A 72089-nucleotide genomic window follows, 5' to 3' on the forward strand; every position below is an offset into this window, starting at 1 on the left:
TAGGGTTTTTAAGCACATTAGTGACATATTTTAGAATCATGAGAAAAACAACAAATGTTTAAATGCTACAAATTTAAATCTAAAATTGCAAACGAGGTCCGACAAGAACACTACTCGGATCTCTCATGAAATATGATTTGACATTCACTTTTTCCTGGTTCCACAATAATCCTGCAAACACGTTTTTCAAATAAAATCCATAACTTATTTACTGTGGGCATTGTGTGGCATTATTTATTATATTAAGACTTTTGGACATGCAATAATAGTAATAAAAACAGTTTAACTTAAAAAAGGAATAAATAAATTAATCTCCTATGTTTTAATCGTCAACGATTTGGACCATTCCTCTACTAATACAAAAAAAAATGTCCTTAGATTTACTTTCTTAGACTTTATTGTATTAAAATATTTTCTTAATTTCGGGTGTAGAGTGTACTTCTTTCTTATGACTGTTACAAGCTTAAGACTGTATGTATTTTATACTGTGAATTGTTCTATATTAAATTACGACTTGGCATGATTATTACAAGAGGTCTTTAATACTTAAAGAATTAACCACCATAAGCCATATATTACAATAATTTAGATGCGGCTTTATGTAGCCTCACACTAAAACTTTTAAAATTAGCCATACCAGTAAATTAGTGTTGATCAGCATAACCCGGCCCTACTCTACTATAACAAATGTGGTGCGTGCTGGTCTATTGGTAGACCTATGGATTTGAAGCCTGAAGTCCCGGGTTAAAATTCCGCCAATTACCACTTGATGTTATCTATCTGTTAATGCCACGACCATATAGGACTAACAAGTGATAAGTAAAATAGTTCTGATCTAAAACCTAGTACCCTAGGAAGTACAGGTAGGACATATAAAAAATCATTGAATTCGATGTTTATAATTAATTATTCTTTATAACACTCATAACATTTATATTACATGATAAATTAGGTTTATCATAAGTGATTATTATTTTTTAGCAAGTCTTTTAGCTAATGTTGTAAATAATAGATACCAGCAAGAACACTAGCAAATAAATATTTGTTAGTTCTATACATATAACCTTTAAAATTACACTAATTTGGAATAATAACTTCGCCAATATATCTGATTTTTTTATTTTTATGAGGCCTTTCGCCAGCTATGCTGGCATCATCAGACACATCACACAACTGATGTCTGATGATGCCAGCATAGCTGGCGAAAGGCCTCATAAAAATTAAAAATTCAGATATATTGGCGAAGTTATTATTCCAAATTACTATTAATTCCAATATAAAAAGTTCTTCTTGAAGATTTAATATTATAGACTGAAAAAATATATAAACACTTTTTATTAACTTTAGAATTATTATATTATCCTGTGAAATATCAATATATTTTTGGAACGAACATATTTGCATATAGAGAGCTGTCAACATATAAATGTAATCCATGTGTAGGTTTATTACAACGCTAGTCCTCAGGGTATGTTTGACCTCTGTATTGTCATGATTGGTTGACAACTGTCAATCCGACTTTGTGTTTGTATTCTTTTGATGGATTCTAGATTAATCACAGGGCTTAATAATTGAAAATATTAGATTATAATTGATTGTATAAAGGCTATGATAAAATTAGTTGTATTTACTCTGGACCACTTTATTTCACCATTAGTATATCTTCGTGTAATTTATATAATAGGCAATTATTGGTTTAATATCAATGTTTTGTAAAATTCATAAATGTTATAGGTTGGATCCCTGTGTAATATATGATAAATCCATTACATGATTGTTATTAAGCCATGCAGCTTCAAGTCTTCTATTGCTTAAACGTGCTTGATATGCCATGAGCATGTTTGGAGGGATTATAACAGGGAGAATACTTATTTTTATCACCCATCTGATTGTAAGTTATGAATTTAGGAGGCTAAAATAAATCAATTCAACCCGTACAAAAATATTTACAATATCTTTAATCACCTAAGAGTTAGATTAGTTTGAAATAATCTAAATTTTTACTTACTTTGTAGTTGCAGAATTAATTTGAAAAGATATAATATATGCGTAGTCATAAGTTGACTTTTTTATTTATACTTTTTAGTCTATTTGATTATACCTTAAGTTTTAAATATCTTCTTGATCAGCATTGTACGTGTTATTAAATTTACAGAAAGTAAATAAAGATACGTCTTATAACACTTAAAACATATATTTACGCTTATACTGTTACTCCCAAGACGGTAAATATACAAAAGATGGTAAGTGGTGATCGATTTCGATTGGAGTGTCCAATCGAAATCGATCACCACTTACCATCTTTTGTATATTTACCGTCTTGTGAGTAACAGTGTAAGCGTAAATATATGTTTTAAGTGTTAGAAGACGTATCTTTATTTACTTTCCGTTTGCTTAAGTTTTATACATGTGCCTATTGAATGAACAAGCCAAAAATATATCAATGACACACATTGACATGTAAAATTGCTCAGTGGTTTAAACATATAATGCCAAAAGAATAATGTATGTATATTATTATGCATATTTCTATTTATTGCGGGTTTTACATAAATAAAGATGCAAGGAAAAAAACACCCTGTATATAGTGGCTCATACTAACTAAAAATGCATAATCAGGCTTATATTGATTACTGTCTAAGCTGTAGATAAGGGTTGTGTCCCCTTTTATTTTGGAAGTAAATGAGATTACTCACAAATGGAAATATAATAATAAGACGAGAGTTGTTTGAAGATAATACTCTTATTTAATTATTTGCTACATTATGTTTGCCACCAAATAAGTTTTACAATAGCATTGCATTCAATCATGAACAAATTTAAAAAATAATCAACCAGAGGGAGGTTTTTTTTGGCAATAATGTGTCCGACAATATGCAGATCTAATAAAAGTAAGGCATATTTTAAAATTTAAATCTAAATTACGAACACAATGGTGAAGGATGCATCTAGCTTGAATTTAAACAAGATGTAAAGCTTAAAAACTTAATATAATCTAAATCTCTACGGGATATACAGTTAGACAGGGAGAGGGTGTGTGGGTTTTGTTTATAACACGTTTGAGCTCATAAAATTTTACACAGGGGAAGTGAAAACTGACAGAACATTGGGCAGGGTGGATTATAGCTGGCCGGGGTTTTATAGCAGATCGTTATAAGGGCAACTATTTTTCATTTCGATTTCAATGGTTTAACACTCTTCCTCATATCAAAACACTATTGCCTACTCTTGCTATTTTCTACTGTTTCAGAAACGTGATAGTCGTTAAAAAAATGTTTAGTTGTTTTAAACACGACAATGACTCACCATTTGGAAAATTATTTCTAATTATTACGAAGTATTTTTAATAGAACTGATAATTTTTATTGTCCTTGAATATTTTTGCTTTTACTATTTCATACTGTTATTACCTATTCTAAAAAAAACATTTTCGAATTTATTAAATTAGTTTAATTGAAAGCTCCTTATTTCATCACCCAAGCACATTACTTGAATATGTTACATATCTATGCGCTGTGAGCGCATGGTATCATGAGCATGATATTACCGTTGTTAACGTATAACGGTAATGTTACCAGCTCTAGTGCCTTGAATGTTAGCTTGTAAAATGTAGATAACTACATTCTGTGTATGGCTCATTAGAAGCTGATAAGTACAAAGCAGCTAAACTTAAATTAAATGATTTCTTTATTGATTTTACTTGAGAGTGTTTGAATAATAGATCATTTACGTTAATAAGTAAAGTTATAATATTTGAAGGCTGCTTTTGTATATAGGCCAAATAGACCTTACATGTGGCCAGAAAAAAAACTTATTCTTAACTTCTTATTGCTGAATTTACTTGTGTTTGATCAATTATTAGTTTGAGTCATTTTGTTACAAAAATAATTTTGGAGTAATAAAAGTTATCCTCCAAATATTGTGAATAATGCAGTTTGTACTTACATCAAAGGATGTACCATTTATACTATCACGTTACACATCAACACAAAATGGCCGGTTGTGGTGAGGGTTTTTATGAAAGACGTTCACAATCAGGGGCTGAATATCTTACAACTATTTTTTATATCTATTATAGTCAGGGGTCTGCTTTAAAGGCATAGTTAATATACAATGTATTTTGATTTTTTAACACAAAAAACATAATGTTATAGTTGAACGTAGTAAAAGTTTATTTACACAAATACTGTGGAAATGTTACTAATGCTACCACAAGCGTGGACCTTTTAACTATGGATTTTGCACTATTGTCAGAACTAGAATAATTTGTAATCAAGGTACTGTAACCATCAAAACATTGGCCACCTTCAAAACCAAATACTATGAATAATTAGTATAATGTATAGGCCTATACAGTGTATTAAAATAAACATAATACATATGAAACATAACAGTGACAATAACTAGATCGATATTTTCAAGAAATTTTTTTCAACTCAATCTTTCTTTTAGCTTATACATTTTTAAGGGCTTGTTGTGGATTAATTATACGAATCGACAAATGTTTACATAAAAATTCGTCATTGATGAACTAAGGAAATACTTAGTCTATAATGGAAAATATGTTAGATTATGTGTTGTATGTATTTCCACTGCGCTCATGAGAATTACATATTTACTTTCGCCTTTTCCATATTGGATTTATGTAACTAACTAATTATATCTTTACTAAAATTTTTACTTAAAAGTTTCATTAAAAGTAATCTGAGGTAAATGTGCTACCTGCAGGATACTATTCAACAAGAATTGGTTCCTTGTACATTTTTACTTGAATAAGATTACTTTAATGTTGGTTAAATGTTGAATTTTGCTCCAGGCCTACTATATATATATATATATATATATATATATATATATATTATATACTCATTATATACTCATTTCAATCAGTATTCTCCACAGTAATTATTTACAGACCATTTCGTTGTTGTTTTTTTTTATTATGTTCAAAACTAATATTGTAAATTGTAATTTCAAGATCGAATGAATAAATTGTATATTAAATGCAGTTATTTAATACAAATTTCGTATTTAATTGACATTTCAATAAACCCTCAGTCGGGATTAAACCCTATACTTTAGAATTTTTACCGTTATGCTGTTGCTAGTTCACGAATGAATTTATTTTTACCCATGTTTACATAAAAGTCATGTCACTTGCCTGCTTAAATTCATTTTATGGTGAAATCTAATTAATGTTTACTATTCTCCTTGATTATTCTCCAAACAGTTTCTTAACTTAGCAGACGGGTGACTATCACAATCTTGACTCCCCTTGAGGTTAGCTCGAGATGCTTGTTATCTTCTTGTTCTGAGATTGACAAACTTTTAAACAGGTGTCATGTGTGCTGAACTACGTCTGTAAATATGAAACATCTTTCGTGTTCTTCTCTCTTTACGGTTTTTTGGAAATATGCATAGTTTACTATATTTAAAAAATGTTATATTCTATGCACTACCTCTTTTACATCGTGTTTAAATATGCTTATTATAAAAGCTTGATTATAAAATCAAAGTTTAGGAATATTATCTATCTTGTAGGGTATTTTCATTCAAGGTAGTAATTGAATAAAAATAATAAGTATCTTGCAAACGTGATGGTGTGTTTAGTATATGTTTTTTTGCTCCTGACCTGAAGCAGCTTACTCACACCATTGACTATATATATACTCAATGCTCATACTAACTAAAAATGCATAATCAGGCTTATATTGATTACTGTGTGGGTTGTTTCCACTTTTATTTTGGAAATAAATGAGATGGCTCACAAATGGAAAAAGGAGAACAAGAAGAGAGTTGTTTGAAGATAACTACTCTTATTTAAGTATTTGTTAAACTATATTCACCACCAAATAAGTTTTACAATAGCATTGCATTCAATCATGAAAATTTTTTAACAATAATCAGAACTGATTGTAACGAATAATTACTGAACAAAACTACTTCTATCAGACCTGAAAATGAAATCTATAAACATTTTCAAACAATAAAAACAACCATTAAAACAATCCATCACTATACTCATAGGCGGCTTTTGTTTCAAATTCAAATGTTTTTATTTTTCATGGTATAAACATATTTTCTGTTGTATTGGTAACTAACTAAACTATGATATCCTAACTTTATTTGTTAATGCCACATAGCTTAGCATATTAGATTCAGAAAGTATGGTTGGCTAATCATCCTTATTAACTAATGTATATATATATACAGGGTGATCAACTCAAGGAGGCCACCATTGGGATATCGGAAACGGTAAGAATTAGAGAAAACTTTAAATGGGGGGACATTCCTTTATTTTTTGCGGCAGTTAAAAATATGATTCAATTTTTTCGAATATGATGTTTTCTTTTTTTCTATATTTCAATTTTTTCTATATTTTATGATGTTTTCGGATAGAACAGGCAATTTAAAAACTTTTTTATTCTTGACATTTTTTCGATAAACCTACTCGTTTAGGAGTTACAGCCTATGGAAAAATGACTTCCGGTGTACATTTTACATCATGTAGCTCCTAAACAAGTGGGTTTATAGCGAAAATGCGAAAAGTAAATAAGTCAAATAAGTCTTAAAATTGCATCCACATTCCAAAAAGACCATAAAATTCGTTAAAACTATTAATTCTATTATTTCAAAAATGGCGGCCATTTTCCAAAATGGCGGCAAACTTGAAAAGTGGAAAACTGTGTATAGCAAAGAGTAAACAAGTCAAAGAAGTCTTAATATTGCATCCACATTCCATAAAGACCATAAAATACACAGTTTTCCACTTTTCAAGGTAAATAAACTATCTGATGTGAATAATGAGAATATCGTAATTTGAAAATTTGTATTATATTAAGACTACTAAAATACACAGATTTAGTTAAGAAGACAGATTAAAATTTTAATGTGGTGTCTACTAAAATTCATTACTGAAGTATTATAGTAAAGTTATGGATAACATGTCTGCTGGATTTATATACTTCTTTACAGTACAATTTAAACAAGTCACTAATGAAAGATTCTAATATTGCTTCGTAAACCAAACGATGAGAGTTCAGTAAACAACCAAAATATAATAATTATATATTAGTAAAGCTAACTTACAACAAGGATCTCAAAATGACAGAAAGCGGTGCTTTATGTTCTGAGGTCCCGGGTTAAAATCTCGCCAACCATCAACGGATTTTATCTATGTGCTAATGCCGCCATCCTTTATCACTAGATTGGAGAAATTAGAAAAACAATTCTGTGCTAAAACTAGCATCCTGGGATATGAAGATGGGGCACATACAAAAATCCAAGGGAATTAAGTTAATATTTTAATGAAATAAAATAGTAAAATGGAGATGTTATGTTTTGCCGCTGACAACACAAATTGTATGCTTCGTAGCATTTCTTGCATTTGCATGAATAACGGAAATAGTTTAATTTGCCCTAGTTTCCCTTGAGGTTATGAAACTGGTTTATGTAAACGGTTTAACCATTGCGTTGTTTCAATGGTTTTTATTCTATTGAGGCGTGTTCTTTTTTTACGTTATACAGTATATTTAAATTAATATTTTTTTTTTATTAACGATTGTTTAAAACTGGTGTGTATCAAAGTAGACAAATCTCCATGTGTGAAGTCAAATATATATTTTTATAAACAATTTTCAATATTTAAAAGTGTACAAAATGTACCAAAATATCTGAGTGGCTGTGATCCAATTTTTACAGTATTTTAGAAATAATTTGAGTGCTGCTGTAAACCAAATAGATATTGATGTTTCAAAACTGAGCCGAGTTGTCCTTGAACCTTGGACTTTGAAAACTTCAATAAAGTTTAAAAGCATTGAATAGTACAGTTCACTGGCTATCTAGGTCTTAGTCAGCAAAGAGGCGTTCAGATAATTCATTCTTCCCTTTATTCAACTATGCTTCAAACTACCCATTGGCGTGTCGTCATTGTTGTTGAACAAGTTAGTCAAAGAAAAATAAAACAAACTTTATTTATGAACAAATATTGAGTAAAACCTTATTATACATGGACAAGATTTTCCTTGAAAAAAATAAGAAGTAAAGGACAATTCGGTGTATGTAGTTTCGAACCGTCAAAATCTATTTGGTATGCACCAGCATTCCGATTATTTGTTACACTCTGTTAAATAATACATCTATCATAAAATAGTCTCTTAAAATATAACGTGAGATACGTGCGATGGAAAAAGATTACTCGCCTTAATTTATGAAAAATAGCTGTGGATGAAATACTCATGAGAATAAAACCTTGTACAATAAGATTTTTGTCAAAAATATGAAAACCCAACGAAGTGTTAGATTTACTATCTTACACTTGTGGGACCAGTGACCTGTTTATTTGCTATTTCTACCGTAACGCTCATTCTGTGTCTTGAAATTGCCACATAACCTACTTTGCAGATATAGACGTACAGTTGAGAGTTTGTTGAACTGACAAAACTGTCAACCGAACATCGATTACTTTGAGTTAACCTAAGGGATGAGGCAATGTCATTTTATTGTTTTTTGTAGCAGTATTTGAAAATAAACATTGTTGAGGATCTATATAAATAACAGTGCTTGTGTCATTATCGTTGGTTATACTTATTGCTATAAGTGATGTAGAAAAGATTATACCCGTTATATTTAGCCACGAAATAAACGCGATCTAAATGGCTTTGCAATCGCCTCGGAAATATACAAAACACATTATATGTGTAGAGTGAAGCATATAGACTAATGATGTGACACATTAGCCTGAGTATCATATAATGCTATCTACTGTGGAAGACATTGATGTAACACTATTCCACGATACACTAGGAGGTCATAGGACTATATTCTTAGTTTAATATTAACTATCAGATGTACGTCGTACGTAAATAATCACAACCACGCAATATTCTCTTCTTTCTAACTTCATTTTATGCTTGTTCGGATAAGTTGCTGGTATATTGTCAAGTATAACAGGATTTTTACTATTATTGTAAAATTTTAAATACAGTAGTTGTTTCTAAAGGTCAAATTCAAACGCATTCACGTAAGTTTTGTGTTCTTTGACACGTCTGAAAATGTTTAAATAAAATCAAAACATTCATTTGTTTACGAATATGAGTTTTTTTTTTGTGAAACAACTGTCACCATTTTCACCGCCTCGCTGTATGTTGTTGTCATCCCAGGACATTGACGAAATGAAGTTTTGGTCCAAACATTTTCCCTTCCTGGATTAAAAACCAATGATTAACCCACCTATTCATTGATTATGTATTTATATGCATGATTTGTATGATTTATTGAACATTTATCATTGAAAACTAATCCAGCCTGATTTTGAATGTGAAATCTGTTACACTACTTCTTCAAGACTTTTTAATAAATTTTTTTCAAATTTTCGAGTTTGATTTTTGAGGTGATAGGTTTTAGTTCGACCTGAAACAAAAAAAGTTGTTGTCGAAGTGATGTCTGTCGTGTGTGTGTGTCTGTCTGTATGTATGTATGTGTACAAAGCTATAGTCCAATTTTGATGAAATTGGGTATGTAGTTTACTAATCCCTGGTATATCTACGTGTTTTTTTTATTTCTTTGAAATTCTGATTTTTTAATGGTGATTTTTCAGTAAAAACCAAGCGAAAAATCTAATAACTTTTTAAATGGACGAACGATTTTGATAAAGTTTTAGTATGCTTTAGATTCTTTAGATTTAGTAGACCATTAAATTCTGAACAAAATTGTAGAACTCTCTTTCTGTAAATATTATGGTTCAACGGTTATTGTAACTTATGTTATATGTCCATTAAAACGCATTAAATAAGAGAAAATCAGATCTTTGAAAAATTCGGCTTTGATTGAAATTGGTATATGATGGTCCTTATAACTCTTAACCCAGGCACTTTAGGTAAAAAAATAGAACAAATTAATAACTAGCTGATTTTTGGTGTGGTGTTAGTGTGTCATTAGGTAAGTATTTTCTGAAAGTTCCCCTCACTTCCTCCGCTTGCTTCACCCAGTAAAGGGCTAGAAAGGGTCTAAGTGACGTAAAAATACAAAAATCTTTATTGAGTGACACCAGTGTCACCGATTTTAGTGGTTTTAGTCTTAAATCATTCAGAATGAAAGTGGTCATGCTAAATATTTGCCGCAACAATAATTTATAGCACTTTAAGGCGTTTTATTTGATATATTTTAATTTTTGATTTTAAAAACTATATAAAAAAATAAATAAAACTCCTGCATCATTTGTAAGATATGTAATATTGGACTTTCTTTACCTTAGTTTTTTTAATCTTATTTACAACAAATACTCACATATCAACAAATAAAAAAATAGCTAAGATAAGTTAATAATTTTTCCTGCACATTTTAGAAAAGTACGGATCAGTTTCTTGGGGCGAATTTCAACCCGTCCAAAATAAAGCATATTCTTTACCTACATACAACCTTTCTTGTAAATCCCGCATCAACATCTTAATCATCCTACAGAGATGTGGGAGGTCAATTGGCGCAGCCTCCAAAACAGCGGCTACACATGGCAGAACAAGTTGAGTTTAGATGCCTCTTCCCTTGATAAACAATCTGTCGATGGACATACAGATGAGTTATATACTAATTTTATAATGTCCTCCCTAATAATCTGGGCAGCCACTTCAACTATTTTCTTGCACTTGGTCTCCAAATCCGTCATTCTATCAGCGTTCCATGACCCCCGTAATTGTTTGTGAGAAGTATCACTCAACGTTACAACTGTTACATTTCCCCTTCCCACTTAAGTCGAAAATGTAATTTTCTTCCTAAAATGCTCGGACAGCTTCCTAACTAAGTATTATTAACTGTAAATTTCCTTTCCTGGTAAAAATTCTTCCATTTTTTCTAATAGCTCAGTGACGCTAAACTGGGATTCGTCGTTATTTTCAATGTAACAACATAATTTTAAAAATGCATCTCTTTTAGTGACGTCTTCTGGTCTACCTACACCTTTTTCTGATGTGTTTCTAAAAAATGTAGAATAACAGTCACGGCAATACTTTGCTTGGGTGGCTACTAAATCTCCAACACCCGCTATTCGGGATAAAATCAAATGACCCCATTCATCTTTACGTTCTATAGCAGGTTTCTTGACGGAGTTAAATATTGTTAGGGTACGCACTTCATGCACAACCTTTCTATATTTTTGTGGGAGTTTTGTACTGGCTCAGTTCAAGGCATCTTTGCCACAAAACAAACAGTGAACTTTAATGTCAAACACCGAATCGATGCTTGAACGAGAGAGAGAGACGACTAGGGCCCTCATCTAGGTCCAAACAGGACGAATCAGATGACTGACGCTGCGACGCAATTAGCTGCAGCAATGGACGATGGTCGTGTATACTACGTTTGACACTTTTCATGGATGTTTTACCTTCCTAAATATGTCGAACGTTGTCCCCACGCTCTTCACTGGCATGTAAAAGAGCAGGAATACCTCGGGTGACGACATTTTGTCAGGTTCCCTGCTTCGAGAAGGCTCTCTCCACCCAAGATACAGCTTTCCATGACACCAAGCGAAATATGCGTAGCTTCAAAACTGTATTTTAATTTTAAGTCCATTTATTATGAAGTTTGTGTGAAAAAATAAACTTAAGTGATGATCCACACCATTTTCCACTTGTCAACAATCACAACACCTATATAAAGCAAAATTGTTCTATTACTGATTCACACAACATATTGTAAATGAACAATTGTACCACGAGTCTTCTAAAACAACTTCAAACATACTTATGTTTTTAGCGAATTTTCCCTGTAGGGAATAAGCTATTACCGTAGTACTCATGGTAAACAAAAATGTGGGCAAAAATTGGGTTTTCCCATTTTTGACCCTAAAAACTTAAAATTTAGCATTTTCTTTCCAAAACATATTGTAGAGCTTAAAAAAACAAATAATTTAGTGTATTGAAGCGTTATTATGCGCCTAATGGTTACAGAGAAAATTACAAAAAACTGTAAATTTAAAATTCCATGTTATTCTTATGGAGAATAAGTAAACTGTTGTAGTTTGCTTGTTTATGATCATATTTTGATCAAATTTGGAAAATGGATTCATTTCATACTAAACTATTAACATTTTACAAAAAACACCTTTTTACCCTTCCTGATGCAGCAAAGCTAAGTAGGTACATGTTATTTAAATAGGGAATAATTGTGATATTTTTAAGGAGACATTTTTTAGTGTAAATCCAAATCAGGCAAATGAAAATTTGCTTAGTCTGCAGGTTTGCTGCGGCGGGGGTATTTTACGTATAAAGCTGTGTACGTACATAATAACAGGTGTGAAAGCATTGTTGGGCAAACATTTTTTTTTCAGAGCTACCAACCCAAAATATCCAAACTTAAATTTCTCAACATCCTGTAGTTTTTATGATTTATTTTTTCGTATCCATGGATATGAGGGTTTTTGATATTATTATTTATTAGCATTCTTTTATTTATTTATTTATTAGACCATTTTAAGTTAATAAATGAGAAATTAAATAGTCAAAAATGCGCGAAGGATTCATACGCTGCGGTTCGGTGCTATTAACTTTACATCTATATTTTGGTCTAACTATGCCCATCCAAAATCACACTAATGATTCATATAATTGTTTCCTTGATTTTAAAATTTCTTGAATATATTTTAGGAAAAATAACAAATAATAAGTTGGGGTAGTAGCTGTCAAAAACTGCAAAATTCTCAGCAAAAACGCTTTAAATAACCTAAAATTTACTATAAAAATTAAAATAAATAAAAATAAAATGCCCTAAAGTGTTATGAATTATTGTTGCGGTGTTTATTTAGCATGACTACTATCATTCTGAATGATTTAAGACTAAAACCACTAAAATTGGTGACATTGGTGTCACTCAATAAATATTTCCGTACTTTTACGTCACTTAGACCCTTTCTAGCCCTTTACTGTGTGAAGCAAGCGGAGGAAGTGAGGGGAACGGAGGAAGTGAGGGGAACTTTCAGACAAGACTTACCTAATGACATACTAACGCCACACCAAAAATCAGCTGGTTATTAATTTGTTCTATTTTAGGTCATTTTTTTCTAAAATTCCTGGGCTAATAGTGCAATTCCCCATTGTTGTAAAATTACGGTTCACAAGATAGTGTAATTTGTGTTATTTTCCCATTTGAAAAAACACGGAAAAGTTCTTCGAAAAAAAGTTCCGGTTGAAATTTGTTGGTTATGGTCCCTATAATTCTGAACAAAATAGTGCAACCACCCATTCCTGTAAAAATTGCGGTTCAAAAGTTAATGAAAATTTTGTGATTTTACCTACCGTCATAGTAAGGCCCTACTCTCATTGCTTATACTTACCCATGAAAAAGGTTGTTGACAAGCTAAAGGAAGAAAGTATGTGGCAGATTGCTGATACCGTTTATTTTAATTTGGTATGGTCACGCCATCAAACTACTACGATTCAGGTTAAAATAAAATTAGAACAAAACATTCCTTGTAAATTTTGAAATGCTCACATACCCAAAGCCAGCATTTCTCCAGATTGTTCTAAAAACATTCAACTTTTGTGATATGTGTTGTTAGGTTACTTTCTTTGTATTTAATAATAACTTGTCAGTTAGTTGTTAGAAAAGAGAACGAATTGAAAGATTAATTTTCGCTGTCCTAATGCAAACATGCTGTATACCAAGCCATTTATACAAAAATAGTACGCACTAAGCTCTTATAAAGCTATCATTCTAACGATATTTTCTGCTTTGCGCAGTCTTTAACCAACGATATTTAATAATTCCTGTAAAATAACTTTAATACTCCAATACGTTTTGAACTAGCACATACATATTTAGTCCAATATTATTTACACCTTTATGTTTGGAAACTACCAAGTATCACTTTTGTCTATGATAGAGTACAATCTGCTTTTAATTTGAAAAGTTCATTAGACACATATTACACGTATACTAACAAACCCGAAAAATAACTTCTCATGAAGCATTATACACTAAACGACATTAAATATATTGACAGATAAATTGTGTATTAATTGTGACTTGAATAATGAATATCTTTGGTGGAAGCAGCGCCTACAAGAGTTATTGCTGTAATAATCGATAACTACTCCTAATTTGAAGTCTTCCCCTTATAATATCCTTGGCTTTATACTGTTTCTCAACTTCTGTACTTGGAAAAAAAGTAATCCTCGGTGGTATGAATAGAGACCGGTTTCAACCCTCTCGAGGTGTCATGATTAATCCCTAACGTGAAAAAGTTATTACGGCAAAAATTATGAAAACAATCATAAACAAAACAAGAACATAGACACACATAAAAAAAATACTGCATGACCATAAAACTATTTAATCAAGGTGGGGTTCTAGGTTCAGAGGGTCTGTCTAGGCTGACCGTCGCGTCGTCGTGTTCTTCCTTTGCCCTCGCACCACCCTTTTTTTGTATCAGAACTTATGTCGTATTAGGTATCAGATCGTTATGTCGTCTTTTGATAATTTCTCTAGGAATTAGACTTATTTGTACAAGATCTGATTTTAACGACGTCTTTCCGCTGAGTATAGGTCCGTTGAGGGGGGTTTTCGGCCTTGAAAATCTCACACTCCTCAATAGTATTCAGAAAGCAACCTCTTTTTTAGGAAAACGTTCTATTTGATGGTTTCGTGAATATTAAAACATCCTGGCTATTATTAATCGGATGATCAGCAAACGCAGAGCTCAAAATTGTGAATGGATAGTTTTGGTAAGGAACACCCCTCATTTGATATAGTTTACCTAAATGCAAGTCATATAAACTAAATGAAACATTTGAGCTCGATATCTTTGCCAGGGTAAGTTAGTGCACAACCACAAAGTCCTTAAAAAGGTTCCTTTGTATTTTCAGATAACCGTTATTACAAGAGTGTTCAGACATCTGAATTAAACTGTGTGCTATTCCAGTAATATAATAACCTAATGTAAAAAATGGATTTAGCAAATATTCCTTTCAGTTTTGAGGGTTTATTTTCACAAATTATTAACAACCATCTGATTTCTTTAAATATTCATTGAATATTATTACAGTATACAACATCGAGTTCAATATTTCTACTAACTTATCCCAATACATTTTACGTTATTCTGGCAGCAATGTGTTAGCAAAAATCTCTTTCTATGATTAAAAGCAAAACTTGATCGATTATTAAAATTGCATTTTCTTCCAATATAATATTTAATTGTTGGAAGTATATCTGTACAGAAATTGGCTAAATGTTTCAATAGAATGTTAAGGATCATTAGTCCAAATGCAGTAAGAGGAAGAAACATAAGTATATACATTGTTACTATTAATTAATAGTTACTATTAATATGACACAACAGTTCGTTGGCTTAAGTCAATTGTTGAAATATATTTAGATATTGCTAACCCCATTATGTCGTATCGACCCCTTTCATTTAAAATTTGGTAAGTAATTAATTTATTACAACCGTTTGTTATTATAGTATATTTCATCACTAGGGCCTAAAGTGGCTCTTTTTGTCCGTGTGGTGAACTATATTTTTCGTCATACTGCATCATTAATTCACAAATTAAGCTAAAAAACGAAGTATTTTTTATGAATAGATGACCTCTCAAAACAACTTCCATCTTGTTTTCAATTCCACCAAATGCAAATATGCAGCTGTCAGCTAAAGTGATTCAATAATTTCGTCTATTATGATTGTGTTACAGTAGGATATTATACCATCGATATGTTGAGCGATCGACAACAATAGCCTAACCTACTACCTAACCTACTAGATACCTTACATAATAAATCAATCGATAAATAATTTCAATGGATACGATTGCCACTCCCAAAATATACAACTGTTTACAACAGCAGATTTTTACTCCATGGAGACTAAAAATGAGGGAGTAAAAATGCTACTTTAGACCCACAACGCATGCATTAAAAATTGCGGCTTTCGCTGTCGTATGACAAAAAAGTTATTTTTAATATTGTACAAATCTGCTTTGGAAAAGTGTTTGCTTGTTTGTAATTCTGAAGTACATCTCCATGTGAATAACAAGCAAATCTCTATGTGAATATCATACCTATTGCATCATCAGTGTTCATTTTCAATTATGGACATTATTTATTTAACCAATGTTGTTAATAGATAATATAATTGGCGATTGGATACTGGATACATAAGCTACGACGATTTTGATAAAAAAGCTGGTTACTAATTTAACATGGGGATAGAATGTCAAGTTGTATTGGTAGTCAAAGATAACATAGAATACATTATTTTACTTTATAAATAAGTTAACTGATATATAGTAAATTTAAAACTCATTACTAAAACGAAACACATTACATTAATGACTCAACAACTTACCTGACACCTAAGGTATTTAGTAAAGAAAATAACGAAAGAGTAGCCTTTCTAGAGTAGTATATTTTTTAACGTTAATCTTTTTACAAGTAAGCTACTCTTTATTCAAAGAACCACTTGCATTTCAAATGCTGAAATATGGGAAAACTTTTGCGTTGTAAAATATGGCCCTTTAGGAATTCAGGGAAGTAACTATAAAAACATAAAACGATAAAAGTAACTGTGTTTTGTTTCTCCTTTACATGAATTAGTTTTGACGTAATATTTTACATTAAAATTGAAGATTTTAAATATAAGAGGGTTTTCAAGTATTTTGGAAAAGATATCTTGTGCAGTGTTACTTGTTTTTCAGTGCCGATAGTTTGATTTTTTCATTATCGGCGTGTGGCAAATACCATTGACTTTATAGTAGAGATATAAAGTCGATGCAAATACTTAAAACCCTTTAAGGCTTTCAAAATGTTACAAAAAGGTACACATGCAAAAACATTAATTAACTTGCATTTGTTAATATAATATAACTCAAAGGATTATTTAAGGCTAAATTGTTCTCAACCAGTTTCAACGCAGGTCTGTCAGTCGCTGTGCCGGCGTCCGTCAGTCAATTTTAGATGTCTTCACACCGATATTTTGGGATTGTTCGGATGGCTGACCTGTGTGTCATAAAAAAATAGTTAAAATTCATGTTTAGCTTCCAAACAGTGAAAAAAAAAGGTTTTACCCTTCGTCAAAAGAGCTTAATAATTGGTAACTGGCGTTACTTTTGATAAATATAAACTTTCTGCAAATATAAACATAGGTATCTCAATAATTTAAATATCTATCCAGAAATATTTTAATAGTATACACTAGCTATAGATTTACTTAAGGTAATACAATACACTATTGAGATATAGAATCATTTGACTTATACCTAACAGGAAGGGCTTTATTGCATGCAATACCGGTCATGATAGCGAGTTATTGCTTGCTTGTAGTTACAATATCATATGAGTTATGCCTTCCTGTCATGATACAATCGCCAACATAACTATTATACCGAGTTTACTATCATACAGCCCAAACATTTGTGATATAAGGACCTCTATTATCATGAATTGTTTCATAGTACTTTGACGTAGGATTGATGAAATTTTATAAGTATCAAAAACACAAATAGGAGAAGCTCAAATAAATATATATAACCAATTGAATCCACTCTTTTTCGTAACAACTCCTGTAACATAATTTCAACCCATTATCAAGAAAGTAAACGTTTTGTAATTTAAGTTATTTGAACTTATCATTTGAAGTTAGTATAAAGTCCACAACCGAATTGAAGTGTAGGTATTTGTGAAGAATGTGTAGGACATTACACGTAAAGCATAAAAGTGTTGTTAATTGGGGATTCAATGGTTAGACACTCTGGGAGAAAGTGTGAATAGAACGGGGCAGTATCAGATGTCAATCCTGGGGCAACCATTAAAACAAATCAAATCAGACTTGAATTGTATGCAAATGCTAAGCCAAATGTTGTTTATTTGCTTGTGGGTACACATGATCTTGTGCATGGGTATAATAGGGGTTGGGGAAAACGTACGGCATTGCAAAGCATGGCTAGCCTGCTGTCTACAGCTAGGCGGCTGTTTCCTTAATCCACGATCGTTGTCAACAGTGTCGTCTGTCAAAGATATATCAACCGTAGAGCCTTAGAACACTTCAATGATCAACTCGATCTAATGTGCAACAATTTCCGAGCTCATTTTGCAGAGGTAGATTTTATAATAAATAAAAGTTATCTAGGAAGGGATGGCCGACATCTCAATAGAAGAGATAATGCCTTACTTGGGGATTTTATGTTCTTCTATATCAGCCAGGTAATCGGAACCTTTGATTCTACTAAGTCTGATTGTTCCAAACAAGATGATAAAGTGATCGGCTCATGTTTTGTTCCTAATCCTGATGTCGCTGATGTCTCTGTGCTGATGTGTGGAGTTGTGATTGGTTAACCTTCGTCTTCGTCTTCTATATCATCCTCTTCATCAGGCCAGCATTCTTATTCATTGACATTAGTTTGTCTGGGGCTGATTCCTTGCTGCTGGGAGTGTTTTATCGCTTTCCTATTGTTGGGCAGCTGCTAGGCTTTGAGAATGCACTCTTCCACTTATTGTTCACGTAAAATTATGTCTTGATCGTAGGTGACTTCAACGCCAATTTACTCAAAACTATGAATACCGAAATCTGACTACATTATTCCATTCAGCCAACTTAAGTCACCTATGATCACGCATCATGCTGCTGAATCTGACACACTCATTGCGCTAAGCTTCTGACGGACAAGAAATGTTACATCATGGGCAGCTTCCCATTCCAGCAGTAACCCGGCTGACCTTATCTACAGTGTGTATTCAGTTAAAGCTACTAAGCCCAAGACAACATTTGTTAAGTATAGAGATTTTAAGAACATGAATGAGGCACATTTTATCTTAGATGTACAGTAAATACCGTGGCACACTATTCGAAATTTTGTCTCTGTTGATTTAATATTTGTAAAACTTAATAGTAACACAAATGATCTCTTTGATAAGCAAGCACCTATAATCACAACAAACATTTAACAAAAATACTGTGCCATAGATCACGCCTGCAATTTGCTCTTCGATGGCCAGACACGACTGTCTTTATCAGAGTGCAAGACGATCCCGAGATCGAATTGAATTGGATCAGTATCGCCGTCTACGTAAAAGTCAAACAACTGCGGTGAAACTCAAAATCAGGATACATTTACAAGCTTTTTGGAGATAAAAATCTGTCATCCAGAGTTTTATGGCACAATGTAACAAGTTTTGGGTTTGGAAAGCAAACTGACACACAACCAGTTAATATTAACGAATTAAATACCTTTATACTTCATATTGTCAAAGTATCAACCAAATATTTTGTTTTAGTGATATTCTGTAATAAAATTCACTCTCATATACAATTATATTCCATATGTAATAGCAGTGGATGACACTTTCCAGAATAGTTAAGATAAATAAAACTAGTTTTACTGATAAAAGCAATAAGTATAATGTGAATCCAAATTAAAATGAGAATGTAAAGCAACATTTTGTAAAGGTCACGCACATATGCTACAGACATCCCTGTACAGAAGAACAGATGACAGACACTGAAGAGAGTTCAGGGCCTTCGAGTAGACCGTTACGAACACTGGGACACCGAAGCAAATATATGACGTCAGTCTATTTTAATGTGAATGCTGTCGAATGTGACGGGCCTATAGGTAGAAACCGGCATTCGCATATGTGCATAACTAGGCCATATAAATGTAAGATTTTGTACTATTGCAGTAATGAACGTGTTAAAATGTCTCAAGCTAAGCCTTCGTACTCTCGAGTATTTTTTTTTTAACCAATAGCCAAAGAAACAAAATATATTGATGAAATAAAAACAAAAAAATTATTGAGTTTAGAAATATCTCAAAGAACTGTTTTTAACTTTCTCCTCCTCCTTATACTCTCTTGTTTGTCAGTTATTATATTACACTCAGTGTAAACGGCATAATGTATGATTTTCAGTTTAAGTTTTTACACGTGTGACCTATATGATACCCTAATGCCTACATCAATCAAGTTATCCGTAAAAACTTTAATTACCTAATTATAAAACAGCTTTAGCTCCAGTTGGTGAATATTCCACTCTGCACCATGCTCTTAGCGAGAGCTATTTTATTGGTAAGTATAAATTATTTTTTTAGAATTCTCGACTTAAATCTAAAATAATTCAGACAAATCATGAAACTAAGAATACAATTATATTTGTTCGAGTTTAAGTAATGATATAAAAACATCACCTAAAAGTCTATTTCATATTTTATCATAGTTATCATAATTCCAAAAGTTTCAAGAGTTTATTTTATTATTATTATTATATATATATTTATTATATAATAATATTTATATAATATATTAATAATTGATATAATATTATATAATTAATATTTATTATTATTATACTTAATTATGAGTATATTTTCAAAACTTACTCTTTTAACGTACCCAGGTTCAGATCATCTTCCATGCAATATTAGGTGAAAGGTACAGTCGTTGGATAGGAGGATAATGGCAAAATCTTGCCTTTACTACCAAGGTTAAAATGGACCTCCAATGACTGTTTAACCTATCACAATTAAATTGTACTATACAAACTTGGAGCAAGTTACTGTTTCTGACCGCACTCGCTCAAATATTTTACGACCGACCCTTGACTAGGTTATTCTGGGACCCTCTGATCCACAACCTTATCAGTTTGTTTCAAAATTACAACACAACAAAACAAAACAGTTTTGCAAGTAATAAATAAAAATCTTTGATTTGACTTTAAATGCTTAGACTTTTAAATTAAAAAACATGTTTAGGTTTTAAATTTATACAGGAAAACAAAATCAAGGGAAGTAAAGAAAACTTATATAAAAACACTCTAGCTTTTATGTTGTAATCTTTTATCTTATCTCACTAATATTATAAATGTGAAAGTTTGTGTGTTTGTTTGTTTGTGTGTTTGAAGTTCAATCACGCATAAACCACTGGACGGATTGGGCTGAAATTTGGCATGATGATAGCTTACATTCCCGATTAACATAGGCATATTCTTATCTCAAAAATCCTTTCAGGCTCCGCCCCAGTGGCTCTGTAATTCCCCATGTTAACCTTATGAGTATTCATATTTAAAGAGAACTAGCTGGCCCGACAGACGTCGTCCTGTCCTATTGTGGTTTTATGTCACATGCTCGTTCATTTTCAAGATGAGCTCGTTCGCATGGCTCAATCACGTCCTGGTTGAAGTTCGTTCGCTACGCTCACTCACCTTTAGGTTGGAGCTCGTTCGCTGCGCTCACTTGCCTTCAGGTTAGCTCGTTCGCTACGCTAACTCGCCTCCAGTGCTGCACCCTGTTCGTAAACCTATTAACTTTTTAATTCTATTGAACATCATAGAATCAAATTGTTTAGTTGCACCAGCTGTTAAGATTCTTTAATTCCATTTAAATATGAGTACGCATAAGGTTAACATGGGAAACTCCAGAGCCACTGGGGCGGAGCCCTATTGACGGATCTGCACCAAACTTCACACAAACCATCCTTGAATAATACTTAATAATGCCTGAAAGTTTCATTACAATCTGTCGAGCGGTTTTGGAGTCCATAAAGGACAAACATACAAATATACAAACATACAAATATACAAATATACAAATATACAAACATACATTGGATTTTATATATATAGATTAAAGAATTTAGTCAGCTGTTTCAACTAAAAAAGTTGATTCTATGATATAGAAAAGCATTAAAAAGTTATAATATTTACTAACAGGGTGCAGCACTATATTTTTTTGCATTTATGAAAACAGCTAATTTGAACTAAGCAGAAACAAAAAAAAACTGTGATTCGCAATGAGAACTGTCAAAGTAGGATTGTTTACAGTTATGTTTATGTTTTACATTTCATAAATAATTTGTGATATTTTGCGAACTTTTGATAATTTATTTTTCTCTATTGTTTAGGTGAAGTGGTAGAACATTATGCTATGGTAGATGTGTAATACTATTGAATACTGTAAATTTAAAAAGGCATATTTTATCAAACTGTGTCCTCCCTTATTGCAAACGCAAAGATTGAGTATAACTGCAATAAGCATTTTATACATTCCAACCCCGTACGAAGGACGGGTACTCTGCTAGGTTTCTTTATAAAATCCTTATTATTAGAAAGAATGTGTATTATTGATCTAACTCATGGGATCTGTATAGATATGTTACCGATCAATACTGTACCAATATCAAGATCATTCGTCTAATTAAATAGCCTAATTATATAACAGCTGCAACTCCAATTAGTGAATATGTCTCTGCTCACCATGTTCCTAGCAATAAAGTAGCCAGAGCTGTTTTATTGTTGCCATGTTGCTATGTACTATAGATTGTTTAGAATTTTCTACTAAAATTGAAGATAAATGAGACAGAGGGGTCTCATTTATGTCAACACAATATTTTCGGGGCAAATATGTATGGTATTGTAAAACATTTTACAATTTAACTACAACCTGTTAAGTGAAATAAAAACAATATTGTTCATCTTTAGGTTTTCATCTACAATGAAGCTGTTCGTCCAGGTAAATAATAACATTTTCTTAGTAGAAGAAATATACTGTAACTATTTTAGAAGTAAGGTAATATATTCAACCCAAAACATCTGCGCTGTAGGATTATGATTTTTGCCTTTTATTAGTTTTACGTGTTTGTGTTTTAATGTCGATAAGGAGTTTGTCTTTAGCGACTGTAATTTTATCCATATTCATCAAATAGTTTTTCAATTTGTTTGTAACTAAATGGCCGTTTCCCGTTATATAAATAAATGGGTTAACTACATGTAATCCTTAATAGAACAGGATGAAAATATAGAGTTATAAACTGATAAACTGCCTTAAAACATCACATTTCACAAAAATGTAAAACTCAAAATCATGTCAGAAAACAACAAGCACCAAAGCAACAATACAAATCAATACCCCAGCTGCATCAAACCTGTATACTAAGCGAATATCTATTTGCCTCGTTGAATTTTCACAAACAAACATTTCCTAAAACATGTCAGATATTGTGTTCGACGTCTGCAAAAATAAAAACTAAATAGTAAATTGGTCCCAGACATATAGTTGTACTAGCTTGATTACCTGTAATAAAAAACGTAACAACCTTAATATCTAAAAATTGTACAATATTTAAATTAAGACTTGTAGTTTAGAAAAATTAAAAATAGCAAATCATCTAAGTCACATGAACATTCCAAAGACCCGATCCTTTCTGATACTGTATATTTTAATCTGTGTTTAACACAATTGTATTCTATAAGTCTATAATATTTCATTATTTATCAACATACAGTATTCATTTTATTTTTATAATTGTTATATTTTGTTATTTGATTATTGGAAATTTAGAAGACCATGAGACAGTAGCGCGAACTATTTGAAGACCAGGAATAAGACAGAAACCTTCCTATATATACAAAGAACTATTTCTCAAAGTTTAAAGCAGAAGGATAAAAATGATCTATACTATAAAGGACAAACATGCATGGGCTATATATAATTTTATATAAACTGATGTGCTGTATTAATGTAAAATGGATTTCGGCCATGGCTATTTTGAAAAGAAATAATTTCCTGGTTAACATTTTTACATTTTGGCACTATTATATACCTTTGACTTTGAAAATAATCGTCAACTAAGAAGCGCCCATAGAGTCAACTCGTGTCAATAAAACAAAGACATTTTAAAAGTAAGCCTAGTTATTGTTTTTTAAACAATGTTCTGTAACGTAGTAGTAAAAAATCTTAAGTAAAATATTTTTCCTACAGTCATCCGATAAAGCTGGCTTCCCTGTACTGTTTATAGTACAGAAAGCTGCTAATTGCTGCATATTTATACTTTGCCGTACGGTTTATACTTTGCCGTACGGTTTATACTTTGCCGCACATCAGGATTCCAACGAAACAACATAAAACAGCGTGGTTCTATTATGCACGTAATCCGTGTACGCTTGGAAATAGGTTGGCAACACTTAAAGATAATAATACTATGAGCAGCTGATTGACTATTATAACTACGATTTAACCTGTCATTTCGTGTTTATAGTTTCGGTACTTCTGAACTTTCTGGACTTTTATTTTAAACGTTTTTAAAACATTCCTACGATCTTAATAAACAAGAAAATACCTTTAAAGCATTTTTTTAGGCACGGAAACCACTTCAAATTACAAAAACATACGGAACTATATTCTCAAAACGCGGAGCACATTTATTGTCGAGAAATAATAGCGGAGTGATACGGACCGCTGGTACTACTTTCTCTAGGGCACCATTAGTGTTGCCAGCTGAACCTAAAAACGTGTTGTATAGTGTTTGAAAGACTAATTATTTATATGCTTTATAGTGACTGTAGGAAAAATATAATGTGTAACACGAGTGAAAAAGGCCTTTGCTGCACTCGAGATGATTCCGCACTCGCCTGCGGCTCGTGCGTTAACATTGCTCTCGTGTGCAGCAAAGTGCCACTTTCACCACTAGTTACACAAATAACTATATGTTGAAATGTATGTTAATCTATTCCCCCAATGTAGTTGCATGTCGAACTACTGGTCAAGTAACCAGTGATAGCGACTCGTACGTTCCATCAGGATCAGACTGTAAGTATTCAATTGTATTAGTACCTTTAAAGCAAAAATAGCAGAGCTGATGCTACGTTACTAAATTTAGCATTTAAGTACATTGGTCGCACTGAATTTGTGACTCACAATCTATTACGTTATGTATTATTATGTAACATAATAATACGTTATTACTGTATGTCTAAACTCCCCCACGAGTAGAAATCCCACTCCACCAGCATACCTAAATTGCCCTGTGATTCTTCCTAGCATTCTCGAATGGATTTAAGCTATGACAACCTTGAAACACTAAACCGAGTCTGGTCAATATATTTCTGAAAAATATTTTTCGGAGCAGGGCCACGTGGACTAATATTACTGTATCGCTATTTTACTGTATACTATATGCTTTATTCATATAGTTTAGTCTGCTGAAACCAAGTGTTTAAGCACTTCTTTAAATAGTGGAGAATAAGATATTGCTTGGCGCTTAACTTTAGAAAGCGTTTAATCCTTTTTTTGTAAAAAAAAAAACACAAAAACATGTTTCTGGGATCCGGTCGCGGACTGTACTAATGTCCAAAATTCTAAATTATGCCTTATTTCGTTGTTACTGAGATCGTTGATGCGACATAAAAGATGCCACAGCTTAAGTCTTATAATTTTTAATTGGTAAAAATATCCAAATACTTTTTCAGAAATGACTAATTGCATAAGCATACTCTGTTGGTGGCTCAACTCTATTACGTTTATTTTCACTTAAAAACTGGTGACAGCTTTAGCATGGAAATGGAATATCTAGTACTATCAATAGTCAAAGGTCTATATAAAACAAGTAAAAACAGGATAGTTGTGATTCTACCTGTTCAATGATTTATGTAATATTCGTTGTTGCTCTATTGCAGTGAACAGTGCCTTATGTCTGCATTGGATTTCTGAAGAGGCTGCGCGTGAGTGATTAATCTAATTTTATAGTTTTTTAATAAACCTTTTGATGCATTTTTGGAGTATACGTCTACAGAAGTATATATTTGTAATTTTGACGCTCAAACCACTTAAATGAAGCCTTAATATTATTTATGTCAATGGTTTATAAAAATAGTATCCCTTTTAAAATTTTAACAAGAAACTTATAAGGCAATATAATTTTCCTTCAATTCAATTGGCCAGCGCGTCACTTAAAACAAATAGTTTGTTTTGAGGCTGAGAATTTCAGTCTGTTCATGAAATGTTCATGTGAATCTGTTCTGTTCATATGAATCTGTAACAGAGAATTCCAAAAGAGCTATTAAGTCGTTCAACAAAGAAATATTAATCTAAACGTCAGGCGATAAATTAATACCTGAATGATTGGAAAATATTTTATAAACTTTAAGCACTGAAAGTGACTTCTATATAGTTAAAATAATCAACAATCAATCCACAATTTTGCACTAAAGAGCGAAACATATTTCATAAATTTTAACTGCAATAATAAACTGGTATGCTTATTTTCTAGTCTTAATGGGGTATGAACCACTGGAGGGGGTCCCAAATAGAGAAACTTACAAATGTAAAATGGAAAAATTTAGCCCAGCAGCTGAACTCCAAATGGTGAAAATAAAGAAAGAAGATAAACACTTTGTTCACCTGCAAATAAAAGTTCAGGTGAGTTTGTTAGAGAAATTATTTGTTTAGGAATCGATAATTATAAATCTGATCTTGCTTGTTGCAATCTTTTCCATCTTAGTATATTATTTGATTGTCAACAATAAAATTCTTTATTGTCACGAGTGGCATAATGAACGTGCTATGTGGCCTTCCCTGTCACAATCAAAGGATTTTTTAGGCAACTGTTTACCAACTTTGAAAACTATGGCATAAGCGTGTGCAACCACCCCAAAGTTTGACTCACTGCCCAATAGATTCCTAGCTCTTGCCATTACATCCGACAATTTCATGCTTTGAAGAGAACACGCATCTTTCAACTGGGTTTAAGTATATTCTGGCAAGCCATAATATACCATAATATATGTATATATAATATATGTCATAATATATGTATTGTATATTCTGGACTGCGCTCTTAATCCATTCATCAGATACAAAAGGATCCACCAATTTGGCCAGTCTCTTCAAATTAGAAGTATATAAATCTAGTGACTCCCTGGGGATTAGACGCCTAGCTGTAAATTCTGCATAAGCATGAAAACAGTTCGCAGAAAAGGCCTGCAGCAATGTACTGGTGAGAGCTTCTTGACAGGTTCTGTAAGCCCGTCATAAACAGAAAATGCTCCTCCAGACAAAAACAGGGGAAGAACTGTCTGCAAGTCTTTCACCTTTTGGAGCTTAAATACCAATTCTAGTAGTAAGACATTTGAATAAAACTCCATATTTATTCTCGTGTCTTATACCAACAGTGACTGTTATTGGACTAAAATAATTTTCCATGTTAAAGAAGGGAGTTACATGTGCTGTGAGTTTTGCTCCTAGTAAATCTCCCATTCTGGGTTGTAAGGGGTTAGCTCTTCGTAAGGCACAGAGCCTACACCAATTCCAGCTACTCCTAATTGCTTTTCTTGGACGAAAAATCCAGTAACGTTGTCGAACTTAATTAACAACAGTCTCTTGACCTTGGTGAAAATTCATCTTATGGTATCTGTCAATCAACTGTTTTGTAAAATGGAATTCTGGGTCCAATATGATTGGATGTTTTATCTCAAATGTTAGACATCCTGCACTTTCCAATGGTCCTCGAATTCAAAGAACTCCATTTTCATCCAGGAAGGGAGTTACTTTGTCAAATATTGATGATCCCTCTATTTGAAAGCGTGCATGGAGTGTTGATATTTCCTTTTCAAAGCTTTCCATTTGACTTTTCGTAATCCAAAGAGCTTTGTGCATCTGTTTACTCAGAGGGTGTTACTATTGAACCCTTAGGTATAAGTTTCTTTCAAAATTTTGCAAATCTAAATACAGTAACACTAGTATCATATCAATTAGCCAAACTTAGCTCAGTTTGAAACGTATAACCTATCTGTATCATAACAATTTTACATAGCTAAAACATAGGCGTAGAGCCTGAGCTTTGCCTCTTCTTAGAGAAGAAAGCCATGACATAGGCTTGGAATAGTTAGGTAGCTCAGCCACATAGGCTAGGTCTAGCTCAACTAAGGGGTAAACGTTTGCCGGGTTGATCCTTAACTTAAAATTAAAGCTTTGACATTTGTCGTTTTATGGAATTTGACAACTGGCGACACGCTGCAACGCATGTATGCCAACATTTTAAGACTTTTTGCTTCAACATATATTTGATCAAATTGCCAAACTTAACTCATAAACATGTTATCACATTTTATAACAACATTATTTGGTAGGTACCAGTAACGAAACCTAGATAACTTATTTCAAACTTTTTAAAACTAGGTTTGGCTGCCATTGATCAAATCGCACTATTTTATTGACCCTGATAATATATGATAGACTAGGCTATAAGTTAGTTGCGAGTTAGGGTATCTATATCCTATATCTATATCTATATCCTACTTTAATATCTAGCCTAGTCCTAAGCTTATAACCATCTTAAGAGATACATAACTTACACTCATCCTCTCGAAGGCCTAAAGCTACCTATATTTGGGTTAAGTTAAGTAATACTTTGAGAGTGTTTAACATTGTGTACTGAACACATATACTTACTTAGGTATTAGTGATTCATGAAAATCATCCGGTTATAAGTAAACCAACATAACCTAGTTACCTAATGGTGTTTAACCTAGTACTTAATAAAAAAATAAGGCCTAGGCCCTTGGATATAGTTTTTAAACGCAACAAAACTAACAACTTATAATCTAGATTAGGCATTGATTATTGTTAATTAAACTTAATATGGATCAACATCCAGGTCAAGGCTAGGCTAACCTGAAAGTGCATACATCTCAAAACGGCCAAAACTTTGGATGGTGTTTTTGTCCTCTGGGGACCTCAAAACGAAAAAGGAAATCGGTCCCGGGTCTAGGTCTTACCACGAGACCTACGGTAATAGCTCATTTCCTATATGGAGGAAATTCGCTAAATAGACAAGAAGGAAATTAATTGAATTAATTGTACACAACAAACGGTAAATATAATGAGTGGTGACAAAAAATTATATGTAGTTTATGTCAATGTTCTAATTTATTTCATATTTTAGAAATGGACCAGAGCCATCCCGGTGGCTACATACTGCACGTTCCAGGGATACCAGGACAGTCTCGATCACGGTAAATACGCCACTGATACAGAGCTCTCCATCAGGAAAGATAGCTATGAAGGGAATATCTTTGTGATGCTCATGACGTATACCAAGCAAATAAAGAGACACGATGGAATATTACTGAAAGACTTTGTTGACCGGATAGTGATGCAAGAAGATACACGTGGCTTTCCTAAGGTCAGAAGAAATCAAGAAGGTACAAGATCTTATTCAGAACGGGACTATGTGTCAGTTGATGAAATTTGTACAGTAAAGACAACAAGCGAACCTATAAAAAAAAATTTTATCCCATCAAAAAAATTTTGGATTTGGGGATAGTAAGGGAATGTGAGGATACACGATATCAACTGTAATTTTTAATCGGATCATAATATATTCTTCTGATTTTCTTGTTTGATACTTACTAATGAACATGCAGAATGTAAGTTTTGACTAAATGGTTAGTAAATAATAACGAAATTTAAGATTAGTTCATCAACCGAACCTTCTGAACGTTTATGATTAATAATAAATCAAACATTCGAATTCGATGAAAACGCTAAATTCAAACACGGCAATTGGACTTTAATTTTTATTGTATGTGCTTCATATCCAGTTACCCTTTGTTTGTGCCTAATGTCGACTAAATGTTTCATACCAGCGACCACAAAATTAATTTTAATTCTGTAGTCGCTGTTTCATACTTTTTTTTATATAGCACAAGATTTTTAGTTTCTCTTAATTCAGTAAGTAAATAAAAGAAACGTCTTATAACACTTAAAACATATATTTACGCTTACACTGTTACTCACATGATGATAAATATACAAAAAAATATATAAGTGGTGATCGATTTCGATTGGACACTCTAATCATTATCAGAGCCAATAGGCGAATGATAAGAATCTTGAATTGAGTTCCTACTTTATACGCTGTTGGTGAGTTGCGGCCCAAATCTCATTTTGCGTATGAGTGGCGGCCCAGACTCAAAAAAGTTGTGTACGAGTTGCGGCTCGAGTATTAACAGGTTGATTGCGGCCAAGGATATGGTTGGTTTAATGGTACATAAAATAATCGTACATGATTTAAGAAATCTGTTTATCGTGTTAGTTCGGTTTGCACTCCACGTTGTTATAGGTTTGTCATTGTCCATAAGTGTATTGTGCTGGCAAAAATTTAAAACTAACTGTTTTCAGAAAATAAGGTGAAGCACATTCACTAGCTAAACATTTCAGTGCCAAAGAGTATGTTTTCTACGTTTTGTCAGGCAGCAAGAAAAATGTCAATGGTACAAACGCTTTATATACCTTGGAACTTAAATCCCTCATAAACAGCGAACGGTTTTGACTACTCACTAATAATAAACTCCATAAGAATAGATTTAGAACATTGGCCAAGCACATCAGTGGAGGAACTGATAGACATATTATACGTTCCTGTATTTGTTATACCTGTTTATACTTGGGCCGCAACTCACCTGTCTCTCTTTGATAGATTAGTGTCCCGTCCGCAACTCACCTTTAGCCACTGTATATGCTATTGGCTACTGGAAGCACCGGCTAATACATTTTTATAAGTACAACTGGAGTCGGAATTTACTTGTTCATTAATCAGCTTATTTCCATTTTTAATGTTTTCCTTTTAAATATACAATTCTTCCCAAGCATTCATTATGAATCCTTTATTAAAATTCTTTAAAATACATAGACTATCCTCCATTTTTCATATTGAGTTGCCATTTTGTATCAGGTGTTGTGCGACATTTGATCTTTCCGGTTTGTTGTTCTTCTAAGCAGATTTGTGGATTATGAAGCGGTTAACGAAGTTCACAGTCTGTCAAATGTTAAAGCTATCACAATCGTTACAATCGATTTTATAGATGCCCGAAGCGTCGAATTTGTTACAATAATCTTCTATTTTAGGGTGCAGTATTTTACTCATGGTGCTCTGAGTCCTGTAGGCTAACGAATACAACTAAACAGCAGAACAATATTAGAAGAGATGAAAAAGGAAACACCAGATATGTCACATTCAGCTACACGGGGACTACAACACAAATAACTGCTAACTGATTCAAGAAATACCTGAGTTTCAATAGCCTACATGACTCAGAACACCTGTAAAGAAGTATGTGTTATCTATGGCCTCCATTTTTGAGTCGCTATACTCAGTAGGTGAGATGGTTGGGTTAGGAGTTGAATTTCGTTGCTAGAACTAGGTAATTAACTAGGCATGTACCTAAAGGTGAGTGAGCGTAGCGAACAAACTTCAACCAGGACGTGATTGAGCCATGCGAACGAGATAATCTTGAAAATTAAGAAGTTAAACGGGGCAAAGCCCGCGGGTTACAGCTAGTAATCCTATATGTTAATAGACAAGCGTGTTTATTGAAAACCTTTTTTCTCAGCTCGTGTGTATCGCAGGGAAAATATACTGGTACGCATGCTGTTAGAATAGTACATTTTGTAACTAGGGCCAAAATTTAGGTTTTGCCAGCTTGAGATAGTTTTTAAAACGGTCAAAGGCTGCAAAACCATTTCGGTCCGTGGTACGAACTCTATTTTTCACCACACTTACCCTATTACCACTATTCACCACAATAATAATCCACACTGATAGTCAACACAACTACAACTTTAAGAAATGTTTGTGAGGGGAATGCTTTCCTTAAATAGTTGCATTGTGAGCAACTGGAGGCAAGATATCCTTCCTACAGCTCATTTAAACTAGGTGTTCATAGTGAGTATTGTGACAAGGTAATGGACTGTAATTTATGGCCTGAAGGTATCCTGTTGAGCATATATCAACCACCTGTTAAAAATAGGCTTCGTAGAGACCAAATGAGAAACAGTCTTAACCATTCTCAGAATCATTTTTTATCCAAAAGAACCTCAAGGAGACCAATACGAACTTAGTGTGTGTAAATGGGCCACATATACTCAAGTCTGATAAAGGTAAATGTAGGTCTATTAGGTTGTCATCTGAGTCTAACATTTCAATAAAAATGGGGTGAATACGAACAGCAGGATGAATAGGAACGAAACTTCAAGAAATTATAAATATTTTTTCTTATAACATGCAGGTTGTCAAGATCCTTGGCAGCCCAACCCGTTCCAGCCATGCGATTCTACAACATGTTACCGCCTCGGGCCCACACTGAAGACATGCAAACTTTCTCCATGCAGCTTTTTAACAAGCTCACAAATGAGCTTTTGAGGAAGTGTCTGGCGAGTACTTCTCGAACATATAATATGCACCGCCATCACTAGTTTTTCTATTTGTAAATATTGGTTGAACAAGAATATCATTTTTTTATTAGTTTGATTTCTTTAAAATTTTATTTGACGCAATCTATCCAACAAGTGTTGGGCAACGACATAGGAGTTGGTAATGGTAACGGTATATTGAGGAATCGGAAAAAGTAATATAAATAGTTGCTAGGCAGCGGTGACAATAAAACAATTATCATATTGCAATGCTATGGATACTGATTGTGTATTTAATATGCATGAATGTTTTAGTAATCTAACAGCTGATTTTTGGCCATATGGATGTAAAAACTTCCTCGGTCCCTAAGTGACGATGAAAGCTGGCATATACAGCAATACATAGCTTTCGGCCACTAATAAACTTTTGTAAAACGTCTAAAACATCGTTCTGTGGTAAAAAGATATTTTCCTGTAGATGTGCAGAACCCCTTTTTAAATCCACAGCAGTAACAAATGTTATCGATGACAAAGTTTTAGAATATGAAATGAATGAAATGAAATGAAATGAAATTAAATTAAATGAAATGATTTATTGTCGTTAAAACTATGTACAAAGTTCATGACAATCGTCAAAATAAAAACAAAACAATCAAGATGGCTCTGGCAACTAAAATATCTAAAACTCTAAACCAAAGTACTCTTCATGTTTATACAGGCAAGCCTGGGTTAGAGTAGTTTTTAAAACATGTTTGAATAAACAAACCTACGACATGATTAAGTAAAATATTATATTTAATTTGTTTAGATCATAAAATTGTGAAATAAACATTTTCATTTATGTTTGTTTACATTGAAATGTCAATGCATAGGTAAACATTGTGAGTTTTATCATGCTTCCATGGAGACCAATCAATATTTACTTTTTAAAACCTCACCTCAAAACTTTAAATGCCCAAAGGGTAAACCCAGAGAGAAACTCAGGGAGGTGAATAGGCCTAAAACATTTCTAGGTATGTGTACCATCTTACGCTAAATTTAGTTTCTATCGGTTTAGTATTTTAGTCTTGACAGACGCACATTCATACACCCCTTAATTTTATAATAGTATAGATTAAATACCATTATTTTTAATGAGTACTTAGGTTTGCTGCTACAGAGAACGTATTGAGTTCATAAGTCATAAGTAGTTTGTTTAGCAAAATTAACAAAAAATGCATTAGCTACCTCAAAAACATAAATATTTACATAAACTAAAAAACAATCTCTTATCTAAATTATAACTTTCAACTATGCTTCAGTTTTTACACTACCAGTTCTAGGAAGAAAAAAAAACTCACAAACGCTGCAAAAGACATTAGCCTATCCAGCAAAATATTCTTTAGCCTTTTCTGATATTTATTTAAACGCTGTTCGGTCTTAAGGGAAGGAGGAAGGTTATTAATAAGCTTGACGGTATTGTATTGAAAATTCTTTTTGGAAGAATGCCGTTGAGCGATTAGGAATTGCAAGTTTGGAAGAATTACGAAATGGATATCTGTTGTTGGGCTGTGAACAAAAAGAAAATATTTTATTTTTTTCTAGTGAAGTATAATGTTTCAAAATGTATATGGATGGACATTTTAGAATTCTGATTTTTTTAAATTTCTTTGTAGGACTGACGTTTGGGTAGGGAAAATACGATGCGTAAATAATTTACGATGGTTTTGGCTCCTATGGACATCAAAATTAAAAAGTATATCGGTACTGGTTCCAGGTCTTCCCGTGCCACCTGCGGTAATTGCTACGTTACTATAGGGAAATTCGCTAAAGATAAGTTATGCTTATAAAGGAGATTTTATTTTATTATATATATATGTATCAAAAACAAATACACGGCTAGGTCTGGTTGTATAGTGAATGAGTAAAAGAAGAAGAGTGTGTGTGTGTGAGTGTGATGGTTATTTTCGTTGCATGATGATTAACCTTAACACATCGAGCACATCCTTAACATCGTGGGGTATTGGAGACGGCATATTATTGCTAACCTTGAGTAGTAAAAACTCGAGAGGCTCCATTGTAAAAATAACTGAGCCTTCTCATAGTCAATTAAATATAATACTCTATCATATTATCAGTAAAAATGCTAATGTGGTTATTGAGGTTGTACAATAGTTAAACTTTAATTTGCCATGAGTATGAATTGGCAATAAGTAAAAATAGAGAATTTGTTTGTTAATAATGGATTACCTGTACGAACTAATATTCGTAACTAAGTTTTAGCAAATTTAGTCCTTAATTGCAGTTCATTCTTTTTTCTCTGTGAACGACTGTCTATTTTTTTATGTGTTACTGTTGGAAATTATAAATTATTATATTTTCTACTATTTTTCAGCTACGTTGTTTTATTTCTATTCTAGTTTTTTTCTATTCCTTCTGATTTGGGAAGGATCGAAAGTGCTACACTGTAAACACGCCAAACACGTGCATATGGTTAACTTTAAATATTTAAACATGACCGCTTTCAAACAAAGAGCTCACCATATGTATAGGATATATATAAATATATATACAAAATCATATATATATGAATTTGAACGGATGGTATAGATGAGTTATCCCTTCATTGGAGAGGAATAAGAAGATAGTAGAAGACGATTTATATTGTAAAATAAGATTAACCAAATTATGTCAACAGCTTAGTTTAAACCCAGCTAATAAATATTTTAAAGTGACTAACGTAGGTAAAATTAAATTGAAGTAAAAACAAAAACATTGAAATTTTATGAAACATATTTTGTGCTAACTTAAAAATATTTACAAAGATTAAATAAGAATCAATTTTGAAGTAATTGATCACCTTTATTGATCGGACCAGTGTTCGTACCTAAGTTTCAGTGAATTCGACCTTAATTGCAGTTTACGCTTTCTTCCTTCTCTATAAACGAGTTTCCTATGAGATAGAGTTAGTACGATAATGCTACTAGCTTTAGTAATAGGTGTAATGTAGTGTGTTTATTGCTTTATGTTCCACCAATATACTGTGGGTCTTACATGTTATGGCATATAACGTACAGACTATTTACTGGCGAATTGTTATTGTATTATGGTGGTTGACTTTTATTACCCAGCGAATTGGAAATGAATAAAAACGAACCTTAAAATTGTACGGAAAACATTAATATAAACACAATTAAAATTTAATTAATCACAGGTATTAAAATAGTTTAGATAGTGTGTACAGTAAGATTTATATACACGCTTTTCTCATAAATAAAAAAACCCTGTGCTTATTGCAATTTGTTCAAACCGTTTGATTGAAGGACTGTTCATTAAAAGAAATAGGAAATCCTTAAGGTAAATAGATGTATCAGTAAAATTGTATATTGTTGTTTGTCACTAAACCATAGACACTACTTAGCTAACAATCTCAAATAGAAAACTCGTCACCTTAAATCCTCATAAGCCGTCATCATTTCGACATACATGGCATCGTTTTGGTAATCTTTTAATTTATAATCGATTAGTTTTCTTTAAAACACGCGTTCAAGTAAGGTTTGCACTAAAAATCTGTAATGAGTGCTGGATTGTCTAAAACGTAAACACTTTATCCCTTCAAAGAAAATTCGAACGGATTTTTTGTATAGGAAGGGATAATCCATATCAAAGTGTAATTATATTCCTTCTTGCGTTCAATAAGTTGTCCAATGATTAGAGCCTGTATTTTTCATCAAGAATACGCACATTCTTCCTTTTCGCCGTCGCTAAACTTAGAAAGATTTTTAACTTATCTATTAAACTTTTCACCTATTTATCTAGTCAACTTAACGAAACGACATTACTTTATAAATCATAAGTCTAAAACACATAACGTATACAAAAGTTTAACCTCTCTTTCTTTCTATATAAGTAGGATGAAATCACAGTATCTACATCTAGGCAAAGGGTTGTTAAAAACATAATTTTTATATTGATGGATTACACAAAATGCAAACTGTTTATGTTTTCTTATTGCAGAAACTATGGAGAATATTAGCGTCTTATTCCACGCTGAGTAAATTATTTAAATTTGCAGCTAAAGCATTTACTAATTGAATCAATATTAGTTGCATAAGATGATTCAAGATATTTTTCCATGCTTATAACAATGGCATACTGCATGGCAATGATCAACAGCTCAAAGTCCTTAGTATACATTTTAATATTATTTTGTTACACAATCCACATCAAACAAATTACAATAATAAAAAATAAAACCAGTTTAATAAGGCCCCGTAATAACATTTGGAGGACTTTTTGCACTAGAAGGAGTTCAACAGCGGAAACGTTGTATGAGTTATCCCAGAAAACGTTTGAAGGTTCAAGTTGACTAAGAAACACCTACACACGAGTATTAACTCTTATTAGCAAGTGTTAGGTGTCAGTGAGTATAAAGCAACACGGCTCTAAATATGCTTGAAGCTTATTTACAAGTTAAGCTTGTTACAAACTGCTTTCAACGTCACTTGGAATCCTAAAATTTAACTGGACTTGATGTTTTGGTCTAAACTCCTTTTATAAATCCTGCTTTGTTACTTATACATTACCTTCATATCACTTATATGTACTTTAAAAACTTACACTCTACTGGTTCAATGTCGTGTCACTAAAGTAAATTTTATATTGATACGTAGGCCTATTGGTTTTGTAGTAATGAACTTGGTTTTTTTTATTTTGCAATTTTAAAGCCACCTAAAGATATAATATAGATATAACCTAAAGATATAGATATAATGCAAATCTTTTTTTTTTAATTACGTGAGTGATAGATTAAAAAAAAAACTTAATAGATTCTTCGAATAGGACTAAAAACATTGTTTTATGGTAAGAATCACAACAATGTAAGATGGCACATTATGATAAGAAACACTACGAAATTGAATCAGAAACAATACACTGATAAAATCACTGATTAGAGTTTCAGGTAAGATGTATCTTAATTATGTACCAATATGATTGTGGTTATCTACAAAGAAATAGGGTGCCCACAAAACTTGGCCTAATAAGAAAACCACATAGAATGAAAACGAGTGATCAGATTTAACAGTTGCCTCAAAAAATGTATATCTATAACTATGTACAAACGTATTACAACTCCACGTGTGCGCCTCCAGTGGCCTGCAGATTTTCTATACGTTTTTTTCAGTTTGTCCCAGGTTTTAGTCAGCATATTCTGGGTTACAGACGCCACAGCGTTTCTGATTCTCTCCCGCAATGTGTGTAAATTAGGATCTGGGGAAGAATGTACAATGTTATTGACCCAACAAAATGAAATCCACGGGGGTTACATTGGGGGAGCTAAGTGGCCATTTTTTCTAGCCATCACGCCTGATTAAGAATCCGGGGAAGTGGAGATTTACAAAATCCCTCACACATTTAGCCCAATAAGGTGGAGCGCCGTCTTGCTGTAAAATTATCATAGGTTGCAGTTATTCTAATTGAGGGACTACATACAACTCCAACGTATCCGAATAAACAAGACTATTTGTATTTTCTTCCGCAAAGAAAAATGGTCTAATGATTACAACATGCATTACACCACACCAAACATTTAGTTTTGGACTGTCCCTTTCTGTTTCAATCACGATCGTGGGATTTCCAATCCCCCAAATTTCACAATTGTGTCTGTTAACCTTCTACATAAATGGAAGGTCGTTTAACAGCTATTATAGGGGATTAGGTTTCGTGAAACGTCGAAACACACTGTGATTTGTCTTTTAAACTCACAATTTATGATTGCTTATTATATTGAATCATAACTGTATTTCTGTCAATCGGCTGGGATTAGGTGTTACCAACTTCATTAAATAAAACTCAATTAAATTCCCTTCAAAACAAAGCATACAAGATAAGTGTGGCTCTTATGATTTTCGTACAGCAAAGATATAAAATCAGACGAAGACTTTGTGGGCACCCGGTAGTATTCATATGGTTATAATATTAATAAATTAATCTATTAAACTATGGTACGCCGTTGGGGAAACTTGTTGGTAAGCAGTTCGGACTACTTACTCACATGGGTGTTATCTGCTCCTGATGTGTGGATTACTACAGTCTAACATGATACTGAACATGAAACATGAAACCTTACATGTTACAACATTCTACTTTGTTCCTTACCCATGACTTATATTATATTACAAGTAAATTGTCTAGCTATGAATAAGTTTAAAATGGGAATATTATAACTTTTGATTTTGTTTGAAAACGTAGACCTTTAGACATCTGTCATGTTTTTGTTTCCAATACTCAATTACGTTACTCTTTCTTATTAATATACTTATCCCAAAAAGTTATTTTTTAGTCAAACATTTATCTATTTGATATTAGAAAACCATAAGTAAGCACGAGAAACACAAATAAAACTAAAATCACTCTTATAAAATGTAATATACACAATTACAAAGTAATAAACATTAGAAAATGCTAAAAGTGAAAAGCAATGTCAAATTACATTACGCCGGAAATGCTACTTATTGCAATTAGCTAGCTCCTGTGTTAAATTAATTAAAAACTATTTCGTAGCTGGGTTGATTTATATATTTTTTTGCTAGTTCAAAGTTAAAGTACTGAAAATAAATTTCAGTTATCTTTTCAATTTAAAATCTTTTCAAAATTGTTTTTTTTTTATTCTTTAGGTTTATTTGTATTCAACAAACGGTAACAACCAATACAGTGAATAAATATTTAGTAAATATAGCATATGGTACACGATGGTTAATAATAAGAGATGAAAGTTACAATACTAAATAATAAATTAAAATACAGTTACTGTATTATTGAACTAAAAACTGAGTGATGACTACGTTTGATACACATTTATTATAGTAAATATGGGTGGTTTACATCGCCATATTTAGCTGTTAGCCATATTTAGCTGTTAGCCATAATTAGATGTAAGCTGTAGCCATGTATTAGGCTGTTTTAACATTTTCCTAGGCATAGTTTAATAATATAGATAAAATTTTATTTGCCTCCATACTATAGGTATTGAAATATATATTTAGTTGCCAAACCAGAAAGTCATTTCTTGCAACTATAATGTAGATGTTAAACTTATTATACTATAAATATGTATTTAATTTCAAAATAAGAACAACCATACAACGTTCCGGATTTATTCGTAGAAAAGCCAATTCAATTTAAACTTAAGCTGCCAATCTTCAAGAGACTTATTCTTTACTTGAGTGACGCTTGCTGATTACATTCTGTGTTTCATTTCTGTAAATAAATTATTAATCCTCAATGGATTTGTTTTATAGGCTTACTTGTATATTTGATTTCCCGATACAAACAAAGAATTTAGATATCTGCTATGTTACATTCTCTAATGTCTAGCTCACTTAATTTTCTGTTTATTTTATTCAAACACAATTTCAATACTGATATTCACATAGGCAGTTGCTTATGTTGGTGTAGGTACATCTAATAAATGGACACATAAATTAGGCTCATGGATTTTTATTTGCGTATTACAAAAAAAATATGTTTGATAAATAGGTTTTTAATATCTTGTAAAGAATATCTTTTTGAAAGATATATATCCGACATATTTAAACCTATTAGACATTGGTCATATATGAACCTATTTCTATTGAATTTAGTGAAAGTTAAATGAGATATGTTAAAATCCTGTTGTAAAATTGGTACTAAATAAATAACAACCACTTACACTTATCATTTCAGCTGATTGCACACAACGTAGCACAAATTTAAATTCTACTTCACTGCAAGTTATATTCTATAAAAGTTTAGCAAAGTGTCACTTATAAGAGGTGTGTTAAAATAGTGTAATTTTTACAGTTTTATAGATCTCTTTTTCTTATTCTACACTTCGTAAGTAATGCTGGAGATTTTAAAGTCATAATAGTTTTTTGTTGCTTTTTTTAAAGGTCAACCATCACACGATGTACCAATATTAGGCTATTATGAAATAATGACAAAAATAATGACAAGTAGGCCTAATGGTATAGGAAAGAGGGAAAGTGATATGGGTTGTTCAGAGAAGATAGAGAAAATTAATTAGGCTGGCCTAAAAAAATATGCTGTAAAGCCTAACTAATTAATTTATGACTAAACCGTGTCTTATGACGTTGATACTATAGGCTTTCCTACAGTGGAATAAATCTAACTAGAACTCTCAACAAGAGCTGGTTGTATGTTTTTGTAGCTATTTGACCTAGTTTTCGAAATGACTACATTTTACAGCGTAAAAGTTTTCCCTTATTTCAAACTTGACTTGCAAATGGGTCTTTAATTAAAGAGTAGGTTCAACACATTTCTGCTATATATCGTTTTGCCAACATATCTATTTGTTGCCATGTTGGCTACAAAAAGATTGTGAGCAAATGAAAACATCTGTTTAGACATATGGGGTAGCCCACAGTAACGGATTTCAGATAAACATTTAAGGTAATATTAGGATGAATACAACTGAAAAAAAGAGTTCGGCCGCTTAGAAAGCGACCACCTCCAGCATTGGTTTAGCATTAGCGCACAGGTCGTTTTCTAAGCGGCCGAACTAGCTATCACTAATGATTTTTCTTAGCAAAGCTCTGTACCTTGGTATCTCTTATTGTATCCTGTTTTAATATGAGCCATGACTAACAGTAAAAAATGTGCATCTTAAATTTCATTGAATGTATTTTTAATGTTTGGGAATAGAGGGTTTAGAGGCTTTTTAGATCCTTGGGTGAATACCACTATTTGAGAAAAACACTTAATTATCTAATAAAGACTTGGAAAAATTAAGTTTAGTATGTTCAAACTTCGAGTGAAGGAGTATATATATATATAAAATAAGTTAACAACTTAAGGTGTGTGTATAAAGCTCAGGGGCCATTTTGTATAAACAACGGCTTAATACCCAAAATTACCAGTTGAAAATAATGCAGTCTTTCAATGTGGTCTTGCTAAATCGTCCCTAGTGATAATATTAACCCTGGATATGAATATCAAATCAATGTAATTATTTGCTGACAAATTTAGGATATTTGTTGACAGAACACCATAGTTAGCCTTAAATCCAGTACATTGACTGTAGTTACGGTTTTCGTTTAGCTGTAAGTTCTGCGCGTCAAATGTTTCAATAGCCGGAGATTGATAACCGATTGGACCTCGTAAAGAGCTAGTTGTTGGTGATCGCTTTGAACTTTTCTAAGTACGGTAGTAATTTTATTTGCATAGTTATTTTAAAATATGAAATGCATTGCTATATTGCACGACTTAATTATTCTTGTTACTTCCAATCAGTACACCCTCTAAATATTACATGACCATATTTTATTTGGTAAAAAACATAATTTTGTAATATGTAGCTCAAAAATCAAACAAAGGTTTTACAACAAACAGAGCACGAAGCCTTATTAGCATGCATTCACATGCACTGAATCAGTTACATAGAAGAATGGACTTCTATTGAACCAACGCTTTCAACACAGCAGTAAAATCTCAAACTGATGAATTTACTTATTTAATTTACACTTATAATAAAATCCATTCAATTTTATAACATTGTTGGAATGCACTAAACACATTTAAATTACAGTTAATCATCATACAAACCCTTGAACTATGATACCCGAGAATTATTTAATACCAACGTTAACACGTTGTTCAGGGTTGGAACCCGTTCTTAGCCTTTTTTTATCGAAAAGTTCTACTTAAAGTTTGGATTAACAGATTAACACATCATAATTGGTTTCAACAATAGTACATATTTTTACACTAAGGGTTATTAATTCCCTGCTCCCAGATTTCATCTATCATTAGGTAAAATTTTATTCAGATTCCATTCTAAAACATCGAAAACCAGCCTAATCACGCTCTAATGTCTCTGTAAAACCCAAACACATTGACATTAGCAACATGAAATAGGATTCACTGGGACTTTTAAGGTAGGCTAATTGTTTGGTTTGATAGCTTCCTTAGCTTTGCTTAATAATTGAAATAATTTAATAAAGGTTAGAATCATAAAGGTTACACAAACACTTTGTGTGCACATTGTGGCTAAAGCTTTTTTTAAATAGTTATTTGTAATTAAACCAAAAATATATTACAAATTAAAACACTCTTCTGAAAGGAAATTTCCAAAAAATCAGAGCTTTAGAAATTTATTTGGCTAGGTTCGATAATCCTCAGACACTTGTTTTCAAAAATAATTTTTGCTAAGTGAAGTTAGTTATGAATCAGTTTTTTTTATATGGTAGCCCTACTACTATCTTTTATTATAAAAGCTGGTAATAAACATGGTAACATGCACATTGATGTGGCAAAGCATTCTTCCGTAAAGCTAAGGTGTCAGTTAGTAAGAACAGCCTCTTCATGTTTGAGGGAAGTGCAAGACAAACAGACGCAACTCGAAACTGAATAATTCCACACTCCTACTAGTCTTTGAAATGTAAAACCCTTAAGTTAAACTATTACCTTGTGTTATCTTTCTATTACTATTAGTTGAACATAAGGTTGGATACTGATCATTTACCAACCGTTGAAGTGGTTGTGTGTGCCAATCGTTTATTAATCGTTTATTAACTCATGTTGAAGTGATCATTTACAGTGTGGCATAACGATCCTTAATTTTATTCGTACATAAAGTAAGAAATTAGTTTAACGTGCATAAATCAATAACATACATATAAATTCATTACTTATTAAGGTCAAGACACATGCACAAACAAGGTACTGATTCAACTTTTTGTCTACAACATATTTATTGTAAATTTTTAAGAAGGGTTTTATGATTCTTTGGTCCAGTATTACTATTATTCGTAAATAATAGGTATTTTATTACATATTTTTCATGCAATATTTAACTTTTACTACATCAAGAAGCATCTTTTACTATACAAATTGAACAATCAACATGTGAATTGATGCGCAAGCCTATTGCAGGCCTTAACCTCAGAGGATGTCCGTTCTCTGTATAGTTATTGCCATGTTTTATTAACAACTGCTAATCTCACTTAACTTTCTGGTGAGAACAGATTCAGTCAAATCAGAGTTTTTTTAACAGTGATCCATTTTACAGCAGCAAAATTGATGGGCTTAAAGCAAACCAGTTTTATTATTTAACTTTTACCTTTCGTTACGCAGCATTGTTAATTTGGCTTTAAATAAAAATTACACAATGAAAATCGGATCGTGTTTTGTTACCTTCAACAAGTGTAAGTTTTAATGTCCTTGTATTTCTTAAAATGTTTTTACAAAGAAAAGGTTCTTACCAGCAAGCATAATCTGTTTCAGCGTGATTTCAATATTTGTGCAGGCAAATATTATAAAAGCAGGTATTTAGAAGAACCGTACAGAAAATACTTTTCAGTAACTGATGATTACATACTAACATTTATTACAAGTATTCATAATTTTTTTGCAGAAGGAGGAATTAGTTTCAGCCTAAAAATTGCATATTTTAGTGGTCGACATCCATCAATCATGAAACGCCAAACAATTCGCGCATATTTGAAGCTCATTTGTATGCAGCTACATGTACCGAGGCAGTTACATGGAAGAATACACTCGACATGTTTGGTGTGTTGCAATTTTATTTTTCGGGTTTCAAGTAGTAGTTTTTGTAGCCTACAATTGTCATTTTGGATCGGATAAGATAACTGGTTGGAGTGAAATGTTTATGTAACAGTAAATATAGTCATTGCGTAAGTTATTAAATAAATCAATGTTTTCTATATAAAGTATAAGTATCTTGTAGCTTCAAATTACAAATAAGAGCATTATTTGACAGGTATTTAGACGGTACTTATAAAATATATTTAATGATAAATTTATATATAAAACTTGCAATTACGAACAATGAGAATAAAAAAATAGAAATAAGCATTTAGTCAAATTAAGGTAAAAAAAATTAAAATTGGTGAATTTATGCCTAAAGTGTTAATACAGTTAGGGTTCAGACGTCAGGCCTATCTAAAAGGGTGTTATTTTACTTTTTATATGTAACAATTCATTAAAAGCATTCAAGCTTATAGAGGGGAATTCATTTATTTTTCAATATCGTAAATAAACAGTTTTGGCAGTAGGGAGAATGTTGCGTGCGGGTATTCTATTTATTACAGGCTGGTGTTGATTAACCTATATGTTGAGGAGGTATTGGGAAAGGCTTATTGTATACAGTATAACTGGAACTATAGAGAATATTTTGTCTCAAACACTCTGTTATTATCTTCTATCACAGTTTTTAGAATCCATTCTGAAAAAAAAAAGAAAAAAATAGTTTCTATACTCTAAATGTGGCAAACACAAATGTTTAATATTTTAATTTGCTCATAGAATAGGTTTGTGACATTGAGACAGATGTTGCCTATAATCATTGATTTAAAAAAAAGCTAAGAAGATGCATACTGTACAACAATACTAACTAATAGTGTTTTAGTTTAGCATGACCAGGTAAAAATCTTTAGGTGGCTTAATTTGCTATAATAAATAGAATTACCAAAAATTACATTATTATTATGTTACAGTAAACTAATAAAATGTATGTTAAACACATTTTACAAATAAAAATAAATAATATTTTGAAAAATCGGAAATCTCTTATGGGACAGTACAAAACCTGTAACTGAGTTTTAATTAATTCATCCCTAATTTCAGTTATTTCCTTTCTTTCTTCCTTCTCTGTTAACGGTCCACTTTTGAAATGTGTTGATGCTGAAAAATATATTTGATGATTCGATTATTCATTCGCGCGATAAGTTCTCCAAATATTTATATTGAACATTTGTAAGTAATAATAATATGATGTCACATTTAAATGCTATTTAATCATATTTTGGTTTAATATCAGTATTTATCGTTTAGTTTAACCACCTTTATTTGTCGTTTATAAAAAAGCTTTTGGTTCTTACTCCCGCTTGGTAAACATGTATGCACAAATAAACCTGTTCATATACATGTTCATAAACCTGTCCAACTTCCATTGTACCCGTAACAATGTTGAGATTGTAAAGCCAATAAATGTATAAAAATAGGGAAACATAGCTCGAATGGCATTGCAACTCATTGCACACGTGAACTCGTCGTTTTGATTAGTGTTAAGTGCCTTTATGTTTATGGATTATGGTCAAAGCTTACTGAGAGAAATATTTGTTTATTTATTGCATTTTGTATAGCCTACTTACCTCAAGAAGAAAAATCGCGTAAATATACATTTTATAACCAGTTCGTTTAGGTGCTTGAACCCATTCTAAGTGTTTTACCACAGGCCTATCACCAATTAGTTTCTAACAGTTTTATGGTCATTAAAGTGAATTGGCCTTAGTGAAAACTAAATAAATAGATAATTAAAAAGGAAATTTTTTGCCTTCGCAAAATCCCTTAAAGAGTAACCCTACTTAATTATCTTAATAAAAAATTTGTGATTTACAGTATACATACATTTCAATAGCAATGTTAATGTCAGTGTAAATAATACTTTTTAACTAAATAAGCCCCCATTAAAAAAAAACAAGGAAACAATTTTAAGTATTTTCAGAAGCTTGATGGGGAAAATATACAAAATATTTATAGGATTTGGGGTTTTAATACTGAAGCCATGGGGTTTAAGTGCTTTTTGTGACTTACCGTGAAAAACTTCAGTTGAGATTACATTAAAAATGGACTTTGCTTAAAATTAGTACAATCTTTAACATGCATGTCTGAATAATGAACACGCTTTTCTTATCTTTATGTGTAATAAGCGCATCTCCATATGTTTACTTTCAATAATTTGTCAATTCTGTCAATATAAGTGTAAGTGTGGAATTAAATTGTAGATAAAAACAGTAAAGCTAGTTCAAGTTTGACTTTTTTTCAAACAGGATTTTTACATTTTAACTCATCTCCCTAATAAATCCAGGAAAATAGGAATTGTAATTTGGACCAGGAATTGTACATACAACATGTAGTTTTTTGTTCGTAAGTAACGGTGCATAACTTTTGTGCTTTGTTTTGAACCCTATTCCTCAATCGATTTAGTAAAACGTTTGTGAAAGTCTTATGCAAATATGTAACTTGATAAAATTTTGATTGATGTATTTCAATAAATTTTCATTACAATTAAGTAATGAAATATTTTAACTTCACAAATTGGAAATTAAATACCCCCAATGAAACATTTTGAGGATCACTTTCACGTAAGGGGATTCAACAACGTAACCACCCCAGAAATGTTCGTAGAATCAAGTCAACTGCAAAACACCTTGATACTTGTAATTAGCAAGTGTAGTGTGTCAGAGAGTATAACGCAACTTTACATGGCTCAGGAGGCTCTTGAAGCTCATTTTACAACATCATTTTGTTACAAACAGCTTACAATTGCATTTTTCAGCTTGTTGTGAGGTTTTGTTAGACACCCTTAGTTGTTATGTATTAGTTTTCAGACACTTAATTTCTTTTAGGTGTATCCCTTATGCTGTGATGTCTCAAAAATCTATACAATTTTAATGCTAATTGATTGTGTAGAGATAAACTTACATGGTTTTACTGATTCAGCAATCTAAATGGTTTCTAAAATGACACATTATACTAAACATATATTGAACTATTTATGAATAAAATAGATTCAATATCTTTGTGTTGCATTCTTACTAAGTTAACCTACTTCAAACAATGTACATTTGAATCATATAAAAAGTCAACTTATACCTATTATCCAATTGTTAAACGTAAACAATAATTAAAACTTTTACCGATATAGTAAAATGTAATATAATAAGTTAGTCTAAAAGTAAAAACCCGGTACAAAAATGGATTTATTTTAAACTTTAGTGGTCTACTGAATCAGGATACATATATGAGCCTGATCCTTACTAATAAGGTAAGGTTTGGAAAAAACCAAAAGGTTTTGCTTTTCAGCTAAAAGTCAGCTCACTAAATTAATCTTACGATTCTAAATGCCCTATAAAACGTTGCTACTACCCATTGATATTAGAGAGTATAAATTCCGTGATGGTATGTGTTTGGGTTAGTTGCAGCTATGAATACTTGCATTATTTTATGATATAGTGGGAAATGATTCATAGCGATCGGAGCCCACCGATTGAACGTAAATCGTACAATAAAACTACCCTTACTGTCAGCGGCAGGCACACAGAGGCATGCATAAACATTAACCCGGTTTTAAATTCAACGCTTGAATTCGTTGAATTCATACGAGTTGATATAACACAAAAATATTTGAATTCATACCGAGTCTAAGACAATCCTTTTCCATTTACATCTTAGATTAGAAACAGATAAAATTACCTATTTACAAATTGTGGCCGCTTATCTTAACACATCAAATCCAGACTAGAATTGATTTATAAAAATATATATATGTAAAGTTTATAGAAAATGTAGAAAATGAAGGTTCTATTCATAAAATATTTTCTAAAGATCATACTTTACATAGTAAACTTGAGTGAATTCGAACGAACAGTTGGTAAACCAACTGATTAAACAATACAAGTTTAAGAATTTATCGATTAAAATCAGTTTATAAAGTGCTGAGGTGTTACAGACGAAGTTCAACGAACCGACAAAGTTATTTATTTCTACGATCATCTTCTGTTTTATTTTATCGTCTACGTGACCGGATTTTTATTCGTACAGGAAGTTTTTGTATCACTGGCTTCCTTTACGTGCCTCATAAAGTCTTTTCAGTACTTGTTTAATGCTTAGCGTTGTTTTGCAGCAATAAGTTTACTTTTCTTGGTGTAGGTTTTTCATAATTCCTTATATTCAGAACAATAATTTTTACTATGCTTTTGTAATTCATTCAGTAAAAGTAGGTTTATTAAAAATTGTTATTAAACCTTACTGCTATATACTTAAGATAATAATTACAATAATTTATTTTTATAACACAATTTTTTGTATCCAATTAAATAGCCTTGTCAGCAGTTTAATTGGAGAAAAGTAGGGTGATGGCGGACTTCATATTTTAAACATGTTAATATATGACCTCGTATATTACCTCAAGTAGCTTGGTTTTTATTAAAAGGTACAACAGTATCATGTTTATAATAGCTAAACAAACAATCGATAGATTTTAACTTTGTATATATATTTTTTAACTATGGAACACTTCCAATCCTGATATCAAAATAGGCTTTACACATATAACATTAGTTTTTATACTTGCACGAAAATCTTCCTCCTTACATTCAAGGTTCTATGTTGCTCGCATTATTATGGCCAAATTTTAATATAAAAACCTGATACGGTATTTATCCAGCCATTAAGACTTAATAATTCCACTTTATAAAGATCTATGGAATTAGTTGAGATTAAGAACCAAGCACTTTATTCAAAGTTAGTTACTTAACAACTTCTTAGTAGAAAGTTAAAGTCGATTTGAAGATAATATAACAAAGTTTCCTCTTTTGCCGATGTTCCTACTTGTGTTATATATTTTCCTTTAAACTTATTTTATTCATCATTTATTACATTCATTTTCACCAGCAGTAAAAATCTGTTTAAACAACTTTGTTAGGTTTGGATATTAAAAGTACGTAGAATACCTACGCAAAACGTTTAAAACAATACTCTTTAAACTTTATAATTTTTAGAAATAAAAAAACACCAGGGACAAAATTACCGAAAAGTAATTTACTATAAAGTCGATAAGCCTTCTATTAAACTGACCTTCTAACTTTTACTTGTTTGATGGTTGACTTGTCTCTTAACAACAGCTTTGTTGAGCTAACAATTAGAAATGAATTTTTAGTTAGAGCCTATATAAAATATATACTACATTTTATCTGCACTAAATTTGCCAGATAATACAACATGGTACCAGGTACGTGTAGGACAATAGAATGCAGGTATCATGACAACCATAGCAACATATTATGTTGTTGAGGGAATCCAATGGGTTGGATATGATGATGAATGAAGCATTAGAAACAATATGAACTGGTCAAAGATACACACAGGCTATACGGTGGAGCGATGGTGAGGGCTCTAGACTTTGACGACTTCTATTGAAGATTTTGCAGAAGTAAAGTGAAGTTCCCATCAATAGAAGCTACAAGGTTAGTTTACTAAACAATTTTTAAACAAAAATATTATATCCTAGGAAGGCTGGCATTTATACTTAATCAGAACGGGGATACCAAGAAAAAATAGTACTAATAAATAAGGTAAACATGAAAAACTCCTGGTCCACTGAGGCGGAATCCAGAAGGACTTTTGAAATAAAAGTAGGAGTATATACTAATGAGGAGCTAATATTATGCCAGATATCAGCCAAATATGAACACAATCAAACCAGTAGTTATTGCGTGATTGGGCTGTAGACAAACAGAAGTATACGTGTTGTTATTGACTTGAAATGTGGAAACATTGCATAGAAACTTGGCTTACATAACTGGTATGCCATTTTTGTTTTGATTTATTTTTTGACCAGGTTTTTATAAATTTTTCAATAAATGCAATATCAATAAGTATAAATGTTAGCATTTAACGTTGTGCGTAAAAAATAATTATAGATTAGGGTCAGAGGTGATATTAACTCTCTCATAGTCTCATTGTCGAATTAAAGTAAGTGAAAGTAAGTAACAAAGCCAAATACAATAATATAATATAAATAAATACCTTATAGAGAAATAATTATATAATGTGTTAAAGATTTTTTTGCTTCGCAAAGAGTAAAGTGCGGACGATTTAAATTGTTTAATGAAAACTCATTGTATTGCATGTAGATCAAATTTGTTTTAAAATCAAACCTATGTGGCATTTTTAACAGAAAAAATTCGATCACACATATTCAGAGTGTTATTTAACTATAACATAATATACAATATTTTAACTTATGCCTAATAAAATGTAAATATGAGTATTCACTTACAACCATTGAATCCCATGGTCACTCCACAGGCAAGGTATGAAGCTTAGTAATAATAATAGCAATAAAATGTAGCCAACAATAAATGTTAATGTAAAGATACTAAAATATAAAAAAAAATCTGGATAAAAAACAATAATCACTTTAACACAACCATTTAAAATATACAGTATAAAACATACCTTTACACGGATATAAAATAAAAATAATGTAAAATTATGATGAATCGTTTTCATTAATTAATTTAGCGAATTAATTTGTTCTATCAAATGCACATTTGTCGTATTTCAACTAAGTTCAACTCTTCAAAAGATTAAACGCACAGTCCAAACTACATAAGTCTGTTTATATCTCATATGCTGTCATGTGTATCGATGGAATTGCACATTTTTTAAACATTTAACGTCACATTCGTTATTCCACATCGTCTTTAATGACAGAATCAGTGTCGTATTCTTCAGAATCTGGGTTTAAAACATGCTGATCTCCGATCATGGGCCGCTCTAAGTAAGGATATGGGTTTGTTGGAGCCGTATCCTGCATGTATTTACTTTCACTCATTTTCTTATTGAAATAATCGTGCATTTCCGCAGATGTCATTTGATCAAAATTGGGCTGATCGTTTTCACATTTAGGTTGCAATGATTGAAATGGTACCAAATGAAGAGTATGGACTGTATCCCCAGAATCTAGCTGTTTGACCTGGAATGCATAAGAGTCGCTACAATGTTTATATTAGTTAATTTACTACTAGACCTACCTACTCAATCATACTTTACTGTTAATGGCTTAGTACAAGAGCTTAGCCAATTGACTTAGGCAACTGCTGGGTTTGGAATGTTGAAATCGTCAAAAGTTTGATCCTGTCACATTAAACGGCTAAACCGTAAATGAAACTCCTACACATAAGAGAAACATTAGCTAATGTTATAGACTTTCTCTCTTACTCTCAATTATAAATAGCCTATTTTCTAAGAGAACTGAAGAATTGATAACCATTTCACCATTTAAATGCTTTTTATAATGAGAAAAATGTTAAGTTGAAGAAAATTGAGTAATTCTTTATCTACATAATCTATGTACTATGTGTCATAAAGTGGAATTTAAAAGTTTGTTCATGTTAAAAAATAAATCACAAACCATGCTACACAATTAGTTGTTTTATAATAAAATAAACTTAAAAATTATACTAGAAAAATCTACTACCTATTCATATAGATACGAATTATTATTGCAGTATTCAATTTAAAGATTTGTAATTTACTTAATTTTTAATTTTGTTTAAGGTTTTTATTATTTATATACAATATTTTTTAGCTTATACCTAACAAAATGTAAATATGAGTATTCACTTACAGCTATTGAATCCCATGGGGACTCCACAGGTAAGGTATGAAGCTTAATACTACTTGAACGTGGGATTTTTTCAGCTATCATCGCTTTTTTGTGGACATTTTGCCTTATTGAATGCAACGGATATTCGTAACACTCATTTTTTACTAAATTCTGGTTCATTTTTGGATTTGCTTGCTGTTCATATCGTTGCCTTCCTGAAAAATTAATGAAGGGTTCTTAATTATTTTCCTTAAAAATAAAGAATCTAACAGGGTTTATGTACATGTATACTTCATTTAAAAGCGTAGGCCTGATTCTTATGTTTTTATAAGGCTATAATGAATTCCACAGTATTTTCAAACAACAAATATTTAATAGAAGTTAATTATTGTGAAAATAGGATTAACATAAAACGAACGCAATTCAGTGCGCAACAATATACGAATAAAGAAAATATATTATACGTACCTACAACAAAGTCTTCCATAGCGACCAGAAAGTCGCCTAAACTGTAAGGTGTTCCGTTGTTTTCACTTTCCTTTTCAGGTTCTTGAACTCTTAAGACGGATTCACACGGATTAAATTCTAATGTGTAATAGTTTGGTCTAGTTTTGTATTTTACATGAGGATAAACTGCATTCTTTATTCCCACTGATGGAATGTTTACTAAATGTTTCTTGTAGACCCTCATTTTATTTTTGACAACGTTTCTATGCAAGTTTTCCAAACTGAAGTTTTCTTACGACTGGTTAAAATTATGTGTTGTTAAGAGTGTATTTTTAGATTTGAACTTCATTGCTAAATTAATCCAATTAGGTTTTCACCACACTAAGCAAGTAGAATGTTGTGATTTCATCAAAAACACAAACCGTTTGACCAAACAGTGATGATATATAATATGTTATCACTAATTAGTGTTGTATTTATGTTTATTTGATAACGCTGTATAGCTTACTTCCGAAAAACTGCCTTTTCAGTTGTGATTGTGAGTATAAATTGTACAATTAAAGTTACGTATTTGTACTTTGCCAACGTGAGTTCAATTTTATAAGATACATTTATAAGGAACCAAATTACTATTTGTATTTATTTTATATTTGAATTAGAATAGAAGAGAAGTGTTAAAATGTACTCCACGTTATGTGTTTCAACTGTGATGACGTTGTGTCTGATGATGGCATTGAAATGCCGAAACGGATGTAACGCAAGTTACAACTGATTGAGATGTAAACAAAGGTAAACCCTATTATTTTGATTGTTTCTGTAACGTTACCAAAAGCAAGATCTCCCGTACAACACTTCCATTTGAATTTTCATTTAACATTAACAGACCTCGAACTGATTATTTGAGTTCATTAGCAAATAAACTCCGTTTGAAGACTTAGTGAGTATCACTTATTTAGGTCTTGAACTAAGAATTTATTTGATATAATAAATTGGAATAAGAATGTTAGACTATAAAAAATACTTTTCTTTAGCTCTATGTTGGATAAACGAATAAATTGTTTAGTAAATATGTTTCACGGTTAGTACTTGATACCGTCAAGAAACTTTAAATATCAGACGAACACAGAGATTACTATATTAATTAAATTTATGCTTGTAAGCCTTTAACCACCGTAAACCAGCGAGGAATTATACCAATGGTAATCTTATCTAAACGTGCCATAAATTGACACTATCCATTACCAGTCCGCCCTAGGGGCTCTATTGTTCCGGGTTCACATTTCATTATTTTCATTACCCAGAACATTGTTCTTGTAACACATTGTATATTGTTACCCTTACATTGGCTTGCGCCTTGTTGATTATTAAAATGATAGGTTGTTGGTGGTATTTATTACAAAGAATTGTGTATACGTTTTATGTTCTACGTAATTGAAATTTATGTCATATTTAAGATTTTATATATTGTTTATCAACCTTTTTTCGTAATCTATAACTATAAAAGGCAAAGCCCTAACTGACACATTGACTTACACTTATAATTCTCCTAACTTATCATTACCTAGGAGACTCAACAGATTTTGTACACTGATTCTTTAGGCGTTGAATAGGAAAACTAACTAGTTTTCTTTCTAATTTCTTGTAGTAGATATGTAGAATATCTTTATAAATTAAAATGGATTAAAAATAAGAATGAAAATGTATATGTGTCTATGGGTTGCCATTCAAAATAACAACGGTTTATATTGTGATAATCAAAACAAATGGAATAAAATCCAATCACATGTTTTATTTACAGCTTGAGGTGAAAATAGAGAAGTCTGTATATTACATATTTTGTTCGAGTTTTTGACCTCTGGACGACCTCTAGTTCAAATTTAAAACGAATTAATGAATCTTAAAGGATGTTTACACTAAAAAAGTTAGTTCAATTATGTGCTGTTGCATTTAAAAGATTCAGAGTTTTCAACAGAGTGCAGCACTACACATTTTTTTTTTTAGTTTATGGCAGCTGATTTATTTGAACCAAGCAGCAACAAAAAGCTGTGATACACTTAGAAAACTGTCAAAGTAGGATTGTTACCTGTTATGTTTATTTTCTTAATTTAATTAATAATTGGTATTATATTTATTGTGCGAATATTGCAAATCTATTTTTAAGCGTATAATTCATCAACTTAAGGTATTGAATTTATTTTTTTCATAATATTAATACAAATTTATTAATTTTATATGCTTTTGCCAAAAATAATATCTAGGAAAATGAAGAGCTTTCTTGAAAATGATCAAGTCAATGACTTGGATGGAAGGAACTAATATTATAGATGTGAAAGATTGGAGTATGTCAATAACGAGAAAACTACTTGTCCAAATGAGCTGATTTTGTCGATGAATAGAACTATTCATAAGTTCACGATTGGGGTGGGTTGGATGATCATGGATGTAGCTAATAAAGTAATAGTGGTTAAAGTGAATTGTAAACTTTTGTATCGTGAATTAAATGTATGCAGAGTTTGGAAATCAAAGATATCAAGTAGAAATATTGTATTTTACTGGAGATTTTAGAAAAGCAACTTTTATGCGTGAACATAGCGAAAACATCCTTGAGACTATATACCTGCAACTATATAGGGCCTTTGAGGGTTAAGAGATCTACAAAAACCATCGGGCCATTTGCCAGACTATTCGAAAGAGGCATTTCAAATTAATTAGTGAGTAAACACGTATCCAAAAATGAACGCATAAAGGAACACTATGTCACATAAATAAGGGTTCTTAGGCTACTGTAAGATATGTAACACTTTACAATCAATTAAAAAGATAACTAACTGGATAACTGGAAAATTCTGTTCAACGGGATGCCTAGTAAAAGGAGATACAGCGGGAATAGTATTTCGATGAAAAACTTTATGTATGTTATTCCAGAGGGAATAGATTGAAGCTGAGTATAGTACTCAGGAATAGTACAAGAACAGTTAGACAGTAAATTATTGTAAAAGGCAATTATTATAGCCTTCAGTGGTTCATAGTAGTAATAAAACACAAACTTATATCAGGCAAAGTCAACGGGTAGCTAGTATAAACAGGGTGTTCCATGAAGAGGCTTAAACGTTTGATTTTATATTACCTTCCTATTTTTGAATCGAACATTTTTTAGCTTTACACAATTTATAAAGTAGGTTTCAAACTATTATTCTCTTAAGTATTCTTGTCTTGTTGCAAAGCATGGGAAGATAAACTAGTTTTTCATGGATATTTGCCGTTTAACTGATTCATTGACTAATAATTATTCTATGTTACATTAATTTATTGAGTACATCCCAAAATGCTAATTTTGTGTAATGGAATCATCAAGAGATAGTAATTAATTTAAGAATCTCATAGCTAATTTATAAAAACCACAAGGAAATTGAATAAAATGAATAGTGACCTATTACAATTACTGCATTTTGAAATTACTGATAAAGTTCTATTTCTAGAAAATAAACGAAAGATTCAAACTTCTCAACTTGCTCAGCTAAATTCATAAAGGTAATATTATAACACTTGTATCGCCTATCATTGCGCATTTTATTTAGTTTTATGTAAAAATGGCTTTACTACTTATTCTTTTTTGAATTTGTGGCATGTCTTTTAGGAGACCTAAATCTGAGACGAAGTCACTTCTTTATCGATCATAATTTTTGAAAAAAAGATTGGACATAGTTCAAACAATTGAGAAACACAGATAATGGTGTAGGTTAAGCAATTTATTGTTATATACAAAAAGGGCCATAACTTAATTTTATAACAGAAGGAGATTGTAATCAAAATCTACACATTGAATAGTTAATTGAATTGACTTTTTAGTAATGCATACACAATATTGCAGTTGAGTTACAATTATTCAATTATTTCTATGAAATTTAATTGCACAGCTTTTGCTATGTTTCCTGACGGTTAGGAAATTACTCGTATCTTGGTAAAATTAGCTTCGCAATGCGGGCAAATGATTCTGTTCCTGACAGGCACTGATTGTAGCAGTCTGCAGGATTCTAATTACGTGTTTTAAATTATAATAAACCTACATAGGCCTACTCTTTCTTTCAATTTAACGACATATCAATGTTTGTAAAACACTGGGAATAACTTATGTTTCTCGAACAAATAAATACAATGTTCGAAAAGATTGTGGTATTTTTAATTGTTGCCTAAGTTAATAGGGTTTTCTAAATTTAGATTACTTTTTATTTTAGTAACAAAGCCAAGGATTCTGGGTGGACACTTACTTTATGACTACTAACCTTAAGTGTATAATCATGTATTTTATTACTTATAATCCTTTCGTATTTAGATATATCTAATTACACAGATTTAGTTTTTCTTATTATAAAAATCACACAATCAGAGAAACTCTATAAACAGATCCGTCACACACACGGTACCGGTTGACATGATTTGAACTGGAAGTCAACAACTGTCGGTGTTTATTTTTGTATTTTCGTAATTGTAAACTGTTGACCGTGCTATGTGTTTCTACTATGACGACGCTGCTTCAGCTGCAGATGTCTGATGATGACATTGTAATGCCGAAACAGCCGTAACGCAAGTTACAAGTGATTGAGCTGTTAGAAGAAGGTTAAAACCTATTATTGGTTATATCACAGCCCAGGGGCTAAAACGTACAGCCAGATGCAGATACAGATGCAGTTGTCACTAGGATGCTTGAAAACAAAAGTTGAACCACCTAGAGTCTGTACACCAAATTTAGTCAGTTTAAAGAAAAGGTTCTCTGGGTTCAACCACAACTTTTTAGCTGAATGTATATTTATTTCAGCTGATCTCAGCTGTCGTTTGTTGTTTCAGAGTTAGGTAGAAGTTGAGGGGATAGAATCGAAATTTTCCATGGAATCTTAATTTGGTGGTAGAATAGTAATTGAACAGTGACTAAGTGGACAGCTCTCTTGTTAGACAATTGGTAGACAGTGTTGTAAAAATATCCTGCTTCAGTAACATATCCAAAAGCATCGCTTGCACAAAACTTCATTTTTACATTATAGATCATTCTTAAAACTTAAGCTGAGTAAAAACTGCACAATAGAAAGCTAGATAAGTGTTGATGATCAAGCGAAATTCTTCAATAAACAAGTTTCATATTGTAGTGCAGTAAAAAAATCTGGTATTAACTCAAGGCAATTTTCATAAAAATCAAACTGGTAAAATCCAATATGCTGGTTTGGTTAAAGAAATTATAGAAAGTAGAATCTTTCACAGAATATTTGCAAAGTCTATTGTATAAGGTGTGAATGATTCAAAGATGTTGGGGCTAGTAATATAAAATCAAATACTCAACCTCTTCATAGAACACCCTGCATAAGCACACTAATTTATAAATGTGTCAACTGTATATAGATTCTAGTTATTTTTGATTTGCCCAAATTGTATTTATATCCTCCCTAAGTTAAACGCACAGACATGATAAAGTATTTAAGGAAGGGAGAAAAGAGTAGAGAATTAATAAACTAAACGTCCCATAAACGTAAAGGGAGGTCCAGCTCGACCGGGGCATGTTTCAACAAAGCTGTTTATTTATAAACAGCACTGAAATCGTAACTATGCATGCTAGCCTTGCTGGTACTCTACACTGCTTGTTACAGCTGCTTTTACACTGCTTACTACAACGAACTTTTGTTAACAAAAAATTAAATCGTGTTATTTATTTGTTTATTTTACTTGTTTTTGCTATAAAAACTATTGTAATAAAGTAGTAAATCTACGGGATTATTTATAAATTGGCCTACTAATAAAGTTATGCATTACGAACTTGATTGTAAAATGAAACTAATATATTCCTTTGAATACATTCTCAGATATAATATTTGTGTAATTTTCTTTAATGAATTTCAATCATAGTATGTAAAAATTTTTGAATGATAACCTGCTTACATTGTGTTATATTTATCTATATTCAGTTGAAGAAAATATAAAAACATTAGTACCCTTTTAACTAATTTTAATTATCAACGACTAGTTTCTACACTAAGGTCATAGTAATGTTGATTTTCTTTTTCAAATGACATGATATAGTTAAAAAAAATGTCAACAAGACTATATATGACCTTAGTGTAGAAACTAGTCGTAGATAATAAAAATAAGTTAAAAGGGTACTAATGTTTTTATAATGTTTTTAACTGTATAATATCCATAAATATATATATCTCAATGTGATATTTTTATGCAAATATACAGGGTAGTCACTAAAAGTGAACAAATATCTAGCTTTTTACTATGAGAGGGACAGTTAACTTTTTATAGCTAAAAGTAGCTAAAAGAGTAGACATTTATGGCTATTATTGCTACACCATGTCTCATTACTTTATGTATATTGGTAAAAAAATTGTATACTGTTCCGGGTCTTTTCTGCCACATCGAATTGCTTATCATATATATTCACGGCCAACCAAGGTATAATAATTACCCTACAGAATTTAAAAGTTGACGTTTTAAATATCAGATAACTCAATCCTAAGAATCATTAAAATGCAAAAATCTGCTGTTGATGCAAAGTTTTGGACATCACAATGGCATTTCATTAAAACTTAATCCCGCCCGAAACTTTACTTGAATCTACTGAGGGATAAAACACTTAAATTATTAACGATGGGATAGTTTATAAGTTTGTGTTTATACTGAAAGTGTCTTTTGGATAAGAAAATGAAGTAATAAGCAGTATTTTTTCTTCAGATATTTCAGTAGGAATTAGGTACCTATACATTTTCAATAAGTATATTGGTTAAAAATACTTGATTGTCTGACATTGTACAAACAATTTCTCATTTAGTACTGCAAATCTTAAATTTGCAAAGAAGCGTGTAGTTGTACCATGATTAGCTATCAAAATAATAGAAATACCAAAAAGTACTTGTTGGACCTAATGATAACTTTTACGCCACAACACAAAACTAATTAAAAGGTCTAAAATGATAATAGGTATACATTTCTTTGCAAAAAATATATAATTGCCTAGTCCATTGTAGCTTCATAAAAACTTACCTTCAAGTTTTCCATCCATTTTTAAAATAATTCCTTCTGTTAACATAAAGCCTTTGGGACGATGTCTTTTTAATACAACATAATTTCCGTTTTCTGTCCACCTCAAAGCTGTAGCATCAATGATAGATTTTAAACTTAAATTTTTAAACTAATGGTCATCTGAATGATTTCTGATACATTTACATTTGCCTTTTACCGTCTCATAGATAGATGATTGAAATATTTGTCATATTTTTGGGCGTTTTATTGTTTTAGGAAATAAGAGTTTTTTGGGCACTCATTCGTTTTCATAAAAATCCAGAAAAATTGTTAATAATAAACTCAGGCATATTACGGTCTACAAAACTTATAAAAAACCCTTTGGTAAAAATGAAAAGTAAACAATCAACCCATCACATAGATAGCTGAATCTAACTTCTCACAAACATTTTGATAACTTAGTTGTTTCATCTGAGAAATCTTCTGCTAACTAACCCAACCCAATTCATTTCTCTAAAACATAAAACTTACTTATCTCCGCTATCTTGGAGCCGAGTGATTTACGTGATGTTTGTGAACTTTTATCACATATACGCTCCTAAATCATCTTGCTCTTTCAAATATTCATACAGCAACAAAAACACTCTGTATTTTCTAATTTTGTTTTAGCTAAGCGTGAATGGACTGTTAAGCTGGTTATGTAAGACTGTTTTTAAGGGTAAAATGCAAAAGGGTATCGAGTTATTGTCACTCAACACGAAAACGTGCTTTATCAAATAAATCTACATATAATACATAACATTTTACGCTATAAAGTTAAGTATAAATTATGTTAAACGTTTTAGCGTATTATTGTGTAAAAGGTTTTTAACTGTGAAAAATGTATAGCCGGATATCAATTTTTTCTAGTTTTACAGCATTTATTATCTCAATTAAAACATTGTATCTTCAAAACACATCGGGGAGTCATGTCACCCAATACAAGTTTCCAAGTTAAAGTTATATTTTAAAAGAGTTGTTTAGCCACTGGGGTACTTATTTCGGGTACTATACATAAATTTTTACGGTACCTGCTTGGTAATCCTTTGTTACGGTTTTTGCAACTAGTTTCGGTTCATCTGAACCATCATCAGGCCTCAAGGTTTCAGGGAATCACCTTATTTGAAGGCCATTAACCGAGTTTAATCAATAAAACACATACGAGACACTAAGGCATAGATTTACGAAACACACTAAACACACGAAGGGAAATTGCCAGAATAGAACGTGACCGGGGCAGTCTAGACTTGACTTCAGCCTAAGTAAAATTACTGCACAATTATTGAGTGTTGGTGTTTATTTACTGTACATATATCGGCAAATCCCTAGCTTAATGAATTTATCATAATCCTCATGTATAGAAATAACATTTCCTTTAAAGCAAATCCACTCAATCCTAAGACGGAGTTTTGTGGCTTTCATTCCACTGTAGGGCAAAACCGAAGCGGCAAACTTTGTGAATCAACAAGTATTGTTTAAAGTTTGGGTATTTTGTTTTGATGTGGTTGTCTACCGCAGAGAAACTCAAGTTCTCTGTGTGATATTTCCTTTTTGAGCAGAATTAAAACTAGTTTACTCTTGCCTACAACCTTTTATTGGAGATTGACTACAATATCGTTGACATTTTTCTCTGAGTGGAATAGTTTATCCTACAAAATATTAATGTATTTATTCTTTTAAATAGGTCAAAGTAAAAACATAAATGAAAATGGTTCATATTCCTTCCTGAAAGCAATGAAAATGATTTAGACAATAACATGACGTGGCCCTTTACGCCATTCCAGCACATTATATCTTAATGAAAAAACCTGTTCCACCAAACGAAAGCGTCAAATAATTGAGCTACAGAAAACGTAAGACAAACACATTATTTGAATTTTTTAAACGTTTTATTTTCAGTTTAGCTTTTGATGGAGAAAGAAGATAGGCTAACACATTATAAAACATACGTATTTATAAATTAAAATCGGTTGAAGCCCATTTCAATAAAACATGGAAATCACAATTCCCCAAAGGAAATCCAGTACAAACAAGACCAGTAAATCTCAGCGAAACAGTGCGAAAACTTTCCGAATCTAGTCCCGCTTTTGTGACGAAGTTGGGTTTGTTTTATTGGCTGCAAATCTGTTTGAAACTTTTGCACCATCCAGTTATAAAGTTCTTTATAGACTGTTTGTTTTGAGAAATGCTTAAGTGGTAAATAAAGCTGATACCCTCTTGGTAAAGTTTTTGTTTGCTTGATATACACCAAATATTGAGCAGTATATAGATTTTTGGCATTATATTTATCATACCTTATTTATCTACGTGGTGACTCAAACCCCAAATGGTTTTTGGCCTCACCAACAGCCACTCGCCATCCATCCAAGTCTTGCATGAGGTGCTACGTTCAGCCTCTGCATGTCCTGCATTTGAAATTTCCATCGTTGTCTTGGGCGCAATGGTCGTCTGCTTTGTGGAAGAGTTTCTGCTGCTATTCTTAGTTTGAAATACAGACCCCTTCTATGTTTTCACTATGCAATTTATATATATATATATATATATATATATATATATATATATATATATATATATATATATATAATTCCGTAAGCGAATCGGTCCCCACGAAATAAAATTACCACTCTACTTTACAGGCCGTCAAAGATTTGGTCATAAGTACTGCTACAGTGCTTCTATAAGCTGTTTTAAATATACCAGCTGTTGTAAACATTGTGTATTTATTTGTTTGTTTATTGATTTTAGTGTCCAATCAATCTGTCTTAAGGTTAGAATGGCAATGCAGGAATCGTGTTATGGAAAGACCGCGACTAAATGTGTAAAAGATTGTGTAGTTATTTAATTTCCATTTGTATGGACAAAAAGCAGCTATTGCTACTATGGTCCCGTAGTCATTTTTATAAAGTGCTAACAAACATTTGAGTTTAAGGCTCTAGATATCCTAATAAATACTCCTCCTCGGACGTAGGATATCCTTGATGACGTACTTTGTGTAAAATAGCTCTAAGCATGTATGCAGTCAGTATGCTTCACAATCAGTATGCAAATATCAGCAAACAAATCATTTATGTGAACGTATAAATAACTTTAAATAATGTTCACATTTTCTGTTTAAAAGGGCACCGCAATATAGCTAAGTACAGTACTTTCAGTAGTTTTTTTTTGTTTTTTATTAAGTTTAACTATATTTCTTTATTTTGTATTTTATCTTTATTTTGATTTAATTAACTCACATGTACGAAGCAGGTTAGGCAAGTTTATCTTACTGGATAAAACCCGAATTGCAAGAAACTTACCAAAACTACAAATAAGATGGGTGATTGGGAAAGTGAGCTTGTTAACTTTGTTTTGGGGCAACTCTCGCTCTTAAAATGGTTTCGTAATATAGATTCCCCCATTTAATACTTATTACCTGTATTGACAACTCCTTTTATCAAAGTATTGTGACCTTGAATAAGTAATTAAAATTGTTTGGAAATCACTGGGTAACGACTTCAAACTACATTTTGCAACAACAAGAAATAAAAAATAAACACAAAAATACTAATAATGTTAGTATAGTATAAACATACCATCCATATCTTAATATAAGCATGTTTCTTTAAACCCTTATATACTGTTGGAAAGATATTTCCTGTAGGTGAGCGTCATCATCCCTTTATAAATTAAAATATGCTCAAAAGTAAGCACAAAAAATGAATTTAAAAATTATAAAAAAAACTACATGGGCCTTATGGGTCGCCATCCTGGTGACGAAATAACAGTGATATATGGACAGAAAACCAAAACAAATGGAAGAAATTCCAATAACATGTATTATTTACAGCGTGGGGTGATTATAGAAACGTCTGTACATTACATGTTTTCGGTCGAGTTTCGACCACTGGACAACCTCTAATTTGAATTAATGGTTGTCATTGTTTTAGATTTCTACTGAGTATAATGTATTTTTACTGAAACCACTAAATTGCTAAAGGTATTTCTTAAATAGTTTGTTATTCAGTCTTATTACTTGAAATTGCAGTTAAATTGAGGTTTAAAGTCTCTTATAGCCTAAAGGGTTTATAGGATTTGACTATTATAATTAGTAGCAAGAGTGATATGTTGAAAGGATTAAGTATTATTGATGACGTTGTTTTATCTTACCAGAGCTATTATTGGTAAACAAGCTTTTACTTAACATAACACAGGGAAACCTTAAAGGAAAACCTAAATATACAATGTATCAATTATTCGTTTGATAACACCATTGCTCTTCTGGAAATGCGTATTTAAATCTTGACAACTATTATTGGCCTGCTGATATTACGTCACGACCACGCTACCCGGAGTTGCTGGGACAACAAATTCCACAGAAATTAGTCTATCAAGTAAAATAGAATGTATTCCTCAGTCAAAGAGAAAGGTTCCTTCCACAAAGGGCCATAATGTTTATAGCAGTACCAAAGCAACCAGAGTTATGAATGTTTATTAATAGCCTAATGATAAAGGGGAAAATCAAAGTGGAAGTTCTAACATGACTTGATTATTTTGAAATTCTGTGGTTTCTTTGATCACCTTTACCTCCCCTAAACCACGAAACAACAGTTTAGAAGTGTTTAGTTTATTGTGGTTACTGGGTTTTATTAAATAAAAAACGTATTTCATAAAATAGTAAGGCATTTCCATGGACCATTTTCGTGTTATTGTCTAAAAGGCTATACAGTAGTTGCCACCCACATCTATTGATAGGTCCACCAGATGTTGTATTGGATGCTTTTCTAAGAAATGTGCTTGGTTAACAGAGATGGAATGTTTTTCCAACATACTCAATAACTAAGATCAAGTTGAATACAAAATACAAAATTATCTTTACTTGTGGATATAACTAACTCCGGGTACCTCTACCTAGGGATGTATATGCTTCAATAAAAATAAACCCTAATAGTAATAACTTAAACATATATATTAACTTAAAAAAACCTAGTAATTTCACTTGAGAGTTCACATTATTGTATAAGTATTTAGTTGTATTGGGAAATAATAGTAAAAATGCCAAATAATTCTCCTAGATATTTAGTTGCATTTCAAAATAGTGAGGTAATAATTGAATGCACATAACCAGTGATCGTAAACAATAATCCACATTGCTAATTAGTGTCTTAGATACATATTTATTTCATTTACCTGATCCGAACTTTATAATTAAACCATTCACAATTGGACATCGGAAAATATGTAAAAAATGTTTAACAAGTAAAATGTTAGCTTTTAAAAAATAAAGGGAATGGTACTAGTCCACCATTTTAAACCCAGCTTATTTAAGGAAATTTCGTACAAAAATGTACTAATATGATGAAAAGGTAATTTATTAGCCGTTGCATGACTGTAATTAATGAATTAGTTCATATAAAAATGCTGTCTTTTAAACATACAAAATTCTAATCAATTTTTAGATAATCAGCAGCTTAAATGGTATTTTATAAGCCAGATTGACGATACTAACAGATTAACTCGTATAGAATTTAAAATTAATTAATAGTCGTCCCTATTTAGAATCCACTAAGCACTAAATCCACTATTTATAATCCACTAAGTATTGAAAGTAAATGCAATTTTGGATTAACAAAATACCTATACGATTTATGTTCTTAACTGAATTAATCAGTTGCAGTTTCAACTAAAATGTAAAACCAACTAATGCAAAATGGCCAATCACGCCCATCTCTTTACAAATGCATCATCCATTTTGGCCATGGCAAACGTGTTCAATGTAATTACCTATTGATTGTTTATGGTTTAACTACGGCAATGTTTGTATTTTCAAACATGTACATTTTTCTTAATTATTCTTTTTTAAGTAAATTTGTATTTGAAATGGCAGGTTTCACGAGATAAGCATTTTGAACCTAAACAAATTATATAAACTGTTTATAAATTATGTTAGATGAGTAATGTTAGGTTGTGATGTTAGGAATGTTTATAATGTAGGTTTGCAGGTATGTTAAGTATGTTTTTGGTATGTGTTTGGTATGTTAGATTTACCTAGCAGGTCAGCCCATTATATAATTAACAATCGTACTTTTCAAAATTTGTTACCGGTATAACATTGGTTGAAAAAATGCTCTAAAAACACATCATATCAAGCTGTATTTGGTGACTTATGATCTGGACTTAAAATAAGATTTTTGACAATTGTACAATAAAGATTAACAAGCATACATTAATTAACTCATGTTTTGGTACAGCACCATGATTATTTTATTGGGGCAAAACGAATTCTAGATTTTTTATGATTGTATTGTAATTTGTATGAATGGTTCTTATTACCTGATGATTAATAATAGTGTTTATTACAACTGAAAAAATTAGCTACTATTAATTAATTACTTACACGATTTCTTTCGAATTTAAATGCGAAGATTACTCAAACGTAAAACTATGATAAGTTTAGATACTTATGTACTGGCATAGTAAGCAATTAAATTTAAACAAACCTAGCTCGATTTCAGTTATCTTAACTATTCACATTAGTTTATTTACAGCTGTTTGATATTATCGATGGAGGTTTTTGATAAAAACAAACTATACTCTGAGTTAGTCATATTTCTGATTATTTTGTGACTAAAAGGTAACGTGTTTTTTCCTCTTTTACTGTAAGCCTACCATATCAACAATGATGGCTCATCTAGGATGACTCGGTTATTTTAAGCTTTAGGTAATTTTTTAAAACAGTGTAACGTATAATTTACAATGAAATATACGTGTTTTAGTGAACATTATAAAGTGTCGTTGGTAACAGTTCCATTAGATTGATTACATCACATGTAGTTTTTTTTAACCATTGATAATTCTAGATCTCAATCATGTTCCAAAAATTTTTTCCTTGCAAATTATACGAAAAATGTGCAAGTGCTATGTTTTAATAAGCTTAGGTCTCGTGATATAGTTTCTTTAATTTTATATTTTTCTAGGTACTTTCAACAAGTGTGCACTAAGAGATCAAACAAGTCATGGAGAAAGTGGAATGTGCTCCGTTTTTGCGAGGTCCTATTCTAGAAGATCCCGATCCAGCTTCGCATCTTTACATTCCGAAAGCTCCCCCTAGAAACTATGAGACTTTGAGTCAAGCTATTGAAGCGGGAAAGTTCAGAGACCAAATTAACGAACCCGCACCAAAAACCATGGAGGAGGCTAGAGGGATTAACATTAGAGACCGGAGAAAAAGTAAGTCTAAATTAATTTGTCATTTACAAACATTATCATTTTATCCATTTACCTTTTTGTGTTTTTTCCACAGAGGGGATGAGTTATAACCATAGGTTTCATGATAGACCGGGTCCGATTTTATTTTTAATTTTAATGTCCCTTGGGCACGAAAACACCATGTGTTCAAATTCAGATTGACTCACCTAAAGTGAACCAATAGCTAACTTTTTTACTATGACCTCAGAGATGTTTTATTACTCTGAGCTATGACATAGAATTATAGCTATGGAGCATTCCTATTTATTTTATATTATGCTTTTTCGGATGGATTAAATTGTAAAAAATTGTACTTTTTCCAATATGTTTTTGTTGTTATATCATATCGAACCCCCATGATGATTGCTTTGGAATTTAAATAAAATTTAAAAACGGTGTCATTCTTGAAATAGTTTATCTAAAGATACTCGTTTAGGAGTTACAGCGTATTACACCTAAGAAAAAGGTTTGTGGTGTACATTCTGCATCATGTAGCACCTAAACGAGTAAGTTGAAAGAAAAAATTAAACTTGCATCTACATTTAAAAAATACTATAACATACAGAGTGTCCCAATATTAATGTTGGCTGCCATTTTGTTAAAATGGTGGCCATTTTTGAACAACAGAGTTTTAACATTGTTTATGATTTGTTTATTGTACAGTAGATACAATTTTAAGACGTTTTTATTCCATAAATATTACTTCTAAACTTACTCTTTTAGGAGCTACAGTATGCAAAGGGTACCCCAAAATTCTTTTTTCTTAAGTGTTTAAGGGAAAGAATGTAATGAATACGTTTTTAAATTACATTTACATTATAAAACAATCATATGGGGTGAGTGATATAGGGTGTTTCTTATAGCATAATAAGGTTGTTGGCCATACTGGAAAATGGCGAACATATTATAAAGTTCGAAGGAATCCCAAAAAAACATCTTATACAATAAAGGCGAATGATCCATTAGAAGATAGCTCTACATATCACTATAAAAAGTTACCTATTGGTTCACTGTAGGTGAGACACCCTGTATATGAATCATGTTAGCACGACAACTCGGGTAAAATTATCCGATTTTAAGAAATTGGGCATAAAAGCGTAAGCCTAGTTATTATTATTAGAACAAGTTCATGAACCAGCATATCGGATTGTGATGGTTTTTTTTTTTGGTAAAAATTTGGTTTTCTTATTTTTTACTCTAAAAACATAAATTTTCACAATTTTTTCCAAACTATTTTGTAAAGCTTAAAAAGAGATAATTTTGTATATTAAAGTGCATTGCAAGGTTATTGGTTCTGAAGTAAAGAAAATTATAAACTCAAAATTTCTATGTTATTCTTTTAGAGAATAACACCCTGTCGTGTCGTCCTGTTGTATGTTCCTTGTTTATGGATACATTTTCATCTAACTTGTCAAATTAATTCATTTTATAGTAAGCTATACTATTATATTTAACAAAAAACACTGTTTACCGCCCTCATTGTAGCAGCAAACCTAGGTACTCGATATTTAACTATTGCTATATAAAAATGGAAATTCAATTAGGCCGATTGAAAATCAATTAATCAGCAGGTTTATTGTGGCGGTGGTATTTATAATTTGCTAGATATAATGCCAAATGGGCAATGATCATTAAACTAAAAAAATGGCATCCACTTGCAAATCATAACTTGCAGAATAATCACGAAATATTGCATTTGTTTCGAATGTGAAATAAAAAATAAATTGTTAAAGAAGTAGAGAGGGGTTTAAAACCGTATCATTTTATGATAGTTTCCGCCATATTTTGTGACAAATAACATAACACATAAATATGTTTTCGTTATTCTATGATAAACCTTACAGTGCATTGGAATATTACACAAAACTAAATGTTACATAGTTTTGTAAAACTATTTAAAAGGAAAACTAATCGTATAAATTTAAAAATATGGTGGATAAGATTTAGTTTTGTTTGGTTTTCTTAATAAAGAAACGTGCTAAAAACCCTTACAGTTGTGATTTGTGTTATTTATCATATTAGTTTATCCAAACCGACTCAAAGTGTCATAAATTACAAAAACCCTGCAACATATTCTACTACGAACTATGTGTTTGTAGTGTATATAGCCTAGTAAATTATCCTAATATAGCAATTCAACCAAAGCATAGGTACAAAGAAAATAGTCGGATTTTAAGTAATAATATCGGTTAATTTTCATTATGTGTTATAATTAATATCTTAAAACTGAGAAACTAGAAATGTCTAAATGTTAGTAATCTACTCTCAGCTCAAGGCAGCAAATGACACAGTTGAAACAAAATGAGTCAGTAATCAACGTCAACAGCAAATGTTACTTTCCCACCACAACTGCTTCTTTGATTGTCTTTCAAAACTCTGTTATATAATGGAGCCTTTTTTTAAGAGAGTGTGTGTTTATTTCGGAAAAATCTTAAAAATGGTTCAAGTTATACCTATTGCATGGTCCTTAAACGTAGTGCAAAATTATTAGATTTTACATTGGAATAAAATAAAAAGGAACAAATAAAAGATAAGAAATCAATTGTATTGGAATTGATAAAGGTAAACCTAATCAAGGTAGATTATTTGTTTATAATATTTATTCACGCGTATCTTATACTAGTTATTATAAAAATAAGGTTGTGTTTGTCCATTTGTCTGTGCGCCTGTTACGACTAAACCACTAAACCGATATAGCCAAAATTAAGCACAAAGATGGTCGACTTATCTAGAAGTGTCGACTTATCTAGAAGTGTCTTGGGCTTATTCACATTCCTGAGTCTCCCTTGGACCAAGGCCCGTCAATATCTAGACGTAAGGTTTTCAAAAGTCAATATTGATTAGTCTCCATAGTAGGATGAGAAAACTCACAATGTTTGCGTTAACATTTTAATAAAAACAACCAACTGCCAAATGCTTATTTCACAATTTCAGACAGCTGATCCAAACAAATGAAATAACAACATTTTACACAACTATGTGGTATGTTTATTTATTGTAAAAAATTTTCATGGATTTTATTCTAAATATATGTCATTGATTATGGAAACAAGACAACTTTTTTATAATACTTTATGTTACATACGAGTAAATAACAACTAATCTGCTCTTTTTCACAACGGTACTCAAAATTGAACGATTCTTTTTTACTCTTTTGCATGTTTATTATCGAAAGGTTTACCCTTTACGTGAAGGTTTTAGTTCATCGATTAAAATAAAACCGTGAAGGTAGTTAAAGTATGTTCATAAATGCATCGCGCTGAACTCTTTATACTACGTACTAAGTAGCCTAATAAATTTACACCACTTAACATACCTAAATTAAAATAAATAAACAAAATGAAAAAAAACATAAAATCTAATGAAGTAATACGTTTGGATTTTGGTTTTAAAACCTTAAGCGGACGACTAAGTATTTATTACAAAATATGTATAGAACCAATCCCGTCCAATCGCGTCCTCCCACAGCTAGAATCGTATAAAACACAAGCACTTTCAAAAGGTTGATAATCAGTTATCACTTGGAAATTCATTGGTGATCGGTGGGACCTGAACCTCTACCACTATACTAGCTCGCTTCACTATTATCGGTTAAAATATTCCAAGATCGTGGATATAGGTATATATATAGCATGGATATAGGTATATATGTAGCATGGATATAGGTATATTTATAGCATGGATATATATATATACAGGTACCATTTATATATTAGTTGTAGTGTTAAATGAACAGTTATGTAAAGTGGAAATAATAAAATACTGTCTTCTATAGTAAAGAGCCAACGAGCAAAAATTGCACCTCAAACGACAGACGGAACGAATCAAATGTCAAATATGCAAGGGTTTGGCTCTCAAATGAACTTTACCCAGGACCCTTATTCAACGGGTAGAGACACCTTTGGTGGACCTTTTGGAGGAGGGGGGATGTATGGAGAGGATCCCTCTCCATTTGGAGGGGGGGCTCCATTCGGAGGAGACCAGTGGGGCGGAGGAGAGGAAGATACGTTTTCAGGAATGGGAGAACCTTATTCAGGTTTGACTGGAGGACCAGACCCACAGGCAACGCGGACTCAGAACGTATGTACATAACAGGAAAGAAAAATGTTTAAATATTATTTAATGCATACATTTCATGGAAGTGAAAATGTGGTTAATAAAGGGCGCATTTCGTCACTAGGGCATAAATTGGCTATTTCCGGCCTAAGCTCGAGTTAAAGGTTAAGGTTAGTAGATTATGAGAAAACTTATTTAACGACTTAGTTAAACCTAAACAAAGCTAAACTAGTTTTATAACCATAGTAAAATACAGAATATTAACATAGTTCTTTTGTTTGCATTTATATTCATGGTTGTAATTTCAAAATCTATAACATTAATTTGTGAAATAATATCTTAGCTCATGAACTGTCATGTATAATGCCTCATGTTAAACATGTACCAGTAGCAGAATACTTATAATTGTGACTAAGAAATATTCTAATGATCAGGATGAAGATGATGGTGCCGATGATGGAGAAGATGATGAAGATGACCATGGAGAGAATCATTATGAAGATGAAACGGATTACGGAGAGGGTGAGGATGGGGAGGTTAGATTAGAGAATGAGGATGACGACGATGAAATAGATCAAAAAGAATTAGACCCTAGTTCATTCCCATATTCAACCTCTATGAATGAACCTGGTGACGAACAAATTATGCAAGATGCAAAGATACTTCGAGAAAGAGATGGAATAGCAAAATCCATGGCCGAGGCTGGTTTTGATAACCACGAGATCCAGACAGGTGATGGAGAAGAGTTTAACAATCCGGTTGCATCAGAAACCGTTCAAGCTGAAACCGGCTCCAATGTAGTGCAGGAGGAAGTCCGTCCAAAGAAGAAACTGAAGGAGAAGTTTATGAGAGGTGAGAAGTAGTCCCAGTTCTAACATTTAGTATTTAGGCCTATCGTAGTGATTTGTTTCCAGTAATCAAAGTGCCAGTTTGATATTAAAAATGGCTTTTTATCGGATTGAAAATTGACCCGGCTGAATTCATATTTTTTTAGCTTTTAGTTTTTACTAGTTGAAAGTAACAGCTCATCTCAGTAACAAAAATCGTACGTTACGTATTCAACATGTATTAAATATTTAACTTGATATTTTTTGTACTAACATCTACTTAAATTGGATTTTATATAAGTAGTACCTATATATATTTAGTTATAACGAACATATAATCCATTAAGTCCAAACACCAAACCAAACCTGCTGAGCCAAATATATAAAAACAAAAAGAAACTTTAAATATCTACAAACATAATGTAATATGAGCTATATTCAAATTTGTAAAATATTAACAATATAGTTGAAACAATAGTAGTTAAGATAATTAATTATTGGTGTGCAAAAGCAAATGTTGAAATAGTTTAAAATAAATAAAGTGATATTACATTAATTAAAGTTTCATTTAAACAAAATAGAATGTAGTAAAGTCTTAAAAAATCTATAAATCTATAAAAGGTTGTAAATACTGTTGATTGACTTAGCTTGGCTTAAAGTAATATGCATTCGACGGATTTTAAAGGAAAATTACTGCTATTAAATTAATTGAATACAGGTAAAAGATGTATTGGATCTTCCTTTAAAGGGAGTATGCGGTGCACTAATTGTTTCTTTTCTTGTCCATATACATCCACATTCTTATATATTCCGAGTGAAGTTTCTTTATAGCTATTTTCAAAATTTTACAGCGAGAGAGTATGGAATTATTTGTTTAAATACGGTGGATAATTCTTGCACTTGATTTTGACCACTATTTTAATTTTCTATTATTAAACAGCTTGCATTGATCTTAGTGACTGTATTTCGATCTTCAACAATATGTGTGATTCTGATTCTACGATTAACTTACCTGCTGACTACATACACAAGTATAGACCTCTTATGTTTGGTTTAATATTGCCACTGACTCTGACCATGGGTTATTGTGATTGTTATTTTCGACTTGAAATGTCTTGATTGTGGGTGAATTCCAGTCAATAAACTTTGTATGAATTAATTATTATTTGTGGAACTGGCAACGTAACCTTGCCGTTAGGACAGCAAGAAGTAGACAATCCTTTTTCCTTTTTCGCAATTAAAGAAGAGTGCGTAACAAAAACTACATATATTTTTCAATTGACCTAGGGTGTGATTATCTAAGTTTCTATTACTTTTCCCATTGGATTTTTTTAAACTTTTTCAGCAAAATAATTGATTGTTTAACAC

The 72089-nt window shown here is 31.7% G+C and overlaps 2 protein-coding genes across 2 annotated transcripts in view; both read left to right on the forward strand.

The window, feature by feature from the left end:
• Positions 1–19998: 19998 nt before the first annotated feature.
• Positions 19999–29093, forward strand: LOC128999237 (uncharacterized). Its single transcript, XM_054425636.1, has 6 exons — positions 19999–20049; positions 22457–22487; positions 24498–24563; positions 25430–25474; positions 26023–26171; positions 28696–29093. Exons 1-6 carry the CDS (start codon positions 20023–20025, stop codon positions 29074–29076), a joined length of 699 nt encoding a protein of 232 aa, XP_054281611.1. The 5' UTR covers positions 19999–20022; the 3' UTR covers positions 29077–29093.
• Positions 29094–65606: 36513 nt separating this feature from the next.
• Positions 65607–72089, forward strand: part of LOC129000428 (uncharacterized) — a 7342-nt gene continuing 859 nt past the window's right edge. The window contains exons 1-3 of the mRNA XM_054427392.1: positions 65607–65820; positions 69614–69918; positions 70329–70746. Of these exons, the coding sequence (XP_054283367.1) occupies positions 65607–65820; positions 69614–69918; positions 70329–70746 (937 nt within the window). The remainder of the gene's footprint in view (positions 65821–69613; positions 69919–70328; positions 70747–72089) is intronic.

Source organism: Macrosteles quadrilineatus, unplaced genomic scaffold, assembly GCF_028750875.1.
Source record: "Macrosteles quadrilineatus isolate MER2022 unplaced genomic scaffold, UCM_ALF_1.0 Scaffold_8__2_contigs__length_117827958, whole genome shotgun sequence".
Taxonomy (NCBI): domain Eukaryota; kingdom Metazoa; phylum Arthropoda; class Insecta; order Hemiptera; family Cicadellidae; genus Macrosteles; species Macrosteles quadrilineatus.

Excerpts from the sequence above, each read along its gene's own strand:
- LOC128999237 (XM_054425636.1), top strand. The coding sequence starts at position 20,023 with ATGCTCTTAGCGAGAGCTATTTTATTG. Across the intron at positions 20,050-22,456 it reads TAGCGAGAGCTATTTTATTG|GTTTTCATCTACAATGAAGC; the intron begins GTAAGTATAAAT and ends GTTCATCTTTAG. Across the intron at positions 24,564-25,429 it reads CGTTCCATCAGGATCAGACT|TGAACAGTGCCTTATGTCTG; the intron begins GTAAGTATTCAA and ends GCTCTATTGCAG.